Here is a 72089-nt window from a genome sequence, read left to right as displayed (position 1 = left end):
AAGTGTGTGTGTGTGATAGAGGTAATACATACGTGCGGGGCTTATTGTAAGTGAAAGTAGCCTCGGAATAGGCATGGCTCTCCAGACATTCTGAAATGGGTTGCTGGATCTGCAACCCTAGTAGCACGCTTGTCACAAATCAATTGTAGAAACTTATATACGACTTATTTCATTCATAAACAAGTTGCTGTAACTAATTGTGATGAAAGTGTGCTGCTCGGGAATAGAGCTAACTCCCGGACTAAAGCTGTCTACAATGTCTACAAGCCAGTGTTCGGAAAATCATTCTCAAATCTCATTCATTGAGTCTCCTTGCGAGAATAAACTCGGGTGCGAATGTGGCAAACAAAATTCACGCTTGAGATTCTCATGCATATTCACGTACTCACACTCACAACGTCGAAAAATCATTCCAACTTTAAACTCATTTTGCAAGGGAGTTTTTGAGTTTTTCCGATCACTGGCAATGACCACATATGCGACATTGTAGAGAGAGTTCTTCCATAATAACACTGCCGGCCAGTGGGGGTTAGAGGGAACACACACACACACACACTCATCAAAGCTTAATATTATAAGCCACTTGAACATTCGATTTTCGGTTTGTTAGTTGAGGCACAGACAAACAGCCATAACTCATTGAATATTTCTCACTGTAAAACATCGTTGCTAAAACATTACCGCCATCTGTTGAGCACACTGTGGTGGGCACTACATTGAACAGATGGCGGTAGTGTGTAAACGTCAAACGCAAGGGAATTGACTATGCGCGCCACTAGTGGCGGTACTACCAACTACGATACTTTTAAATTGTCCGTTAAATGCTTGTTCGATGAACAACTTTCGAGTGTTATGTCTGTTTATCTGTGGTTGAGGTGTTGAGCAAGATTTTTTTTTGTCTTTGCTTGCCATCCGGCATATAATGTTTCAAATAATAATAGAATTTAAATTAAGATAAAAAGGAAAGATTTCACACGATATATTGCAAAGGAATCGTAGTGCAGAGGTGTTCTCGCATCGGTGGTTTCGGGTGTTCGTAACCACAAAAAATATTGAAATTCAATCGACTATTTATTCGTGTTAATTATAATGTCGCGTGAATAACACAAGCTACACGGATAGAAATCCCCTTATACTTTTTGGCAAATTTCTATTGCTGATTATTCATAAAATGTATAAGTCAACTAATAAGCAGACGCCTTGCAAAAAGTTAATGAAGCTCATGTGTCAAATGAAATGTATAAGCGGTCACACATACCTTTTATGCATTCTTATAGGCCCTATATGGTTTGTCTTATGGAATGTATAAGGCTGATGTTTGGGAAAAATGTATAAGTGAAACACATGAATAAAATAATTGATTTTCGTTTCGTGTAGAAAAAGAACCCTCGATGTTAATGATGTGATGTAATTCGAAGAGCTCGATGACCCTGGAGGTATCGTTTTTGCTTTTACTGAGCAAAAAATCATGGGATTACACTCAAGCTCCATCACATCACGCATTGCGCCGTCGCTGGTCGTCAATAGATCGTAGACGTCCTGCGTCGCTACATACAGCATATGTTTACCAAAACGCAGACTCTACCCCATATATCCAAAATCCCAGTGATTTATGGTGGAAATGTAGATGTGTTCTCGGCTTCCTTCAAAGCGAGTATCACGTCATCACATTCCTTTCCACTTCTTAGTTGACCTGCATTCGGGCACGGCCGGCGCTGGTACTGCTTAGTATTGGGTCATCAATTTTTACACATTGAGGATGTATGTTAGTCCCAAACATCATCTGTTGGTTCTCTGTGTAATAACAGCTGATCTAGAAAGCAGTAACGGAGCAGCAACCGTGGGCGGTCAACATGCTCATGCTTATGCTCACATGGTCCCATAGAAAGCTGTTCAATATGTTTGGAGTGGGTCAACTGGTATCGGAGATATGTTTGGATCATGTTACGATGAATACGGGTTTAGAAGTAACCTGATACCTCAAGTAACACATCTTCATGCAATTATGTTGTGTAGACTTCTTTACAACCAAACCCAGTTATATAAACTGTTATAGAACTGACGTTTTACTTGAGACGTGCCGAACACATCATGCGGCATCCCATCTGTCCTTTTATAAAAAAAATATATAAAATATTTTCAAAAATTACGTTTATGAGAAAAAATCATTTTAAAATTTATATATTAGAATATTTGTATTGTAGAAATTAAATCATTGTCTTATGAAAGCTTTAATAATTTCCTACAAACCGCTCTTGGACAATACCATTCATAAGTTATATTTTTCTTTTGTTAGTTGAAAAACGCCCTGTTCAAATGGTAGCTTTGATATTTTTAAAAGGGAAATGAGTATGCAAAGTTGCTCAAGTAGACAAAATCTTTACACATCTTAACAATATTTCATAATTTTTTATATCGGAGAGGGTCCTGCCAATTTCGTAGTTGAATTGGCGTCTTATGTGATTGCATATTTTGTTCGTGATGCCAAAAAATCACGAAAACAATATAATTCGAAAGAACAGCTCATGTTTAAAAGAAGTAAAAACGCTTAAAAATGTTACAATATTATTTTTTCAAAAATTTCAAACCAAAATTAGATTTGTTTAACCGGTTTTACCAAAGCCGGATTTACCGGATTTAAATTCGTTAATTTTTATGATTGATGTGCATAAGTTCAATTAGAGCAATTATAAGATTACGCTAATTCTGAACGACTTTAATAATTGACAAGGATCCAATTAAATCAATAAAATTCTAAAATGAATGTTCAAATTTCCTGTTTTAATATTGTTCAAATGTTATTCAGTTTTCAAAAAAAGCTTTTAAAACACTATTTAATTAAAAACAGCTTGCATCTTGAAGATTTTCTACAGCGGTGCCGGTGGTGACGTAGTCAGCGTGATTGCCTCTCGCTCCTAAGGGTCTGGGCTCAATCCCAGTCTGCCCCATCGGAATTTTCTGAGGCATAAAAACTCTCATCACGGTAAGTAAAGCCGTTGGTCCCCGGTCCATGAGTTAATGGGTCCATAGGTAAAGGGTGTTACGATCAAAATTTGGTCAAACAAGAATGGATGTAAATTGATTAATTTTTCTGTTAAAAAAAATCAAATGATTTTTCTTTTTAATTTCAATTAGTAACGGCAGGTGGTGTAGTGGTAAGCGTGATTACCTCTCACCCCAGCAGGCCTGGGTTAGATCCCAGTCGGCGCCGCCGGGATGTCCTGAGGCATAACATCTCTGATCACGCCTTCCTTCGGATGGAAAGTAAAGCCGTTGGTCCCCGGTTCATGATGGGTCGATAGGTAGGGTCCAATTAGTATAAAATAGAGAAAAAAATATTCAGCTAAGCTTCTGGTTGACCAAATCCGGGCCTTTCGTTAAACTCCTGCTATCTGATTCTGTACAGCCACCTCGTCCAATTTGTTCGCCGCCGAATGTCAGTTTGCTTTAAACTGCTTCTCGCTTCCAATAGATGTTTGGGTCTTCGTCAGGTTCCGCTTGACGATGGCCCAATATTTTTCGACTTCTGGCCTTTTTCCGTAATGGCAGGATACCAAATCCAGCCAAAACAGCACGGAACAATCGTGTTGCTTCAGGCAAAGCAGCAGACGTTTTCCCAGACACATTCGTTCACGTAAATTTCCTGGTTGAAGGTTCCGGTTTCAATGAAAATGCCGTTTTTCAAGCCACAGATAGTCTGCCATACTAGATATTTCGTAGCAAACTTCAACAGTTTCATTGGCTTGGAGATGTCGGCCACCTTTCCCTTTCCAGTTGCCGTATAAAACGTCTGCGCAGGAATTTGTTTGAAGTTTTGCCTTGATGTACACCACATAATAGAACTTCGTCAGCATCGTCGCTTACAGCTCCAGGGATCGTTGTTTGGCCGTCTTGTGTCGTTTATCGTTGTGATTGGGAGTTACTACCTTGTTATAAGTCGACAGTCCGGCTCGTTTTTTAGCTCAATGTACGGTTGTAGACGACACTCCCAGCTTGTTTGTGACATCTCGGGCGGAGGGTGTGGGGTTCCGCTCGAAACCACTGGCCACTTTTTTTGTCGTCGCTGTGGTTTCCGGCTTACGATTTACCTCCGTTCCAGGGTTCTTGGCTATCGACTAACCTTCTCCGGGTACTTTTATTACGTTGGTGACAGTTGATTTGGCCACTTTTAACGATTTAGCTAACACATCATGAAATCAAAATTGAGACATCATTTTGCACGCACACACCTACATAATGAGGGATGTTCAGGTTTTTTATATGCTCGAATAAAAAATTTAATTTTGATCGTAGCACCCTTTAGAGTCCAGGTGTGGGAGCTGCATTGGTACTCAGTACGGAAAATAAGATAGACGGAAAACAAATAAAAAAAAATCTTGAAGTACTGAGTATGTTACACATTGGATAAAGTTGATTTTTATTAAAAATGAGTTTTATACAATATATAACAACCTTTCATCGTAAAAAGTGGAATCAGCGGCTTGTTGATGACTTATGAGATATGCTATACGGCCTCAATAATTTGTTAGCTTATAAAATTTTACTTTATAGCTTATAGAAGAAAAATTTCATATTTTCCATACCCGGTAATGACAACCTTAACCATAACCTTCCAGAAGTCGGTGGAAACATAAAATTTCTTCAATATCGAAAAAAAATCCAAGTCACAAGGATTGGAGTGAGAAAAGAACGAGCAGCATTTAAAAGAAGGCACATAAATGTGATGACATATTTTATGCGTGACGCCAAAAACCACAAATTCAAACAGCTGCTCATGTTTGAAAGATGAAACAAATATATATATTTCAAACAACATTGAATTTTATTTGACTGTTAAAATTGAATCATTCAAATTTCAGTGGATTTATGAAAATTCTTCTATTCCTGAAAAAGTTCGAATAGCCTGAAAAAATATCTGGTGTTGCAAATTTTAAATACATAACTAAGGAAGCTCGACAAAATTTATATAAGTCTGGTTAAGCTGTAAACCATTCGGCCAAATTTGTTAAATATTTTAACAGTTGTCCGGTCATTTGGCCGAATGGTCAAAAGAATTTCATGATTTTTTTTAAGTTACTTTTAGGATGTTGCTGATAAGTGATTCATTTATTGATTATTTTGAGCGAATGTTTATTTTCAATACAGATATAACTCGATATAACGAAACTGTCACTGGTTTCCGTCGCTGATTTCTATCTAACAATCATTAAATCATGCAAAGAAATAACACCACCGGAGATCCCACCGGAGACTTTAAAAACCAACAACAAATTTAAAAAATATATAGATTTTTTAAAAGACAGCTTACCATCCTACACTTTTCATCATGTTTTAAAAAAAAATTCTTCAGATTTGTTGATAAAAAAATTACTATTATAGAAGAGGGGGTGTTTTCAGCTAATCAACGTTTTACGTTTTTTTTTTAATATTAATTTACTAAGCTTTTTTATTTCAGTGTATTTTTTCCTTAAATATAATTTAACTACTCTTTTTAGATGTCATGATCAGATCAATAGTTTTTGAAAAAATATAATATTTTTTTTTAAATACGCCCTTTTCAAAAGTTACTTGTATTCAAATCGGAAACACTCATTTCCAACCGGTTCGAGTTTTGGGCTGGAAATGCTCTATTTTGACTCTGGAGCCACTACTCACGTGTAGTTTTCGTATATTTTGTTTTTTTTTTAAATCCAAGAAATGTTTTAAATGTTTGTAAAAGGTAAAACGTCCTAGAATCCCCACGAAGCAGACAGTATGAGACATTTCCCTATAAACTGTAGAACAATGCCACTAGCCACCACCAGAGCACGCTGTGTGCCGTCATGAATGGACGACCATAGGGGTGGCGTAAACGGGGCCATTGCGTGGAGAATTCGTGGCACGTACGACGGTTCAACGATCACGGTTCGGGGTCATCGTTCACCAAGAGGCACAGTCATAAGCCTGGTGATCTTTATAGACAACGGTCACATAGCGAAAGTCAAAGCTAAAAATTAATAGTTTGAAGGTGAAAACTAAAGCTAAAGTGCTAAAGTGAGCTAAGTTGGAAGTTTGAAGAAGTTGTAGAGGAAGTTGCCACGTATCATTGGACAACCAGGTAATTACCATCACCAAGAAAACCCCGAACCAGATTCAACCGTTGTCTAGTGAGATCAGGTCGATAACCGCCATTTCGAATTCTCCTTCGCGCCCACAGGACCTCGCGGTTTTACCGTAACATTTGCGTACTCAACGTATTTTTCCGGAGTCGACCACGCCAATCGCCGGTAGTGTGTCCGAATCGCAGTTCGAGAATCTGATCCCTCAGCTACAGAGTGCGCCACCAATCCAGGCAAGTCAACTTACCCTTGTGGTTCGTTGAAACCTCGAGTCCATCACCATACTCGAGGGGCGTACGGGACAGGTTGAGGCATCCACCCCTGGCCCAAGAAGGTGATGCTGTACCTTAGGAAGGAGAGTAACGACGACGACGGCAGTGGCAGGTGAAGGGGCCCCAAAGACAAAAGAAGAGTAGTGCTAGCACAAGGTAGGAGTAAACATCTAAGGAAGTGAACTTTGAGTGTTTTCTTGGTTCGCGGAATTATCACGAGCGTATGCCGACCCTGAGGCTTGGAGACGGGGGTATCATCAGAGCTGGAAGTAACACCGCACTGGCACGTTACAAAGTAAAGCAGGAGGTTTTCCATCAAGTCGGTACTGCGAACAAGAGCAGCATGACAGCTAAGGCGAACGGTATTATCAACCTGGATTGCGTCGAAGGTCCTGTGGACGTGCAGGATGTACTGGAGGTTCCTGATTTGGCAACCAATTTGTTATCAGTCAGCAATATTTAAATCAAGGGTTTCACGATGGTGTTCAGAACGAATGGCTGAAAAGTGCTCATCGAAAACGGAAAAGTGTTTGCGTCGGGCACAGCAGATGGCGGATTGTATCGACTAAACCGGCAGGAACAGAAGGTATTTATATCATGCATTCTTGAGACGGGGCATAGGAGACTTGGCCACCTGAACATGCAGAGCTTGAAACAGTTGAAACAGATGGCAAACGGAATTTCCATGAAGGATTCAGAAGCGCTGGACTGTATTGTATGTGTGCAGGGCAAATGTGCTTGTGAAGCGTTCTCGAATAGTGAATCAAGAGCCAAAGGGCAACCGGAGATGATGCATACGAATTTGTGTGGGCCATTCGAGGAATCATCGCTCGGAAGTAGCCGCTTCTTCATCACTTTTATCGACGATGCTACACGGAAGGTATTGCTCTACACTCTAGAAACAAAAGATCAAGCAATGGAAGAGTATGAAAATTGATGATTTTGCGAAGCGACAACGGGCGTCAATTTGTCAACGGCCGATTCCGAACGAGTTATCTTACCTTTTCAGATTCCGAACGAGTTTGAAGCAAAATGGAGAACGATATCAGAAGTCCTGTCCGTACACGCCTGAACAAAACGGTATTGCGGAACGGATGAGGACGATTCTGGAGAAAGAGAGAACCATGCTAAACGATGCAAATTGGCGAAGAAGTTCTGGGTCGAAGCGGTTAACACTGCGGCTTATCTCATCAACCGCTGCCCAACACGGTTTTAAGAAGGTAAGACGCCAGAAGAGACATGGACAGGGAAGAAGCCTTACTTTAGCCATTTGAAGATTTTTGGATCTGTGGCCATTAGACTGATGCAAAATTTGACATTTTCGCACCACGGTGTTCAAACGGTTTCAAATTGGGTCCTGATTAGCCTCCGAAGGTTTAAACTCATTTGATAAGAAACTGACTTGGCACAAACCATTTGAAGTTCATATGGAAATTACTATGGGAAAGCAACAAATTCTATTGCTATTCTTGTGGGAATTTTTATCAGCTACAATTTTGCAGAAAATCGTGTTTTAGCCAAACGTCAAATTAAAAAGTTATTAATTGTTTAAGAGATTCATAATCTTACAGCAAGATTAAGCAACTGTATTGTGGGCAACACTGTATTCTGCAGTGTGACATAGTAGCCATGATTTTTGTCCTCTATTCTACGCACCATAAATACCAATGTTGCCTGCTGAACAGTTGATTGAGCATAATCATAATACATCAGTGACTTGAATCATTAATAACTTTTGTTCCTTACATTTGATCGAAAACTAGTCTTGAACAAAGTTGTAGCTGAGAGAATTTTCAATAAGCTATCATTTTCTCAAGTAGAGTAAACTGGTGAATTTTGAGATCGATATGAACCGAAATTATGGTTTCTTCATAGTAATTCCCATATAAACTTCAAATGGTTTGTGCCAAGTCAGTTTCTCACTAAATGAGTTCAATTTTTGGTTGGGTCGATCAGGGCCCAATTTGGAACCGTTTGAGCACTGCGGAGCGAAAATTTCAAATTTTGCATCAGTCTAGTGGCCATGTACCGAAGCAAACGAGATTGAAGCTGGTTCCAAAATCGACCAAATGTGATTTTTGTGGGATATGCAGAGGATACCAAAGCAAAGTGTACAACCCGGCGAGCGGAGATATTTTGATCAATTGTGATGTGAAAATAATTAACGAAAGTCAGACAATGCGGATGCGGAATGTGTTGAATTTTCTGAAGCGGCTATGGAAGTGAGTAGCAGTGTCAGCGCATCAGCAGCAAAACAATCAATCGTAGACGAGACACCTACAGAAACGAAAAATGAAGAAGCAATCACCCGCATAAATCACAACCATACGGTTACCACATTGAAAATGGTTTATCTTCCTGCGAAAACCATTATGAGAATGGTTCAGTCAACTTTAATCGAACCATACCTAGGTGAAGTTTTGACCATATTGATTAAGGTTTTCGAAGACCTAACCATAGGAATAATGGGTGGTTAAGAACGTTCACCATACGAAATCTCACTTTTTCCTATACATTTTTTGCAAAGAAACTATAGCCTAACCACATCAGAAAATGTTCAAGCCTGAAATGTGAAACCTATTTCCATTAACGTTCGAATAAGGTTGTACGTTTTAGAACCAACCATTGTTGTTAACTTCAATATATACTATGAACGGGTAGAAATGACCATACTTATTGACGTTATAATACTGTCGTAGTTTATGTGGAATTCAGCAGATATAGTTTGTTCTTTGATTTTAATGTGATTTACAAGATTGCTTTTTGTGAATACCTCTCCCTTCACTTGGGAATTGTTTTTATTGTTCTTAATATAAACACAGCACTAAAAAAACGAACCTTCATTCTATTTGAACGTGCTTCGATTTCCTGTTTGGGTTAATGTGAGCCACCGCTGTTTTTTATCCATGATGGCTGGGATTGTCAAAGGCCCTAGATATTTTTGTAGGAAATACATGCTTTTTTAGAAATAATTTATACTTTAAGCTGGTATTACTTACGTTTTTCATTTTTCTCAACGATAAAACAGGTTTTCCATTTGGAGTAAAGTTTTAAAAATAAAACAATAAAGCAAAAAAAACACCGTGAACTCATGGCCGCCGTTCCAAAGAAAAGCATTTTCCTCTGTTGGTGCCAGTTGTAAAAACATAAACAACCATAAGCGAAACACGTAAGCATTGTACTAGTTGTATACAACTTTTATTCGTAATGTTTTGCAAAAGTTCAATATAGATCAACCGTAACAAAATGTAGCTGGAACATACCAGAAACTATAACAGTAGAAAGTAATGTTTCTTTTCTGTTTATTACATTCCATAAACCATAACAAAACTATTTTGTATAAAGTTAACACAGCTAGTAAGGTTTCAGTGAAGTTTGAACTGTTCTAGAAATGGTTCTTTTTTATGCGGGCAGTGACTTTACATGAGCTTGAGTTCAATCGTAGGTCCAGGCAAGTATACATATACTGGCAAACGTGTTTCCCAAAGCCCACAGTCGAATGTGAACACTGCATGCGGTACTGAGAAAGGTACGAGCAGATGAGTAATTCAGTCGCTTACAATGAGGCACTGAATACACCTGACCGAGAGTTGTGGATGGCAGCAATGCGTGAAGAGATTGCTGCGCTGAAGAATAACGAGATGTGGATGCTGGAAGATCTCCCAAACGGAGGCAAAGCCATCAAGAGCAAATCGATCTTCAAGACCAAACGGGGACCTGATGGAAATATTGAGCGGTACAAAGCCCGCTTTGTGATAAAAGGATGCTCGCCGCCCCTGTAGTTCGATGTTCCTGTAGTTCGATATTCGACTATTAGGTATGAGACTAGATGAGACCCACCCTAGTGGCTCAACCAAGACTCCCGGATAACTAGTTCAGTAGCATGAGACCCCTGAACTGTGTCACAGGGCCGGCATGCTACTGGATAATTCGGAGGGGCTACGCCGAACAAAGTGTGCAGAAACTGTGGGATTTCTCTAGTGATGGTGAAATTAATAGAAAGCTAAAGTGTGGGTGGAAAAAGTCTAGAAATGTATTAATGGTATTATGGTGTGGATTATGAGTTTTATTGGGCTATTTTGGGGTGTGTTCTATGGGTTTTTGCTTCTTTCGTACGTACCGGTGGTGTTTGCTGGACGATGGCGAGCGCTCGCGGGTGGTGATTGTGTTGAAGCCGATGTTGTTTGACCGCGATGGCGGTCCGTGGCTTGATCACTCCGTCGACAATGGCGGATCGGTGGCTTCAATTGGGCTGGAAGATGGCGCCTGGTGACTGGAGCTGTGGTCACGACAATGGCGGATCGGAGGCTTGTGTTTGAACGTTGTGATGGCTATTCGCAACCAGGGAATGTTGGCAATGGCGTCTCCCTTCGTTGGCAAATATCAGCTGACCGTGACAAGGCCTCCTTGGTCGAGCCGAGAAGGGTCTTCCTCCTTAACGGTTAATACTTCCTAGTCCGAGGATGCTCTCCTTTCTGGCAATTACAAGCCGGAGAGTGGACGGTCCTTGAGTTTTAGACCAAGACAGTCGAGACTGACTAGGTGGAAACGTGTCGATCGTGAGGATATTCGTGGAATAAATAAAAAAAAAGATTCTGGACGGAACAGAAGGAGGTTTTTCACTGAACTTTGAGGCACTTTGTTCGGTTCACTATAGTCTTGACTCCACTCACGTCTTGTACGCATGAACTCCGGTATACTTCTGGGCAATGGTTGACCATTCCAGCTATCAAAAGCCCTCCTTTTCCCATCCAGTTTTCAATTCGTTCCTTATTTCCTCCATTTTCCTTCCTTGTAGTTTATCACCACCCATCCATATCATCTCCTTCGCCTATTGAGTTTTTCTACCACAGTTGATTATAACCCCCTTTCGATCCTGTCACATCCAATTAAGCTTATAAACAAATATCATTTTCAAACTACCTATTGAGACAAATTTATACATTTTTCAATAACAGCAATTTTACCAACAATCCTACTAATCCTACTAATCCAACACTGACACTAAAAAACACTACAGTTTCCTAAAACAACATGCACAAATTAAAACCTAGGACATTGTAACTAAACGGTTACAGGTATTTGATGGAGTTAACTACAAAATTCAATCTAGAGGTCGACCAAATGGAAGGCAAGCTCAACGACGAAGTTTTTCATATGCATCAACTACCGTATGCGTGATATTTTTTGCACCATCGTACAAATAAGGTTCCCGTTTCACCTGTGCATACAATGCCTTGGTTTTCTTTACATGCACGTAACCTATAGCTCATACCGTAGTAGGCTGTGTATAAAAGAAAATGATTTACTTAGTTTGACAGTTGCACCAGGACGAAGTGGCAGCGTATTCGTGATTTGTCCCAGGCGCAAATGTCGCAAAAAGACATTTCAATCGCCGTGGGAGTGTCCCGGTGGACCGTCAAAAGGGTTTTAGACCGAGAAAAGAAGGACAACTATCCGCGAAGGTGGCCACAGGTCGTCCGAGGACAGCTCGGGCTCCGAGGGTTATCGCTGCTATCAAAAGGAAGATTCGGGTGAATCCAGTGCGTTCAATTAGGAAAATGGCAAAGGAACACGGGATCAGTGACTTTACGGCACGGAAGATCGTAAAGGAAGATTGCGGGGCGAAGTCGAGGGCACGGAAAAAAACTCACATGATAACCAACCGCATCCGGGAGCTACGAGTCGAACGATGCAAGAAAACCTTGAACTTCCTTAAGCGAAAAAATCCGGTAATCCTGTTCACCGGTATATTAGTTCTCTTCCGGTAAAAGACGTGGCCGACAAGCACAAGAACGTGATTCTGACCAAGCATCCTGCTAGCGTTATGGTGTTTGGATTGGTGGCTTCCGATGGCAAAAAAATGGACCCGAAGGCAACAAGGTCAACACGGAGGTCTACATCGGGATTTTAAGTAAGTATGTTCTTCCGTGGATCAAAGAACAGTACGGTCCGAACCCAAATGGTGTATTTCAACAAGATGGAGCTTCGTGCCACACCTCGAACCGCACTCAGAAGTGGTTGCAGGAATATCTTCCGTTCTGGGCGAAGGATATGTGGCCGCCATCCAGCCCCAATCTTCATCCGCTGGATTACTCAATATGGCGCGTCATGAAGGTCAAGGCCTGTTCTAAATGCCACCCGAGTACAGCAAGCCTCAGACAAACATTGACCCGTACCTGGAGATAAATTGATCCAGACTACATTATTAGAACATACCGTGCATTCCGGAAGAGTGTGGAGGCCGCAATTGCAGCAAGTTGAAACTCGATCGATGATAAACATAGTTAATAAGACTCTGAGAAACATCCCCCCTTTGAATAAATAAAAAAAACTCGAAAACGAAATATTTGAGAATTTTTTTAATTTTGACATTGCTCAATGGTGCAAACATTATCACGCATACGGTAGAGTGCTTCATCAAGGATCCGGCTAAGGTATGCAGGCTTCAAAGAGCACTCTACGGATTGAAGCAGTCCAGCAGAGTTTGGAACCAGCAACCAAAATTTGAACGGAAATTTCACTGTAAAACATTTTTCTGCATTCCTTAGTCTTTAAGTTTTATTCTGATTACATTTTTGCGACTGAGTAAACCTGTTATGCCCGGTTTTGCATTGAATGAAATATATGCACTACAAAATGCGGCTGGAGTGTTCACTCGGCTGTCGACAAAAGCAGGCCACTCTCGATGTGTGCTACGCGATCGTCTGTTATCTCGGCAGCAACCATTGTGTGGTCCTCCTCATTGTTCTTCATCAGCAGTTCTTTCGGTCGATGCGTCGTCGACTTTGGAAAGCAACCGTTTCGTGATGAGTGTGTGAGTGCTGACCACGTTTTGCGTCCATTGCTGCAATGGACGCGCTCTGACCCTCGTTGGCGTTGCCATACAATGAAACTACTGGAAGCGGCTCCTGTTCTGATGGAGGAGGCTTTTTGGATAGCGGAAGATAAAGTGTTTATTGTGTTGTACCTTTTGACTATAGTTTTAAAATGTATTGTATAGTGACCAAGAATCCTCGGCTCTGTAAAGTTAATTCGGTTGAGCCTTATCAAATAAATTAATAAACAAAAAAAAATGCGGCTGATTTCGATTTGCCGATAGTCAACTTTCCATTTCTCGAAATTGAAGAGACCATCGAGATAGGGAGAGATTGACACTCAGAATTGTAATTTATTAGCCTACTAGTACATTTTTAGAAGTACTCCGGGTTCAAAAAATTTATTTGTTTATTTCGTATCCAAAGCAAAACTCGATCGCTTACTTCAAACGTAGAAAATGGTCCAGGGGCAGTTGAGTTATTAACGTTTAAAGTCTTTCATAATTTTTTTACATGTTCTATTTTCGGTTTTTACTAAGTCTACTCCCATATAGAAATCACAGGCGTAGTCCTACGTCAAAATTGCAACCAGCAAGTGCCCTAGAACCAAAAGCGGTGCGATGCTAGTTTTCATTGCTGTGACGACGACTGTAAGGGGCTTAGAAGCAGAAGGGTGAAAGCCAATTCTCTTTATCAATTTCCTCTTATGTGATCACCATGGCTTCACTAACCTATTTCGTACTATTTCTGCTATTCTCTTCTATCATCCACAACAACACGTTATCCGACCTTCTTAGTTGCTCCTCCGTGAATGATCAGAACTAATCCACTTGCACAGAGAACTACATAGGTGGTGCATGACATTAGCTTTCCATTTTCAATGTACAAGCACATTAATTCAATCTATAGATCAATTCACAGCGCCGGCCCCGTCCTCACGGTCTTTTGGGGAGGGAAGGATGATTAGTTCGATGTCCTGTTGTTACTAGAGACCGAGAATAGCTCAACATCTCCACGGCAGTCTCGGGAAGGATAGTTGTGTTAGTGAGGTAGGATCAGGATTCATGTGGTAAGTGATGGAATCGGTTAAAGCAGAATTTGTTTTTATTTAAATCTAGTGGGGATAGAATAAGGCAAAGTGGAAAATTGCAAGAATGGGGCGGGCCTGGGATTGAACCCCGACCTTTTACTCATTAAGCAGAAACGGTAACCACTGAGCTACCGAGCCTCGTCGTAATGCTACATCAACATGTTTCGTCTAGGAATGATTATCTGATGACTGTGTTGGGGAAGCAGCATATGCATGTACGTAATTGATGGATTTGTTAGTTAATTCAACGCTGGACATTTACCTCTTTTACAATAGTTTCTTGTTGAAAATCTACAGTTGAATGTGTTGCTATCGATGCGTACAAATATTGCTGATCGATTGGTGATAAAATTATTGAAATTGGACCAGGGGCAGCTAAGTTATTAACGTTCAAAATCTTTCACAATTTTGTTACATTGTTCCATTTTTGGTTTTCACAAAGTTTGCCCCCATATAGCAATCACAGAAGTAGTCCTACGTCAAAAAACTGGTGAACTAGAATGTTAGTCACAAGAAATCGATATACATTTCAAAGATATGCCTAAGAAAAATAATGTCAAATAATAAAACTGAGCAGACTGGAACCGAATCATGGACGTTGAGACTACGGGTCCTGTGTCGGAACCACTCGTATGTCAACGCTTGGGAAAATGAAATGGATAATGGCGTAGAAGAGTTACCTCATGTTAGACGAAAATCTTTCATGAGTTGTGCCTTACGAAATTATTAAGAAATTATTAAGTCTATTTGCCTAAGTACAAGCAACTGAACACCACAAACGAAGATAGATCGCTCTAGTGTACATCACTAGAGAATTTCCACAAGCTTGCAAATTTCCAATTTCGGAAACTCTTGCAAAATCAAAACATTTCCACACTTTCACGTGGATCGATCGCCAAATCATCGTTGACGCAGAAATGACTTGGTAGTGGTACTTGTCACCGCACTGACATTGTCGTAAATCCTGATTCCAGGTTTTACAGCTCCACCACGGCTCTTGCCAAAAAGTTTCCTCCTGAATGGGGTCTTCTCCCGCTCGGTCCCAAAATTGTTATCATATTTTCCACTTGTCAAAGCGCGGTAATCGACGCTACAATCGACCATCAGTTTTGAGTTGTAAAATATGTTTTATTCGGTATTGTTATTACCGCAGTTTGCGACCCGGTAACTCTTCTAGACGACCAATTTGGGACTTCCCATACGCACCTGATATTACCCTTTTCCTATCCACCGGGGGAATCGTTTTCACGCCAAATTGGCGGAGGGAAGTAGGAAACGGCACGGTGTCAATAGAGCGGCATGGTATCAATAATTTATCGCTTCTCGATTGTGGCCCTGCCGCCCTTTGCCATGGAAGAAAAAGGAAAAACACATACGACATAACGACTCACGCACATAACGCATAAATAAAACCACCGCCAAGCATCTTTAACACATCATTACGGCACCACACACACACCCACACACCCCCTCGACAACAATTCGGCGCGAAAAGTGTGCATGTCTCTTCTCTACTCCATGCAAAAAAACCCCAGCATCCGGCAAGCGAAGCGCACATGGTTCGCCCCCGATATTATGCTACCATGATCCTTTAGACAGCAGCTTCTTCCCCATTGCCATCATCGCTCGCCGCAGTGCACAGTAACCCGAAAGGAAAACCAACATCAAATTTTACGATATCGTTATATAATTTCATCATTTTGCTACAACCATTCACTTCCTCGCATCGCAGTAGTCCTTTGGTTCACATATGCTGTTGCCTTCACATCAAACGCCTGCTTGGATCTCGTTCAACTGTCGAGCCGAGCGGAGCTGTTGGCTCTCGAGAGTGTCATCGCTCCTTATTCGACCGGGACCTGCGGCGGCTTCTCGGTGGCAGGCAGGGATGATTGGCCTTTAGCTTCTGCTGCTCGTCGTCTATATGCAACCGGTAGGATCGTAAAGTACACAACATTCTTGTCTTCTTTATCTGAAGGCTGTTTTGTTTAACGGAGGGCAGGTAAGTAGTACAAGGCAGAAGATGACATCTGAACCAATACGTCCATCGTCGTTGCAGTTGGGTGTAGAGGTACGTACGCAGTAGTGCCAATTGCTCCGATTCGTACCATCAGATAAGGATGAGCCTACGCACTCGCTCGATTGAGCAAGCGCTTTCTTCAAAATAAACAACGAAAGACAAACGAACTGACACAATACTGATCAATCTGTAGGTTGTTTTGTTTGCATCACGTGTCACGTGGAAGAAACGGGTGGTGTTTGCGTTTCAATTAGATCTCGTTTCTTCTATTTCTTGCGAGATGAAAAGCATAAGCCTAAAGGAGTACAACCCAAGATTCGCCATAGCAAAAAATTGCATCTGTTTGTAATTCAATCTTGAAATTATCGGCGACAGGACCATTTCAGCAGGAAGGAAACCAAATCTGAAATTTCATTCGAAATCGTCACAGAAAATGGCATTAACATTAAAACAATTGAAATCCCTAACCTCACACGCGTTCCGTGTCAACCCAAGTGTCAACCGAGCTCAACGATCGAAGCAAGCACAGCAAATCAATAACGATCCATTTTCCACTCAATCTGGCAGTCCATTTGCGCCTACTGCGTTTTAAGTAACCCCCGAACATCCATTCCCACTCGCAAGGTGACGCAGTAAATTGAGCAAACGTCACGCGTTTGTGTAAACAAACAATATGTCACCGATTGACGCGACCGGTACGACAGAAGCTTCTTGAAGGGTTAAACAGTCAGAGTTTTATATGTGGCAGCTAATTAAGTGGTGAACCCACTTGAAGCCGGCGAAGACATCTTCCAAGATGTTTGAGTTGGTTGCAAGAAACGGGGGAAAGCAACAGAATAGACATGCGCGACGGGATTGAGTTTCGGGTTTACTTCACCCTTCAGGAAAATGGAAACAGTATTTATTACACAATAACCATGCGGCTTAACCCTAAATTGCCTTCGGGATGGGATTCTTTTTTATATATGTTGACGATTGTTACTTTGTTTGGAATAAGGAAAGGGGGAAACAGCTTCTTAACCACTGACACTGACTGCCGTGGAGGGAGCAGCGTTGAAGAATGTTTATTGTTGTTTTCCACTGTTTGATTATGTTGTTATTCGTGTGTGTTACAACCTTTCAGAAACCACTTAAGAGGTGGTTTTAAGTTTTATGAGACGGTAGTTTTTTTTTTGTACGGATAGTTTTGCTCCTTTATTTACTGGGGTCACGTGCCGGCAATAAATTGCTTTCTTCCCAGGAAATAAAAAAACCGTTAAATCGATAGTTGAAATCAATAGTTAACAAAATCATGATCAGTGTACGGCTGAGATCATGGATTATCTTTTGTAACAAAAACGATAAACCTAGGGACATCTCACTCTAAACTAAAGCTCTAGTATCAATTAAGTAAATCCAAGTATCTGATAAGTATTCTTAAGTATTTTTAAGTATCTTACGTTTTGGATATTTTTAATCATAGTGACCGGTTCCTTATGTAGTTGTTAAGCATATTAATACTAGTTTCAAGCTGTTTTAAATTAAATGAAGTACACACTTAGAAATAACTAGTTTTACACGTGACGGAATCCATCTTTGACATAAAAGATGAGACGTAAACAAACATGTCATGTAATATTAAGTGCTCCGAGACTGAAAAGTTCGTTGCTCGACGAAAAGTACGTTTGATTGAGCTATATTTCACATCTGTTATGACTCAACTTTATGTCAAAATTGACGTTCGTATATGTCACTCTCAGAGCACCTAAATTTACATGATCTTTTCTAAGTGTGTAGTGTAATCATGTTTATGAGTAAGTATTTTAATTCTACTTCTGAATTAGTTCTTAAAAAAAACTTTTTTTCTTTCAGCGAACCAGTTGGAGCAGGGTCAGCGAATTATTTATGATTTCGAACTGGCTGTTCAGTACGATATCAAAATTTTGAATTTTATTGCTTAGCTGGAGGTTAATGGTGCCATTGTCATCCAGACTTGCAACCAGATTCTAAACTGGCATTTCTAACTAACCAGTCTGAACTGCCAACATAAAACGCGTATGTTAGACGTCATTTCAGGCAAAGAATTACTGCAAGCTGCATGAACATGAAATGCTTGAATTTAAGCTGGTCAATGATGCTAGGACTACGCTGGTTTTCTTGCCAAAGAGCAATAGCAATATATGAATTTATTTCAAACCATTCCCCAAACAGTCCAGTTTTAACACATAACAATCATCTCTGATGAATGATAAAATCAATTAGAGAGCGGTTCCGAGATTAACACAAAGCGGATATGTTGATTTGATCATGCCCAGCCTTAATAATAAGCCTTATGCAGTAGAGCATTCGGCGGCAATCTAGCAAATGTGGCTTGGTGCGGAAAGCTTTCACAACTTCTTATTCAGCTTCAATCAGGGTAATTCCGTAAGTTATCGTCCAACGGTCAAGATCCTAATGGACTAATGAATCAAGGGGTAAATCACTCAGCACAGTGTGCCGAAAGTAGATTCGGCACAGCTTGATCACATCCATCGGCACAATCTCGTAGACATTGGATTGTTCAATAAATAAAATGGGAACACTGCTGGACAACTTTCATTGAAGTTGTTCCCAACATTACGTGATGTTTGACTGTATATTTCAGGAACATCCTATAATGACAAACGAAGTGACAGACGGAGCGGGTCGACAACTTTGGTGACGAACCTGCTATTGTAATTTTTCAGTATACCACATGGCAACACTACTGCTGGATTGTATCACATGCAGTGATGGGCAAAACACCGGTACAGCACCGGTACGGTTTTCTAAAGCATAACCAATGTGTTGATCTGTTGTACCGAGTGTATGGTGCTGCTATCGGTTCGGTTTGGTAGTTGCAAGTAACACCGCACCGTGTTCACCAGTTCGCTGCACACGGTGCGGTTCTGATTTTCCAGTACCGGTGTTCTGTGTTCACAAGGATGATGTTTTGAATTCAAGAACCGATCCGGTACTGTTGTGTGTGTATGTGCGTGGTGCGCATTATTCAGAATTGCCAGTGATGGCAGATAACTAAACAGAAATTGTATTTGATGAATAATATTATGCAGTGTCAAGTCGAAATAGCGGTTTTTGAATACAGAAAAACTGTGAATTCAAATGATGTATTACGTAATGTGGGTTTTTTCCAGAATCGGTGTGACGTGGAGATCGAAAATCGTCAACCAACGCCACCTTGAAATCCAAGATAGCGGCTTCCGGTTATAGAAAAAAATTTAAACACCTTTTAAACACCTGTCAAATACCTTTCAAAATGGGTATTTCCGGAATCAGGATGACGTCTTGAGACCGAAAATCAATGTCTGACGCCATTTTGAAATCCAAGATGGCGGCTTCTGGTTAGATTAAAACTGGGAAATAATGTCAAATATCCTTCAATATGGGTATTTTTGAAATCAGGATGACGTATATATACCGGATATCAAAGTCTGACACCATTTTTAAATCCAAGATGGCGGCTTCCCTTTATAGAAAAACTGGGAAATAATGCCAAATATCCTTCAATATGGGTATTTTTGGAATCAGGATGACGTATACATACCCGAAAGCAATGTCTGACGCCATTTTGAAATCCAAGATGGCGGCTTCCAGTTGAAGAAAAACTGGGAAATAATGCCAAATGTCCTTCAATATGGGTATTTTTGGAATCGGGATGACGTATAAAGACCGGAAATCAATGTCAGAGCCCTCTTGAAATGCAAGATGGTGGCTTCTGGTTGTAGGAAAACTGGGAAATACTAGCAAATACCCTTAAATATGGGTATTTTCGGAATGGGGAAGACTTATACAGACCGGATATCAATGGCAGACGCCATCTTGAAATCCAATATGGCAGCTTCTGGTTGTAAAAAAATTGAGAAATACTGTCAAATACCCTTCAATATAGTTATTTTTGGAATTGGAATGACGTCTAGGGACCGGAAATCAATTTCAGACGCCATCTTGAAATCCAATATGTCGGCTTCCGGTTGCACAAAAACTAGGAAATTCTGTGAAATGCCCTTCAATATGGGTTTTTTCAGAATCGGTGTGACGTATAGAGACCGGAAATGGATTTCCGAAGCAATCCTGAAATTCAAGATGGCTGCTCCTGGTTGCAGAAAAACTGGGAAATACTGTCAAATATCCTTCAGGACGGGTATTTTTAGGGAACGACGTAGAGACCGGAAATATAGAAAGTTGTATTTTGGGAATTGGAACGACGTAGAGACCGGAAGTATAGGGAAATACTGTCCAACATCCTTTGACATGGGTATTTTCGGAATTAGAGTGTTATATTGACTTAAAGTTCTCTACTTGTGGATGTATTGTTGATTTTCGTCTTTATTAGTGATCAAATATTAGTGGTAAAATATCTTTTATCGTCGATCTTATCTCATTACTCTAGTTGAAAAGATTAGCATTCGATTTCACAAACAACACGTTAGCCCGGTTGACGTCGGTTAGTCTCAATCGCCTGTCAGTTAAAATTACACTTAGGTTACTGAACGCCCTTTCGACCGACACCTGCGTGCAAGACAGTACTCCGAACAGGTTATGTTTAGAATAGGCATGTTTGATAGCAAATATGTAATCATCAATATGGGTATTTTAGGAATCAGGATGATGTCTAGAGGCCGGAAGTTTATATCGGACACCATTTTGAAATCCTAGATGGCAGCTTGCAATTTACTAAAAATTGGAAAATTTTGTTAAATACCCATCATTTTTGGTATTTTTTGAATCGGGATGATATCCAGAAGCCTAAAATTGATGGTGGCTTCCGTATTCATAAAAAGTGGGAAATATTCTACAATATGGGTATTTTCGGGGGTGACGGGTAGATGCCGAAAATCGATGTCCGACGCAATTTTGGCAATTTTAGATTTTTTACCGAGAAATTTCTGTTTGTTAGCGAAGACCTCAGCAAAATTCCAATTTTTTAGCTCAATCTCGGCAAGTTCTCACTGGGATCCAGCAAAATAAAATGCTAAACTACTCGATGGTGCTAATATCGTCAAAAAATCTAAGTGTGTAGGAGACGACGTATAGAGGCTGAAAATCGATGTCCAACATATTATTGGATTCCAAGATGGCAGGCATTGGCTTTTAAAAACTTGTGTAGGACGAATATCGATGTACAACGCCATTTTTGAATGCAAGATGGTGACCACCTGTTTTAGAAAAAGTGTAAAATATTATACACATCGGGCATTCCATAATGGCTTCGGACATCAATTTTCGGCATCTACACGTCGTCCCTATTTCAAAAATACCCATATTTTAGGGTTTTTGCCACTTTTTTTTAACCCAATGTCCACCATATTAGATTCCAAAACGGCAACGGACATTCATTTTCGGCATATACACGTCTTCTTGGTTCCGAAAATACCTAAATTGTAGGGTATTTGACCCATATTGAAGGGAATTTGCTAGTATTTCCCAGTTTTACTACAGCCGGAAGCCGCCATCTTGGATTTTAAGATAGCGTCAGACATTGATTTCTGGTCTTTATATGTCATCCCGATTCCAAAAATACCCATATTGAAGGGTATTTGCTAGTATTTCCCAGTTTTTCTACAACCAGAAGCCACCATCTTGGATTTCAAAATGGCGTCAGACATTGATTTCCAGTCTCTATACGTCATCCCGAATCCAAAAATACCTATATTGAAGGATATTTGACATTATTTCCCAGTTTTTATACAACCGGAAGCCGCCATATTGGATTTAAAAATGGCGCCAGACATTGATTTTCGGTCTTTATACGTCATCTCGATAGCAAAAATACCCATAGTGAAGGATATTTGGCATTATTTCCCAGTTTTTCTAAAACCGGAAGCCGCCATATTGGATTTCAAAATGGCGTCTGACATTGATTTCCACTCTCTAGACATCACCCCGATTCCAATAATACCCATATTGAAAGATATTTGACATTATTTCCCAGTTTTTCTATAACCGGAAGCCACCATCTTGGATTTCAAGACGGTGTCTGACAATGATATCCGGTCTATAAACCTCATCCTGATTCCAAAAATACCCACATTGAAGGGTATTTGCTACTATTTCTCAGTTTTCCTATAACCGGAAATTGCCATATTGGATTTCAAGATGGTGACTGACATTTATATCCGGTCTAAATTGGTCATCCCCATTCCGAAAGTACCCATATTGAAGCGTATTTGCTAGTATTTTTCAGTTTTCCTACAACCGGAAGCCGCCATCTTGGATTTCAAGATGGTGTCTGGCAATGATTTCCGGTCTTTATACGTCATCCCGATACCAAAAATACCCATATTGAAGGGTATTTGACGTTATTTCCCAGTTTTTCTATACCCAGAAGCCACCATATTGGATTCAAGATGGTGTCTGACATTGATATCCGGTCTATATACGTCATCCCGATTCCAGAAATACCCATATCGAAGGGTATTTGACAGGATTACTTAGTTTATCTACAACAGGATGTCGCCTTCTGGATTTCAAGAAGGTATCGGTTATCGATTTTCAGACTATAGGCGTCACGCGGACTCCAAAAATACCCATATCGAAGGGTATTTGTCAGACTTCAAAATGATTTCTAGTTCCTTCGCTACCAATATTGTCTATCAAAATATTTGGCAATTGAATTAATAACTGTCGCTTGGTACAAATATTCAACTCACCTTTTTGGGAGCACTGCTATTTAATTCTTGCCAATGTTGAGCTTGAGCTTGAGCTTGAACTTGATTGACCGCCCACGGTTGCTACTCTGTTATTGCCAGATCAGCTGTAATTACACAGAGAACCAATAGACGATGCTTAGGACTAGCAATCATCTCAATGTGTAAAAACTGGTTAGGCAACTTAAATTAGGCAATACCAGCGCCGGCCGCGCCCGAACACAGGTCAAGAAAGGAATGGGAAGGATTGTGTTGACATTACACTCACTTTGATGGAAGCCGAGAACACCTCTGCACTTCCACGAGGAATCACTGGGATGTTGGATAAGAGGGTTGGGTTTGCAGCAGGGTTCGTTTTGGTAAACGATAAGCTGAATTGATGTCCTAACGATCATATAACGCGAAGCAGCTTGGGACTAAACCCACGGTCTTCTGCTCAGTAAGCAAAAACGTTTGCCACTAGGCAGACGAGCACCTTTTTAATCACCGAGTTGCTGTTATTACCATGTAGTCATATTAACAAATAAAACGATTGACGAATCTTGAATGTGGAAGGGCCTGAGATTAGACTCATGATGTTCTGCTCAGTAAGCAAAAACGGTTGCTCTATGGCCACCGAGCCCCTCATATCACATAATACCGTTGCTCAAATTTTTGTATCTATTCAAACCCGGAACCAACGACAACAACGAGTTTCACAAAATACACGATACACAAGCGATTTTACCATAAATCTCTTTGATATGTAAGGACCTGGGACCGCATTTTTCTGCTCAGTAAGCAGGCCACTGTAACCGACGATCTTTCAAATCCGAAAACTAAAAACTACGAAAAAGTACTTAGGCCTTCATTAAATTCCACTTTCACGCGACGTTCAATGACAGGGTCCTATCCAGGATTACATCTGAAAATCCAAATCTGGCCAACGCCCACCCTAAACCTAAACCTGATCTAATCCACCTGAAATGACTAACGAATGGAAGACTTTGACTACCCAGCCATGCAATAGTCTCATTCCGTACCTTATGGCAACTTGATGATTCTATTGCGCTCATCTTCTGGCACCACCCAGGGGAGACTTGGTCCTGTACCCAATGCTTAACTTATCTCCATTCCACTCAGCTACTCGCAATTTCTTGTGATATAGTGGGCGGAATATTATTATATGAGACAATTCAATGCAGACGTCTTTCCAAATTTGGCAGATCGACAGGTAATCGGTGAGTTACCACGATAGTTGCTTATTCAACAACTCGACAACGTCCCATCGTCAACGCCTGCTATGAGAATTTCCCATTGCAGACGCCAACGAAATGACGTCATCGAGCTATCGATCAACTACCCTGGTTATCGCCTGGTACCTTATAGCACGATGTTAGGAGGCGAACCGGAAGAATCGATGAGCTACATCCCCCATTTAATTCTTGCCAATGTTCCGAACCAAGAACGGTATACCCGGTTTTGGTAACATATAATTGAACCCTGCACACGGTTTATATCCCGTGTACCAAAACCAAAATTCTAGCACACCGGTTTTCGGTTTTCAAGCTGCGGTTCTGAACATCAACTCGAAAACCGGCACACGGTTTTGATTTAGAACACACTGGTACACTAAAACTCAACCGAACCAGGGTACACGCTTACATAAACACAGGAGTATTTTTTGAACACGAACCAACACACGGTGCGCACCGGTTGGTTCAGTTGCCCATCACTGATCACATGGCAACACTATTGCTGGATTGTACCCAGGCATGGAAAATCATTTGCATTCATTTCATACATTCATTTACTTTCATTTGCCTCTAACTTTTTTCATCAACGGCATTCCGCAAAATGATTTATAGAACTTTTGTAGGTTTTGTTATTAGCTACAACTTTTATTCATAACTCAAATCTGTATCTCTTATGCATCACGAACTAGAGTGGGAGAACTTGTTACTGTTTTTCAGTGAATGTAAAATACATTCACTGAAAAACAGCAGTGGCTTCTGTTCGCTCTGGTTCGTCATGCATAAGAGAAACGGATTTGAGTAGTTTACAAAAGTTGTAGCTAATAACAAAACCTACAAAAGCTCTATACATCATTTTGCGGAATGCTGTTGAAGAAAAAAGTAAGAGGCAAATGAATGTAAATGAATGCACGACATGAATGCAAATGATTTTCCATGCCTGATTGTACCACATGGCAACAATAAATGTACTAGAATGTTTTGATTTTATCTCTTTCATTCTGACAAAATGATGACAAAATGATACACTCTCTGCACACTGTCAAAGGTTATTGCACACAAAATCAACTTTGTTCAAATCAAAACAAAAATACTAGCCCATCTGGTGAATGATGGCACAAGATTTTAAGAAAATTCTATTACAGCGAACCACATTATTTTAATTGATTTGTTCGCCAGTTAGTCGTCTGTCACTTCGTTTGTGCTATAATCTTAAGTAAGGTAATACGATCCCAATAGTACCCGTAATTCAAATAATGCTGCAACTTACACAAAACAAACTACTTCTGTACTCTGTACTTATCATCCTGTATATTCGGTCTCCAACAATGTTCTCCACCGGTTCCAACACCTTCCCGCCGCTGATAGACCGTTGCGTTTCACATCTCGAAAGGCTGATGCTTTTAGGATATTACAAAACCCTAATGCACACGACTTTTTCATCCCACACACTTAGAAAAATTCATGTAAATTTAGGTGTTCTGAGACTGACATATACGAGTGTCAATTTTGACATAAAATTTAGTCACAACAGACGCAAAATTCAGATCAATCAAATGTACTTTTCGTCGAGTAACGAACTTTTCAATCGAGGAACACTTAGTTATTGGATTCCGTCACGTGTAAAATTAGTTATTTCTAAGTGTGTATGATTATGAACAGAAGACGAATTTCGCACACCTACCACTTACCACGTTATCCTTAATGGGCCGGTGAACGAATTTTTTCAGTTCCGATGAAGTAGTAACCACATTTAAGGGGCTATTTTTTCTTCCCATACGTCCGCCGGCGGATGCTCCTTCTTAGTATTTTTCGATGTTATTTTCTTTTGTTGACATTGCATTCCTCCTTAGTTGCCGCTTGCGATTGCAAACCAAAACATTCAAGCTGTCAAAAGTACCGGGTTGCCAATTATACCATTATATACATATTTTACAAGCAATCGCAGCTTGCTCTATGACTGGCACAATCAGCACACTTGCGGCACACCCAGAAAAAAATGTTACCCAAGATTGGTGTGCGGAGTGACCTACCCCTTGCGAAAAATCCATATTTATGGAGAGATGGTTTTGGGATTGAACAATTTGTTTAGATGATTTGCTTCCACACTCAGTTTCTTCCACAGTAACTTTCCAAATAGTTCCATGAACTCCCTTTGAATGACAGATGAGTCGGTTTGGCATTTCCTTGAATTAAAATGGTCTCCCTCTCGATTCCTAAAAAAAAGCAATAAATTAAAAAAATATATTTTCTACAAATGCACACACAAAATCCCAGATGAAACCGTGTAAATAATCGAATGAAATCTGTCTAGCAACGGTGGTAACAAACTACTGTGTTACCTGACTTATAACGAATACACGTTGTATATGAGTACCCCGAATACAACGTATGACTCGTCTAATTTTGCATAGCATTTGCAATGTAAAATTTGACCTACTATACATTGTATTCGGGGTACTCGTATACAACGTATATTCGTTATAAGAAGGTAACACAATAGCGCTAAATATTTCTGAAATATTTTTAAAGTATTTTCAGGTATCTTATATATCAGTAAGAGCTTTCTGAGTATATTGCAAGAAATACAAAGTTTGGAATGTGATGCCCCTAGCGATAAACCACTGATAAAAAAACAATCACTGTGTAATATATCTTACATATATATCTATAATGTTCGAAAATCCCTCTGTTGTTGACTTTTTAAAAGGTGTTTGTCAAAATTGATTCCTTGTCAGTCAGAAATAAGTCTGGTACAATAGCAGGTTTATTTGAGTATTTTCCATCTGTCAAATTTAAGTGAAAATTAACCAAATGAAACACAGCCTTAGCACATGGAATGGTGAAAAGCGATGTGAAACGAATCAAAAGAATCAAAACAGAACAGCAAATTGTAACCTGCTGAATGGTTACATTTTGTTTTTGTATATATTTTGTAAATATTCTTTATTTTAGTTTGTACTGAGTAGTTTAGTTTTATTTATTGAATTGAAATCGAAATCTAAAGTACAGAATTGAATAACTTTACATCCATCTTACTTTATGAACATCCCTATTCCCCTATTCCCACCCCACATAAACCTTCCACTTCCATCATGCGTTACCACCAGCATTCACAGTTGACCACGACAAGAAACGTCATTGAGCGTGTGGTAGAGACGATCGGCGTGTCACCGGGAAATCAATCTCTATTAGGTGAACGAATTTCACGAGTATAAGTTGAAGTTTTCTAAAATATAGTTTTTATCCGCCAGTGAACGGACAGTTTTTGAGTCTGGTGCGCCGTTAGAAGAAGCGAATCCAGCCATCGGTGAAGTGCCGGGAAGACTGTGACCAACGCCTTCGGTGAAGTGTCCGGTGTATCGCATTGTCCCGGAAGCCCTCCAGAGGCTGATCGATGCCATCGGTGAAGTGAGGTGTGCCTCTAGAAAACCCAGCGAGCCAAGGACTACACGTGGGACGAATCCACCGATGTCTGCCAACCATCCAATACATCACCCACGAATGGGTACGGTGCCAGGTGACGATTAAACCCCTCCCTAACCCTAGATCCCTTTCCTTCCAAATTAAAATTCCAAAAACATGAACTTAAAAAAAAACACAATGAATTCACTAAATTAAATTAAGCCTTCTCAGTTTTTAGTCCATTATTAAAAACACGCATTCCCTATTTCCTCTATCGCTCTAGTTCTTCACCTTGATTAGTTTTTGGGAAGTATTTCCGCCCAATTCCTCTCTGGAGCAGGTTAAACGACCCTGAATCCCAGGATAAAGCCTGGAGAGGGACAAAAAGAAGTCCCCAAATAAAAGAACTCTAACAAAATAAGGTTACCAGAAGCACGCTTTTCAGTTGCTCATAGGGTTACTAGAAGTTCAAATTAAAAATGAACCCCGTTAATATGCACGACGTGTCGTTCAAATTATCGGGGGTCCACGGTATATTTCGAGATTCTGGCCAGCTGGGTAGTTGTTGTCTTCGGAAAAGATGTTCAGACAGCCAAAACCTTTTGATTGGCGAATAGATTAGTTCAAAATTATGATACTATGCTTGGTGTGCATGACAAATTTCAAAGTGTGCTATACATACCTCGAGATTCTGGTAATCAATGAAATATACTCGCTTCGGCATAGTTGTTCACATATATAAAACTAATAGAATGGTGAGAAGATTAGTTCAGAATTATGGCATTATGCGGATCGAAATTTCAAAGTGTCATATATCCCAAGATCTTGATTATCTGGGAAGTTTCTGTCATCGGCAAAGTTGTTCTGGTATCTAAAACCTTTCAAAGTGTGAGAAGATTAGTTCAAAGTTATGCCACTATCTGACAGTAGTGTCTATGTGACATTTTAAAGTTTTATTTTCTTTTATTTTTTTTTGTTATAGAGTTTGCTAGTCGAAGGCTAGTTCATCTCTTAACACATTTTAAAGTGTGTTATATCTCGAGATCCTACATATAGGGCTACAAATGAATGGTGAGTTGACAACCTAGCTCTGGTCCTCACAAGATCCTACCTCACACCTCCCCGTGGTGTAGCCTGGACAACGTTGTCCTTCCGACAATAGCAAAGTGAGGATGTGCGACGCGAACTCTGGCGCGGTAACCATAGTACGGCGATAGAGGAAATGCTTCGTCAACCTGCGGGAGTTCCAACCGGCACATTAGGATCGACGCCAGTAAGATCCTTATTACGGCATACTGGACACGGAATGGAATAATGGACACGACACGGCACAATGGATTGGATACTACGCTACAGGGCTGACAGTCGTGCTATTCTGCTCCCTGAGTAAAGAAGGGTGGCACCTTCTCGAAATGGCGAGTGGGCTAATAGCAACAATCAATACGAAACTAACGATTTTAAATTGGCTCACTACTTGACTAGCCTATTGGTCCCAAGCAAACGATTAACGTACCCCATTCTAGTCAAAATTCTAGTACTACACAATGTTTGTTTTGATCCGCTATGAAAGTTTGACAGATAAAATGAGAGGTTAGTGGATTTTCCTATGTTTCGAGGGGTGAATCGATTAGCTTGGGACCGTAGAGAGTACCAGAGCCGAGCCAAAAAGTTGAGCACGTTTCTTCGGGACCTTCTAGTCTTAGAGTTACCTCTATGCTAATAGTGCGGCTGCCCCCGTCTCGGTAAAACCTTGGCAGGCCTCCGGATACGTTCAAAACTCGTCACCAATTGGTGGTTGGTGAGTAGTAGACTCAGATGTAACATTCCTGACTTACGCCGATCTGGCTCTGAACACAGCCCCCATGGAGGACCGTGTCAACCCTAGCATGGCCTCCCTGCTTGCATAGATAACCATGGCATCACGATAGGAGACTACATAAAACGAGTGGAGATAGCGACCCGGAGGAGGTACCCATCAGAATGGGGAAAATCGGAGAAAAAAAACAAAAATGAAGAAAAAGAAAAAACCAAAAAAAAATATGAAGGACGACGGCAAGACGCCAGACAGTGAAAACGGAGGAACGAACGTGTTCGCAAGGAGCGGGATATTGCAGAGATCACCAGTGTCGAACCTGGGGGCCACTGCGAGTTCCAGCAGCAGCAGTAAGTCCCAAGGAGAGCAGCCAGGCGTTGGGCTAAGCCAGATATTCACACCGATATCCAGCAGTAGCAAATCTCAAGAACTGCAGCTTGGGAGAACCAAAATGACGGAGGTCAGGAGGAAGATCGATGACTCTATGTGTTCTTCAAGGATAAAAACAAAGAGATCAAGCAACTTGTTACTCAAATCAAATCCGGCATAACAGTGGCAGATTGCGAATTCCAAGAGTGGAGAAAAAGAGCCGAAAATGCCGAAAAGGCTCTCCTGGAGGCCAAGGAGAGCATAAGACTGGCTGAAACACATGAGACGCCTAAAGGGACCCACAAATCCACGTCCTGAAAAGAGAGATAGGGACACGCCAGGAGATGAAGAGGAGCCCAAAAAACGCAAGGACGAGGAAGGCATCAAGGAGATGGGAGAAAATGGTGGGTGGCGTAAAGCCGAGAACCAGAAGGAGAGGAAGAAAAAACAGAAGGAAGATGAAGTTGTGAAGAATGAAGAAAAAGCGAGGAAGAAGGAAGAGAAGAAGAAGGAAGACAGGAAGAACAAGGAGAAGCCTAGGCCTCGTAGGGAGAGAAGCAAGGGTGACGCTCTGGTTGTTGAGGCGAAGGACTACGCAGCACTCCTCCGGAAAGTGAGAGAGGATCCGGAGTTGAAACAACTAGGCGAGAACGTGGTGAAAATCAGGCGAACCCAGAAAAGCGAGATGCTATTTGAGCTGAAAGGGATCCTATGGTTAGGAGCGCAACTTTTAAGGAGCTCGTCGAAAAATCTCTTGGCTGGACAGTGAACGTAAGAGCCTTATCCCAGAAGTCAGTGGTCGAGACGTACCGATGGCAATTCGGTTGAGGAAGGCGTATGATGGCACGCAGACGGCGTCGATACGAATTTCTTCGGACGCAGCTAACGAGCTGCTGAAGACAGGCCGAATCAAGGTTGGGTTGTCAGTGTGCCCGTTGAAAGCTATTCCTCGGGTATCTAAGAAAATGGAGAGATGCTACAAATGCATGGGCTTCGGTCATCAGGCGAGAAACTGCAAAGGCGCTGACAGATCTGATCTGTGCAAGAAATGCGGAGAGAAGGGGCACGTTGCAAAATACTGTACAAAGCAACCGAGGTGCACGCACTGCAAAAAAGAGGACGGAAACGGCCATGTGACGGGAAGTTTCAGGTGCCCAGAGTTCAAGAAGGCGATGGTGGGCCAGCAATAATGGAGGTAACCCAAATAAATCTCAATCATTGCAAAACAGCACAGCAACTGTTGTGGCAGTCAACAACGGAAACAAAGTGCGACGTTGCAATCATTGCAGAGCCATATCGAGTCCCTCTCAATAATGGTAACTGGGTGGCAGATAGAGCAGGAATGGCAGCCATACAAGTCATGGGCAGGTATCCCATTCAACAAGTGGTGGCAAGCTCATACGAAGATTTCGTGATCGCCAAAATCAATGAAATCTATGTATGTAGTTGCTACGCACCCCCGAGATGGACAATTGAGCAGTTCCACCAGATGCTAGATGGGCTCACCGGAGAGCTCATTGGACGGAAACCAGTCGTCATCGCAGGAGATTTCAATGCTTGGGCATGCGGAGGACGAAAGTACGCGAGCGGAAGTGGAAGACGAAGGCATTCAATAAGGATCTCTTCATCGAAGCTCTAAGGGTAGACAGCAGCGTCCCGGGCCTAAGCGCAGCGTCCCAGAAGGCGCGCTCAGAGAGCAAGAACAGAAGCAGACAGAGAGGAGCGCAGGGTGGTGTTCCGAGAGGCCAGTGCTGCACTGAAACGAATGATAAAGCTGAGCAAGTCAAATAGTTTCAAGGAGCTGTGCCGCGATGCCGATGCCAACCCCTGGGGCAATGCATACCGAGTCGCGATGGCGAAGATCAGAGGTCGATGCCGGTTGAAATGTGTCCCAACAAGCTGAAAGTCATCGTGGAGGGACTTTTCCCACAGCATGACCCAACGACCTGGCAACCTACACCATATGGCGAGGAAGATGAAGACAACGTTGAACAAGTTTCCAACAAGGAACTCATAGCAGCAGCGAAAGGGTTGAAGGCGAATACAGCTCCCGGCCCCGATGGAATTTCCAACGTGGCGTTGAAGGCAGCAATCCAGACGTTCCCGGACATCTTCAGGATGATGCTGCAGAAATGTCTGGACGAGGGTCAGTTTCCTAATAGGTGGAAGGTACAAAAGCTTGTGCTGTTGCCGAAGCCCAGAAAACCGCCGGGGATCCTGCATCGTATAGGTCTATATGATTGCTAGATACTGTCGGAAAGCTCTTGGAGAGGATCATCCTGAACAGGCTGACGAAATGCACGGAGAGTGAATACGGATTGTCGGAGAGGCAGTTCGAATTCCGCAAAGGAGATCGACGGTGGATGCAATTCGGACAGTGGTTGACAGAACCCAGAAAGCTTCCGAACAGAAGCGGAGAGGAAATCGATACTGCGCCGTGACTACGATTGATGTGAAGAATGCATTCAATAGCGCCATCTGGGAGGCCATCGCCAAGGCGCTACATAGAATGAGGGTTCCAGACTACCTCTGCAGTTACTTCCAGGACCGGGTTCTGGTCTACGCGACAGACACGGGGCAGAAATCGCGTAGAATCACGGCGGGAGTTCCACAAGGCTCCATTCTAGGTCCCACGCTGTGGAACGGAATGTACAATGGCGTGCTGACGCTCAAGCTGCCCAAAGGAGTTGAGATCGTTGGCTTTGCGGACGATGGCGTCTTGACGGTAACCGGTGAGACCCTGGAAGAAGTGGAAATGCTGGCGACCGGGGCGATAGATACGATTGGTAACTGGATGCAAGGAGCGAAGCTGCAGATAGCCCACCACAAAACACAAGTGATGTTGGTCAGTAACTGCAAAGCAGTGCAGCGGGCAGAAATCACCGTTGAAGAGTACATCATTGTTTCGAAGCGCGTTCTGAAGTATCTGGGAGTGATGATCGACGACCGGCTTTAACAGCCGCATCGAATATGCTTGCGAGAAGACGTCGAAGGTCATCAACGCGATAGCCAGAATCATGCCGAACAATTCTGGTCCAAGCAGCAGCAAGAGGCGTCTTCTGGCTAGTGTGTCCTTATCGATACTAAGGTACGGAGGTCCAGTCTGGATTGAAGCGCTGAAAACGAAGCAGAACCAAAGAAAACTGAGTAGTATGTTCCGGCTCATGGCCATGCGAGTCGTGAGTGCGTACAGAACCATTTCGATGGAGGCAGTATGCGTTATCGCCGGTATGATCCCAATCGGCATCACCTTGGCGGAGGACTACGAGTGCTATATGACGAGAGAAACCAGAGGAGTACGAAAAATGGTGAGAACGGAGTCGATGGCTAAGTGGCAGCAGGAGTGGGATGCAGCAGAGAACGGTAGATGGACACACAGGCTAATGCCGGTTCTTTTGACCTGGGTGAACAGGAAGCCTGACGCAGTTCCTGTCTGGTCATGGCTGCTTGAGGAAGTACCTACATCGGTTCGGACACACAACGTCACCCTTCTGTCTGGAGTGTGGGAATGTGGAAGAATCACCAGAGCACGTGGTCTTCGAATGTCCTAGATTTGATGCTGTGCGAGAGGAGATGCTTGCCCTTAGCACGGAGAATGTCGTCGAAGAAATGTGTTGAGAGGAGGGCACCTTTAACGCCGTAAGCAGAGCACCCAAGTAGCATTTCTGGTTTTATGAGGGTTCTGTAGACAATGATTTAGACTTGTAGAATGCTTTAAAACCTCGATAAAATTAGTAATGTTGCAGATCATGTCAGCGCTGCAGCGAAAATGGCGAGAGGACCAGCTAGAAAGTAGTAATGTGCTCACACAAGTGCGAAGTGAAAGACTAAGCCGGGAGAACTCTCCGTCAGAGTAATCCATCGCCAGGGGTTAGCTGAGTACGAAGCGACGCTGGGAGCTAAATGGCTCACAAATTGTAGAGACGATCAGCGAACTGGAAGCGCCAATTAGCTGAGGTAAAGTGAGATGCATAATGCACGGCCCCTCCGAAGTAATACGACAAGTGGTTCCGGAGGAAAAGGGGAAGGCGTCCAAGGAGATCCACCACCGTGTCACTGCGACTGTGCGCCCAGTCATCAAGCGGTGGCACGATTGCCTTTTGAAGGTTTCCTCCTTGCCAAAAAAAAATCTCAAGATCCTGACCAACTGGGAAGCTTCTGTCTGTAGAAAAGTTGTTCAGATATCCAAAACCTTTTGATTGATGATTAAATTTTATGTGTGAATACAATCCATCTCCCACTTTTTGAATGATTAGTTTTGATTAGATTGATTAGAAGATTGGTTCATAATTATGCCACTTTGTGGCACTGGTGTGCATGTGAACTTTTCGTGACCAGCTGGAAAGTTACTGTGCACAAGTTCATAGATTTTTAACGCATATAATCTGAACCTTCACGTTTCTTGTACAAGAGCAGCAGTACACCACAGAAGCGATAGGGTTCTGTACCGCTGTGAAAATGTTATGCCGTTACGTTATGTCCACCATAGAAGCATAAGCAGAGACCAAAATCGAAGACAACAAATCAAGAAGACTGGCAACTCTTCCATTTTCTCATACAAACGCTATGAGACAGGTACAATCGCGTCATCTGCCGCTCAAAGGTAAATGCTTCGAACGAATTTGATAGCAAAGATTACAACCTCAGAAGAAGGGTTGTGTATTTGCGTTGCTTCCACCTTCACTCAAGTGCAGCGCTACTGTATCTGTCGCTTGGATTCTGGCAAAGTTGCCAGTCTTCTTGATTTGTTGTCTTCGCCAAAATACAATATGGCTAAACTAGGATGACGGTGTGGGGGAAATTTTTAAAAAGAACGATCATTGCCCAAAATCGGCCTCTTTTAATATCAGGCATCCGTGTGCTAAAATGCATTTTAATTAACTAGAGCAGTGATAAAAGTTGAACGTGACCAAAAGTTTGCATTTTTCATTAGCTTATTTTTGAAAAAAAAAATCAAATTTGCTTTTCATTAGGAAAATCGGCTGGAGTAGATAATGTTAATGCTAGAGTTATTCAAGCTGGGCACATCTTGCTGAACCTTATTAATGAATCATTGCAAACTGGACATGTGCCACAAATTTGGAAGGAATCCTTAGTGGTACCTATTCAAAAAGTTGCTGGAATGAATAAAGCCGAAAAGTTTCGTCCCATCAACATGTTGCACACATTAGAGAAAAATTTAGGGCTTGTTGTGAAAGGCCAGCTGTTGGAGTATTTAAATAGTATGCTTTGTTGATTGATCACTGAGAATGCTTGTGAATATTTGAGGTTCACAAATAGGTGAATGCCTAAGCTTTATCACCTTTATATCGCTGTGAAGCAACTGAAAATAGTTGAGGGAATTTGTACCTGTAATTGTAACCAGTTCGTTTTTGTTTGCTAATCTAGTTAAGATGTCATACTTAATTATCTTAAAGATAAATCGTCCAGCTCAAACCGTTGTAGGGGTAAGAGGTGGGACCATCATCATCTTAGCTTGTAGGCCTGTAAAAACAAAGTCAACCATGGCTTGGATTCCCGGTCCAGTCTAGGATATTTTCGAGTTGGAAAACTGTTCGACTTCCTTGGGCATATTGTGCATCATTGTGCTTGCCAGAGAAGAAAGACAAATTGTAACTTAGTTAACAAATGTTTGCAGCTATCTTTGACATGCCTCCAACTCTTAACCCTCTCTCATTTAGCTGTATTAGTAAACCCCTAACTGTGAGTACCTATATAATACACACAGAAAAAAAAATACATAGGACATCCTCTGGAGCCACCACCGTGCGTCAAGTTTCTACTTAACAGGCAAAATTAATAACCATAAATCTTACTTTTGAACCACTTCCACGTCGCTGCTTCCTTGTCGTCGTCGCTCCAGCGCCCTACACCACCGACTATGCAAAGCAGAATCCGCGCTACAACACCCCTTTTCTGCCCCAGCCCAGTCGACAGTCAGTGTGCTTCCGGGGGATCCCAGATGCGACGTCGACCGACAACGACGACGACGGATGATATATAAGCCTCTCCTGTTCCATGCCGTTATAACAGTAAGTAAGTAAGTACCAAACTCCTTTCGCTTTTTGAGAAACATCCTGATCTTGTACCGTGCTAGTGCGTTGCCGTCGTCGGTGTTTGGTGATGAAGCCACGAAATAAGACAGCAGCGAGGACTCGTGTCGTCTTTCCGTGTGCGTTTTAAATTTGATAGGGTTGAGTTTTGGAAGATATTAAAAAAAATCTCTGGGGTGAGGTTTTTCATTCCCCCGGTTTTTTTAACGCTTCCAGCAGCCTTCAAAGTCACCCTCGCAGTTTTTTTGTATATGAGGATTTTTTTCCATCGTGGGGTGTAAGTTTTTTAATGGGAAAGAACGGGGGGTCATCAAAAGGAAAAACGCGAAGGCTAGCTTCTCACAACAAAATTTGAAAAACTATTTTTGAATTCAGGCAACGGATTTGAAAACGGTTTTCACTCAAGTGCATACTATTCCTTATATTTTAGCATGAGCATGAGCATTGCGGACCATACATTTCAATAGTTCCTACTCCGTGATTGGCCAGATTTAGCGAAATTTGCACAAAGAACTATTTGAATGGGGCTTGGGACTAGCAATTCTCAGAGTGCAAAATCCGGAGAATCCATATTTTTGAGGTAAATAACGGCGTCGGCCACGTCCGCGAGCCGTATTTTGTTTAGAACGAGGGTGACGCGCTTGGCATAGATGGTCCACAGCGACTCACGAAGAGCTACTGAATCCGATCAGTAGCGGTGCGGCTTCTTCCTCCTTCATCAGGGAATGGACACTCGTGTGGGCTGCAGCTCGCTGCTTGCGGGTAGCCTTTCGTTGTGTACTGGGCAACAATGTACAACGCCACGCGCCGAAAGCCTTGCTGCTGCTGCTGCTTGAAAATTCGTGTAATTTTTATTAGTGACCTATTGAACATTGATAAAGTGTTCATTTTAGCAGATTTGTAGAAAAATTTTCAATCGATTGGTTTGTTTAAAACTAAAATCCATTCGCTATTGACAGAGTCATAAGTGGTCAAAACCTAACCACTTTTCGTAACGCAGCCGATTTTGGTTTTTTTGAAATTGCACCCCCAATATGTTGCCGAAAGACGTAATCCAACGGCGTAATACAAAAACAATTTTGATCTATATTGATCCGGAAAATTCATAGGTAATAGGTAATTTATTCGTAGGTATTGAGCACACCTTCGGGATAAGCACCTATTTTCAATCTGTTGAGTATACATCATCAAATACAACTTCGTAGACAAATAAATAAAACATTTGTACATTAGTTGAGTTCAACAGCTACCAGAAAAGCTGGTAACTTGAGTTAAATTCAATGGAAAAAATAATTAAACTAATTTATTAATTCAGATCGAATTAAGGTTTCAATTCCGAAAGCTCCATTGGTGCACCCCTCGGCAGCCGGTGTTGTCTTTCAAGCCTTTTATGAAAAGCGCAGAAATCGCTTTTTACATAGGCATCTATATCAACAAAACTCGGCTGGAGGAAGGTAGCTTTGCTTACACACGGGACGAACGATCCAGCTGATGACGATGAAACACCACCCAAACCTCATCGCATCCTAATCCATCGCACATCGACACAGCGACTGCAATCAATATGTAGATTTATGTACGCAGACAGACGCGCGGGGACTTAACTCTTTTCCGTGCTTTATTTCGCCGTCGCGCCACTTGATCTAATCAGAATTTTAGAACGGCCCGATCGAATGATTCGACCATAGGAAGGGAAGCGCGATTCTTAGGCACGTTTCCGATTCCGATGGTTTTCGAGTGCATGTTATTTTTTTTTATCGGAGGGGTACTTTTGAATTAACCATTCGGGATTTATTTATTTTTTTCGGGAGGAAATGGAATTTCGAATTGGTTGTCACACACCATCGCATCGAACGGTAGTTGAAGAAAAAAAGAATCTCAAAATTTGAGACGCTTCGGCAGGGAATCTCAAAAAACGGTAATTATTTTTTATTCTACAAACGGTAAAGAATTGCATCCTTGAAAGAATCTGAAGCAAACGGATGGAGATAAAGTAGGAAAAAGGGATACAGAAGGATTAGTTTTTGTTAACCGAATCCTCCTTCAGCCGTTCCTTTCTTTATCCTAAGACATGTTTTCATTTCAGCTGATCGGCTCTTCGGAACATTGTATCATATTTATTTAACCGATTTTCGGAACGCTGCTATTCATTCACATTTTTTTTGGAAAATTATGGTTCCGCACACATCTCCAGAAATTGAAGGTGATCCGTTTGATTTGCGGTTGATTGATTACTGTCTGCTGTGCATTTGGTGTTTTTTTTTTCGTCGGTCGTAATACCATAACGGGATGCATCTTGCTGAAATATGTATCCCTTTTCTATGTTTCATTGCGGGTTGGCGGTTCATCTTTCTACGAAGAGTGAGGTAGATAAACTGTAGTTATTATTTTATGAGTTCTATAAGCTCTTTTTTGGAATTGAAGGTGATTGAAAAAATTGCTTCTGCAACCTAAAGCAGTGTATTCAGATTAGCAACCTTGGATAATATAAGGCAAATCGGTTCAAATTTTCGTACCATAGTTTACAAAAAATTGATATTCCAGTGTTACTAAACATGATTTAAATGATTTGATTGAAATGATTTTTTAAATTTACTATTAATTGATTTATTAACTTATTTATTTACATGAGAGCAATTATCTGCCAAAGGAGCAAACGACTCAGCTCGACTCGCTTCGATTTGGATGAAACTATCAACATGCCTTTGGTATAGGAGATCATGTTTTGACGTAGGACTGCATCTTTCTTTACGAAATTGAAAACAAGGCATGTAACGAAAATAGCGGAAGTTTTCAAACGCAAATTTCTCTAAACCATTAATGGGAAATTTATCATGTAATATGTCATTTGACGGAGAATTTATCCAGCAATTTTTGGTGTATAGTACAATTAGTGAAAATAGATTCGAGTTTCGAACGCCTTTGGATACGGTTGTGTTTTAAGTTTGTGCGTGCATTCGCTTTCATAGTTTTTGGCTGCATTTGCCGGATTCGCGCTGGCGCTCTGCCTCCCGGCCGGTTATACGTGTGTGATTAGTAGTTTTCTCGCTTTCCGAGAAGTTTTAGAATCGAGAAAGAAAACGTGATTCATCATGTTTGCAAGCATCAGAAAAAATGTCGCAATCTGCGTTGTTTGATTTTTTCTCCCGGACCAGAAATTAGTGGCATCGCGAATGATAATTTGTAATTTCAGTTCATATACGCGCTGCATGGTGAATGACACAGTAGGCTGCGCTTGAAAGCTGACCTGTTTTACTTTTGCTGTGTTTTTTCGACAGCGAATTAACATTTTTTTGTTTTAAATTTGTTAATTTGTGTGCTGAAATTTAGTTTCAAGTGTTCATAAAGTTATCATTTAGTGATGTATCGTGTTTTGCCTGTGACTCGGTTGACCTTGAATCTAACCTCCAGAATCTACGACGCAGCTTCAATTCTATTGTTCGGTGTAGGTTCTCATTGCCTCCCGGGAGCCCGATTCTTCGAGTTCGGATGGCACACTTTCGGCGTGTAGTTCTATTGAGAGATTCGTCACCGTGGGCGATTTTGAACCCGGTCCGGTTGATGAATTAGCCCAGGAACGTGTTGATAATGTGTCCGTCGCGAGTTTTGGTCATGATTCAGCAAGTTTTCCACTTGCAAAATGCTCGGCTGCTGGTCTCTCGCCGGTTCCGGAGATTGCGAGCAATATGAAAGATGCCTCGCTGGATACGCCCAAGACTGGACGGGTGGTAGCTGGTGGCCGCGAGCCACCTCCCAGATAACCATGGCAATGCAAGAAAATTTGTGTTTGTTGAAGGAAGTATTATGATAAAGGTGCATCACGAAATAAGCTGCAAAGCTTAGAGACAATCGGAACGCATGGATTGGAGCATCAAGTGAACATGGTGAGACCAGCCCAAATACATTTTACAATTTAAAAAAAACATAAACTAAATTCGTGCCTGGTTTGAAAAGAATATTTTCGAACCTGGAAGCGTGTATGTAAGACCAATATCCATTTGATAACGGTGATGCATACATGCGGGGCTTATTGTAAGTGAAAGTAACCTCGGAATGGGCGTGACTCTCCAGACATTCTGAAATGGGTTGCTGGATCTGCAATAGAGCTTGATAGGATATAAAATTGGATTGTCTCTGTAATTTAGAAATATTTCTTTAGTATAGATGGCGTGGATAGGTTAGTTTCATTTCCACTGGTTCCGGTATCATCTCTCGGTTTGTGCTATTGACATTCTAATTAAATTCCGTTGTTTACATTTTGCCTTTGTTCGGATTGCCATTGAAAATATACACAATGTAGCAAGTGAAAGTAAGGAGCAAGTGTTTTTTTCTTTTATCCGAGTTACGTCTTTGGAAAGGAGGAAGAAAGGGGAGAAACCCGAACCCGAAACTACCTTCATATCCTGACAAGTTCGACAGTGAGTCACCGGTGAGACAACATTTTGGTGCCGTGACCAGGATACTCCTGGAAGAATAGTTCCCGTCCCGTTACACGTGTTGCGCATAACCTTGATTTGCGAACACACATCGGAGGTTTTGGACCGTATTGCTGTTTTTATTCAAAATCCAAGGCCTCATTCCAAGAGGTACCAGGTGAGTACCTCTCTAATACGCTTACTTCTAGTTTTGTGGTGCTTCTTGGTCCTTTTCGACCATTTCAGCTTCGCCAACGTCGCCGGTAAAATTGCCGCATAGAGATGCCGGACGAAAAGAAGCAGAAAGCAAAGGAGCAGAAGCGGAAAAATGTAGTCGACGCCATGGACAGGATGATCCTGTTCCTTCAGAATTATGATCCCGAACAACATCAAGCTGAAGTTCCTCATAGACTGGAACGCCTGGAGAAGATTTGGGACACATTCGAAATAGTCCAATCCGATTGCGAAGAGTTGGACGACAGTGAAGAACTTGAAGCGAAGAGTTTGCGGTGCAGAGCCCAGATGGAGGAGAAGTATTTCCAAGCAAAGGCAGGTTTGATGTCGAGGCTACCACCAGCTGCTTCTGTCGTGCCACGAGCTTCTGTGGCAGTTCGTGAATTACCAACTTTAACCAACGTGAAGCTTCCCACGATCACTCTACCTGAGTTTGATGGAGACTTCAACAACTGGTTAACCTTCCATGACACCTTCCTGTCCATGATCCACTCGTCCACGGAGATCTCGTTCGTACAGAAGTTCCACTACCTCAGAGCGTCACTGAAGGGAGAAGCTGCCAATCTAATCCAGTCCATTGCAATCACTGCGAACAACTACACCGTCGCCTGGGACACGTTGGTGCAACGTTATTCTAACAAAGCCCTTCTGCGAAAGAAACACATCCGTGCTCTACTGAAGTACCCGAAGATCGTTAACCAGTCCGTCGAAGGATGAATTCCAACGACATACCAAGATTTTGGAGCAACTTGGGGAGCCCGTCGAGCATTTCAGTTCCATCCTAATGGAGCTGTTGGAGGACAAACTAGACGATATCTCTCTCACTGCGTGGGAAGAATCTATTGCTACTGACAATGAACCCACCTTCACAAAGATGATTGAGTTCCTCCAAAGGCGAGCGCGCATATTGGAGACGATCTCGATCAACCGTCCACACCACAACCAGATGAAGTCAGTGAGTCAGTCTTCTGCCTTAAAGCGTCCCAGTCAACCTTGCGTGAGTACTAACGCAGCTACTGAAGCTTTACCGAAAGCATTTCCGCTGTGCCCTGCCTGCGAGAAGCAGAAACATTCGTTGTACGACTGCCCCGCTTTCAACAGCTTGGATCCGAAGAATCGTTTAAAGGTCATAACACAGAAGAAGTTGTGCAGCAACTGCTTTCGAAGCGATCATTTTGCTCGCACGTGTCGATCGAAGTACAGCTGCAAGCAATGTTCGAAACGCCACCACTCTATGATTCACCCCGGACCATATGAACTCAATTCGACGATTACCGAAGATAATACCGCATCACGATCATCCATAGCTGTAACTGCCAATCCAGGTCCTTCGAACGTTCTCACTGTCGTTTCTTCTGGTCCCAACGACGGGCCCTCGTCTACGAAGGCTGTATTCCAATCAGCTAGCGTTCTTCTGACCACAGTAGTAGTGATCGTAGTAGACGCTTACGGTCAAGAACACGTCGCCCGTGCCTTGTTGGATACTGGATCCCAGCCGAATGCGATTAGCGAACGACTTTGCCAGCAACTTCACCTGAGCCGTAGGTCTGTCAACGTGCCAATCGCTGGCGTAGATGGGGCTGTTACGAGCGCCAAGCACGAAGTGACTGCCAAAGTTCGATCACGCGTGTCCAACTTCCGTGAAGTACTTGATTTCCAGGTGTTGCGGAAAGTGACCAGTGACACTCCATCCGTACCATTCAATGTGGCTGAATTGAAGCTTCCCGACGATCTAATTCTAGCCGATCCCGACTTTGGCACTCCTAGAAGGGTAGATTGGTGCTGCTCACTTCTACTCTTTCTTGCGGAATGGCCGGTTCCATCTCCCAAGTCTTCTGTTCGTCGAAACCGTATTTGGATGAATTGCGATGAGTCCCGCGAGCATTCCCAGCAGCCGACAGCAACTTGTCATGCGGCGACAGTTGTACCAGTCGATGAACTGCTGCAGCGATTTTGGCAGATTGAAGATGTAAGCGGCTCAAGCTACTCGGTCGACGAGCAAAAATGTGAAGATTTCTACCAGGAGACTGTTTCCCGTGATCCCTCCGGACGATATGTTGTTCGAATGCCCAAGCATCCCGAATGCGATCAGATGATCAGTGAATCAAAGACCAATGCGCTGCGACGTTTGAAGTGGTTGGACAATAGACTGGAGAAGGATGAAGAACTGAAGACTCAGTATCACGCTTTCATGGACGAGTACATCAGTCTCGGCCATATGGTTCCCGCTCTTGATGACAACGAGAATAGTTCAACCAGTTGCTATCTTCCGCACCATCCCGTGGTAAAGCAATCGAGCACGACGACCAAGGTTCGAGTTGTGTTCGATAGCTCAGCAAAAACTAGCACCGGGCATTCTCTCAACGATGCGCTGCTAGTTCGGCCAGTGGTTCAGCACGACATTCTGGACATTCATCTACGTTTCCGGATGGTCATGATCGCAGTAGTGGCGGATGCGGAGAAGATGTACCGGCAGGTACTGATGCATCGTGCAGATCGTTCGTTGCAGACGATTCTATGGCCACCCAGCAGTAGTGGATCCGTTCAAGCTTATGAGCTGTGTACCGTTACTTATGGACTCGCACCATCTTCGTTTCTGGCCACGAGGACCCTGTTGCAGTTGGTGGAAGATCATGGCAGTGAATTCCCGAAAGCAAGCAAGGCTCTTCGAAAGAATGTGTACGTGGACGACTTCATTTGTGGCGAGAACACAATCAAGGATGCAATCCAACTACGCACGGAGTTGACGGAGCTGTTGCAAAAGGGCGGTTTTCGTTTCCGAAAGTGGTGTTCGAACTCCCTACCGGTCTTGGCTGGTCTTCCTCAATCTTCTGTAAAATTCGGCCCCGATGAGACCATCAAAACCCTTGGCATCAGTTGGGAACCTGAGGCGGACGTTTTCAAGTTTTATACGACAATCGTAATCGATAATCAAACACCTACGAAGCGCACCATTTTTCAGCTATCGCTCAACTGTATGACCCTCTCGGAATCATATCACCCGTCGTAGTACAAGCAAAAATCCTCATGCAGCATCTCTGGCTGCTGGCTCTAGAGTGGGATACCGAAGTTCCTTCCGACATCCGACAGCAGTGGGTTCGACTCGCCGATCAGCTACCGCTGCTTTCCAACTTTCGGATTGACCGATTCGCTCTAGTTCCCAAGTTTCGACGCGCGGAGCTGCACTGTTTCGCAGATGCTTCGAAAGCTGCATATGGTGCGTGCATCTACGTACGCTCCAAAACACCAGATGGCAGTGTGATGATCAGTTTGTTAGCATCCAAGTCCAAGGTCGCACCATTGAAGCCGCTCAGTATTCCTAGACTAGAGCTGTGTGCAACACTCATCGCTTCCCGACTCTATGGAAGAACTTCAACGGCGTTGGATATGAACTTCTCCGCTGTAGTGTTTTGGTCCGATTCTACAGTGGTGTTACAATGGATGAAATCTCCCCCCACGGTCCTGGAAAACCTTCGTTGCAAACCGCATCTCTGAAATCCAATCAACCACTCACGGCTCGCAATGGCTCCACGCAGCTGGAAAGGATAACCCTGCAGATCTCGTTTCCCGTTTGCGTCGGCGTTTTTCGAGAGCAAGCGTGTCGGGTCCTGTTCGGCGGCCATATTTTTTTCGCTTCATGCTGTGCTGAGTGTAGTGTGTTTTCCCGAAATTTGTGATAAACTGGATGCAAAATGAATGACGATCAGTTTTCGCGTTTCATGCAACAGCAGAATGATGTGTTGCGCGAAATCGTGAACTCGTTGCAGAATGTGCAAGTGCAGCAACCACAACGAGTACAAGGGCAGCCTCAGTTGCAAATGGCTGCCAGTTCGACAGCATCGTCTGTCCCGCTCCCTCCACCGCTCGAACTAAGTGGAGACATGGAGGAGAATTTTGATTTTTTTTTTCTACTAACTGGAAAAACTACGCGAGTGCTATTGGAATGGATGAGTGGCCACAGGAGCAGAACAAGCAGAAAACCAGCATTTTGTTGTCAGTGATCGGTAGTGCTGCGCTTAAAAAATTCTTCAATTTTGGGTTGTCGGAAGAACAACGGCGTACCCCAGAAGCAGCTCTGGAGGCGATAAAAGTGAAAGTAGTGCGCGAAAGAAACAAAATCGTAGACTGGTTCGAATTTTTCTCGCTCGTGCAACAACCTGTGGAAATGATTGATGACTATGCGGCGCGATTGAAAAGCTTGGCCAAGTTGTGCAAATTCGGTGTGCTGGAGGATGACTTGATTACCTATAAGATTGTTACCTCTAACAAGTGGCCCAAACTGCGTGCTAAAATGTTGACGATGCAAAACCTAACGGAAGTGAAAGTTATTGACTTGTGCCGAGCGGAAGAAATCGCTGAAAAACATGCTGGTGCGATGGGTGCCAGTAGTGTTGACGTGAATCTCGTACGGAAGCAGAAGAATATGAAGTGCAAGTACTGTGGAGATCGGCACGAATTCTCGAAAGGAGTATGCCCAGCATTGGGCAAGAAGTGTAACGTGTGTGGTGGTAAAAACCATTTCGGAAAAGTTTGCAAATCGGATCGCAAGCAAAAAGGCAGAAGCGAAGGTAGAAGCCGAAGAAGAGTGAAGAAAGTGCAAGAAGACTATAGCGACATTGAAGAAAGCGGCAGTGCGACCAGTGATAATGAAGAATTGGAAAGCAGTAGTGATGAGGCTGTTATCGGCAAGGTGTATGATTTTTCGGAGTCGGGAGGAAACGTGATGGCTGATTTGGAGCTATTTGTTGGTGGAAAATGGCAGATGGTGCAATGTGAGCTGGACACGGGCGCTAACACTAGTCTGGTTGGTTACGACTGGATTAAGCAAGCAACCGGTTGTGATCGTTTGAAGCTGCTTCCTTCGAAATATCGTTTGCAGAGTTTCGGAGGCGGCACCATACCCGTCCTTGGTGAGATAAGGTTGCCATGTAAGAGAACAGACCGTAAGTACACACTCGTATTACAAGTCGTGGAGGTTAGCCATAAACCGCTCCTATCTGCAAAAGTTTGCAAAACTCTTGGCTTCATCAAGTTTTGCAACTCGGTTTCGATTGCTTCATCACCATCGGAAGAACAGCTGCTAAATATTTACCGTATCAAGGCTCAGCAAATTATCAATCAACATAGCGGTATATTTGAGGGCTACGGTAGATTTCCTGGTGTGGTCTCGCTGGAACTGGATCCTAAAGTATCTCCATCAATTCAGCAGCCACGTCGTGTACCAATTGCGATGCGAGACAAGCTGAAGAAGGAGTTGAAGAAGTTGGAGAAGGACGGACTAATTGTGAAAGAGCAGCAGCATACGGAATGGGTTAGCAATATAGTTCTCGTGAAGCGAGGTGGTAAGGATTCAGACTCAATCAGGATCTGTTTGGATCCAATACCCCTAAACAAGGCGCTGAAACGGCCAAATCTGCAGTTTACAACGATCGATGAGATATTACCAGAGCTGGGAAAAGCCAAAGTGTTCTCTACAGTTGATGCCAAAAAGGGCTTTTGGCATGTGGTTCTGGATCAACCAAGCAGTCGACTAACAACGTTTTGGACTCCCTTCGGAAGATATCGCTGGATTCGTTTGCCCTTCGGCATTGCTCCTGCACCGGAAATCTTCCAGATGAAGCTTCAAGAGGTGATTCAGGACCTGGAAGGAGTTGAATGCATTGCGGATGATGTGTTGATCTACGGAGTTGGAGATACCCTGCAAGATGCTCTTTTGAACCACAATAGATGTCTTGCAAAACTGCTAACTCGCCTTGAAGAAAATAATGTGAAGTTGAATAAAACTAAGCTGAAGTTGTGCTTGACTTCGGTAAAGTTTTATGGGCATGTACTGACGACCCGAGGATTGCAGCCCGACGAAAGCAAGATCGAAACCATCAAGAACTATCCTAAGCCGGAAGATCGGAAACAACTACAACGGTTCATAGGGATGGTTAACTACCTGAGTCGCTTTATTCCAAACTTAAGCTCCAATATTGCGGTTTTGAGACGGTTGATTGCAGTCAAGGAACCTTGGATCTGGGAAGAGAAAGAAGAAGAGGAGTTCAACCGTGTCAAGTCTTTGGTTGCTGACACTCGATCTTTGCAGTACTATGACGTCAACCAACCCTTGATAATCGAATGTGATGCAAGCTACTTTGGTTTAGGCACTGCTGTGTTCCAGTCTAATGGAGTGATCGGCTACGCATCTCGTACTCTCACGGCTACAGAGAAGAATTATGCACAAATAGAAAAGGAGTTGCTAGCCATTCTATTTTCATGTGTACGATTTGATCAGCTAATCGTGGGTAATCCGAGGACGATTGTGAGAACTGATCATAAGCCGTTGGTGAACGTGTTCAGGAAGCCTCTGTTGTCTGCGCCGAAACGACTGCAGCATATGCTGTTGAGTCTGCAACGGTATAACTTGGAGATACAGTTTGTCAAAGGCAAGGAAAATGTTGTAGCCGACGCCATTTCCCGGGCTCCATTGGATGCAGGACAACCTGAGGATCGATTCAACAAGCGGAACATCTATCACGTGTTCAGACAGTTGGAGGAAATAAACTCAAGCAACTTCCTCAATATCACCGATGAGCGTTTGACGGAAGTTATGCTAGAGACGGAAAAAGATCCTTCAATGCAACAGATCATCAGCTATATCCGTGAAGGCTGGCCTGTGTCAATAGATAAAGTGCCGGATGGAGTGAAAATTTTCTACAAACATCGAAATGAGCTCAGCTTCCTGGATGGGCTTGTATTCAGAAATGACCGTATTGTCATTCCATACCTGCTACGACGTAAAATGACCGACAAAGTACATGTTAGCCACAACGGAGTTGAAGGAACGTTGAAGCTGGCTCGGGCTAATGTGTTCTGGCCTGGCATGAGCACCCAGATTAAAGAAGCTGTCACTAATTGTGGAAATTGCGCTAAATACTGTTCATCCCAGCCAGCTCCACCTATGCAAAGTCATGCAATTCCTGTATACCCATTCCAACTCGTGTCCATGGATGTATTCTTCGCGGAATATCAAGGAGAAAATAAAAAAATCCTCGTTACTGTCGACCACTACTCTGATTTTTTTGAGGTTGACATGCTGAAGGATCTGACTCCAAGAAGCACCATTTCAATCTGCAGGAAGAATTTCTCTCGTCACGGCAAACCCCAGTTGGTTATTACGGACAACGGAACCAATTTTACGAACAAGGAATGGAGAAAGTTCGCGGAAGAATGGGAGTTTCAGCATTCGACATCGGCTCCTCACCACCAGCAGGCCAACGGGAAGTCGGAGGCAGCTGTTAAAATTGCAAAGCGACTGTTGAAGAAGTCAAAAGAATCTGGTGTTGATTTTTGGTATGCTCTTTTGCACTGGCGGAATATACCAAATAAAATTGGATCCAGCCCAGCTGCTCGTCTATTTTCACGGAATACGCGATGTGGACTTCCAACGTCTGTGGAAAATTTGATGCCGAAACCAGTTCAAGGTGTACCCAAGAGTATCGAGGAAAACCGACGAAAGACGAAGTATCACTATGACAAAACGACAAGAAACCTACCAATGCTTAAAACAGGATCACCAGTGTACGTGCAGTTGCATCCAGAATCAACGAAACAGTGGACTCCTGGTACGGTTGCTAATAAGATGAATGAGCGTTCGTACATGGTGAACGTAGATGGAGCGCTTTATCGACGTAATTTGGTTAACTTGAAGCCGCGCAAAGAACCTGTTGCGCCTGTTATTACCCCTTCGCCTGCTCTAAATAAATCAGGCAATTCTGAGGATGTCCCAGAGATAAGTGTTACAGAGAACCCTTCGTTGTTGGTACCTGACAAAAGTGTTACGATTCAATCTCCATCAAAATCGGATGAATCCTCAGTCGGAATGGATACCGTGAAGACTCCGATACGGATTACAACACCTAGACGAGAATGTCAAGCATCAGGATCGATGAAAAAAAATCAAAGACCGAATAGAGAAATACGTTTGCCTACTAAATTCAAAGACTATGACCTTCATTAACTTTTTATTATAAAACAGGGAAGATGTTGTAATATTATTACGTACTTTGTGAGTGATACTTGGTTCGTAGTTTGTGAATGTTCCCAACCTTCCTTTCCCTCTCTTGGTCATAGCTCAGTGTGGTTTGAGACTTTGTATCGTACGGACTCAATTAATAAAGCTCGAGTGAATAAGCTAAACCGGTGTTTTTGTTCGTACTAAAACAATGTCAGCTGAAGAATTGGTCGCAAGCAACTTATGGAAGTATGGTCCTAGCTGGTTGCAAGAGGACGGATCAAGGTACCCAGGAGAACCAGTTACCCTCCGAGGAAATGGAAGCAAATTCGAACGTGATCCTGGCAACTCAAGTTCATCCACCAAATCCACTATTCGAAAGGTACTCGTCGTATCAGCGGCTGGTCAACGTGATTGGATACTGTCTACGCTTTTTGCAAAACACTCGCTGCAAAGGAAATCAACGAGGGAATAAAATTACGGATGAAGTTCTCTCTGCTGATGAATTGGAATCAACAAAACTCGTCCTCGTTAAACTCGTGCAAGCCGAAGCGTTTTCTGGTGAACTGAAGCTACTCAGGAAAGGTCATGCAGTGTCAGCAAAGTCGCCGCTGCGTCTACTCAGTCCTTTCGTCAATTCCGAAGGGCTGATTCGTGTTGGTGGTCGGTTGAGCTTGTCCGACGAACCCTAAATACAACGTGAAGCATCAGATGGTCATTCCTGGTTTTCATCCTTTCAGCAAGCTCCTGTTGTACTACTATTATCGTAAGCTCATACACGGCGGTATAACTATGACGCTTGCTACAGTTCGGGACGAATTCTGGCCACTAAACGGACGGAAAGCTGTTAAAAGTGTAATCAGAAAGTGCTTTCGATGCAACAGAGCCAAACCGCTACCAATCCAGCAACCGATTGGTCAACTACCGATGTCTCGTGTTACCGCCTGTCGTGATTTTCAGGAGCCCGTACAAAGTTGTTTGCCTGGGGAAGCTCCATAGTTTCTGCTTGAGCGCCGTGCGAAATGCAGAGAAAGCCAGGGGAACTCTCAACCCTTGATGTTCTTCCGATTTGCTGCTGACCGAAATCAATCACTGCTGCCGAAGAGTAGTAGTAGTAAAATTTACGTTTATTTTCTGGGTTTTATGTTTCAACATTTGATTTAACATTTCAATTGGTTAGCCTTTGGCTCTTCATCTTTGTTCTAGTTAATTGGTTATTCTAATATGATGATTGCGTTTAGCGCTAATTTACAGGATACCCTTTGTGGGTTGTTTTGGTTTGAATTTTGAAAAATTGATAACCTACCTACTTGAGCACCTAACTACTTAAACTAGGTTGCCAAATCACGAATGATCTGGTGGTTTGATCGCAGACAGGCGACTCTGAACCTTTCCAGCGTGGAAGTCTTTCCTTCCTCGAGTGTTTGAAGACCGGCCAGGTGGTGAATCTCAGAATTACGAGTTAGCGGTGGACTGTTAAGTATCATTCTGAGGATCTTGTTTTGGATCCTCTGAAGCTTCTAGATTGGCATACCATACTCAATAGCCGGCAGAATGATTTGCTTGTGAATGAAGCTTGTTTTTGAGGGACAGGGTGGACTTCCTGTTTATCAGAGGGTAGAGCGACCTGATCAAGATGTTACACTTGGTGGATGTCTTGTCCACATGGGATCGGAATAGCAATTTGCTATCAAGGGTGAGACCAAGGTAGACTACTTCACTCGACCATTCAATGGGAGTGCTATCAAGATGGATCTTGACGTTAGCAGGCGGAACAAGCCGAGGTGAATACGAATGTGGAAACAGAATGGTTTGTGTTTTAGCTGCATTGATACAAATCTTCCAGCTCTTAAAATAGTCGGACAAAACATCCAGGCCTGATTGTAGTTTACTCGCCAGAGCACGGATCACTCGACCCTTATAGATGATGGAGGTGTCATCTGCGAACATTGACAGGATACCACCACCCGGCAGAGGAGGAATGTCTGACGTGAAAATGTTGAATAGGATAGGCCCAAGCAGGCTACCTTGAGGGACCCCTGCATCAACGTTGAACGTATCAGAGGAGACATTGTTCAAGTAGACCTGGAATGATCTGCCCGACAAGTAGTTTTTGATGATCTTCACGAGGTAGTTCGGAAAGTTGTATCGATGCAGCTTGTACACTAGACCATCATGCCAGACATTGTCGAACGCCTTCGCGACGTCCAACAATGCCATGGCAGATGTATTGGAAACGGACTTGTTCCGCTTGATGATGTTAGTAACCCGTGCGAGTTGGTGGATGGTAGAGTGGCCTTTCCTAAACCCGAATTGCTCTGTGAGAAAGATGTTATTATCATTTGAAAACACCAGCAGACGGCTGAGTATCAATTTTTCGAATAGCTTCGAGATGGAGGACAAGAGGCTGATGGGGCGATAGCTTTTGGCACTGGTAGGGTCTTTGCCAGGTTTGTGAATTGGAATAACTTTGGCTAACTTCCAGCATGCAGGGAAGTAGCCAAGCATTAAACACTTGTTGAAGACCACTGCAAGGTGCTTGAAGAAGCCAACACTCAAGTTTTTCAGCTCGAGGTTGACCACTCCATCGACACCAGCGGCCTTCATGTTCTTTGTTGATTTAATCGCTGTTATCACCTCATCAGCCGATATTATACTTTCGTCAGGGACAACTACGGGGGTGGCAGCGACACTAGCCATTGCCTGTGATACTGCAGGCTCGTGGGGACTCACCATGGCGTGGCCAAGGTTATGTGAATTTACAAAGTGTTGTCCAAGAGCATTGGCCTTTTCAAATGGGGTTATTAGTAAAGATGGGTCCGAATTTTGGTTAGGAGAGCAAAGGGGAGGAATGGGCCTTGGCTTATTTTTCAAAATCTTTGCCATTTTCCAGAATGGCTTAGCACAATCTGGGAGAGAGCGAATCTTGTTTGCAAAATCGATATTTCTGAGATCCACCATCCTGGCTTGGATGATTTTGTTCAAACGGTTGCAATTGGTCTTCAGGTTAGGCAGCCCAGAACGCTGGTACTGCCTACGAATCGTGTTGCGGAGTCTAATGAGGTCTTTAGTAGGCCTGTCAAGGTTCAGAGTATTACTCACCTGTCTGGATACTGGCACATGTAGCTCCCTGGCCCGGGAAATTGCTTGATCGATGGAGCGCAGACACCGGTCAACATCTTCGGACGATTCCGGTTGGACATCGTAGTCTACAGCGGTGTCGACGCAATGTTGGAACTGACCCCAGTCAACACGATGATAGTTGCGCCGGAAAGCTTCAAATCGATTTACGGAGGATCCCACCTCAGTCACCACCGGTAGTGGTCCGAGCTGAGTTCCTGATAGGTGATAGGTTGAGCGATGTTGTTGCCCATGTTGCTGATGAATATATCGATGGTAGCGTGAACACCGGACCGACTCAACCGGGTGGGAGTTTCCGGACTCAAGATGTTGTACTGCGCTTCCTGCAGGTCGTTGTTCAGGATGGTGCCGTTTTGATTGCGCCGATTGTTGCCCCAAGCTTGATGTTTGGCGTTCAGGTCGCCAGCGATGATAAAGTTTTCCCGTCGTCGTGTTAGCTTGATAATATCTCGTCGCAGATCTGCTGCCGATCCGTCCCTGATGTTGACTTGTTTGGGGCAGTAAGCCGCGACGATGGTGATGGGGCCGATAGGAGTAGAAACTTCCACCCCTACGGCTTCGATGATCTTCAGCTGAAAGCTGGGCATCAGTCGACAGCAGATGTTTCTCCTTATTGCAATAGCCACTCCTCCTCCTCCAGAGTTGGTTCGATCTAGCCTCACGAGCCGGAAATCGGGAAGGTAGATGTTTGTTTCAGGCTTCAGGTGGGTTTCAGTTATGATGGCAATGTCGATGTTTCGTTCATTGAGAAACTCAACAAACTCGATGTTTTTGCTCTTCAAGGAGCAAGCGTTCCAATTTACGATGGCTTCACGGTCCATACTTAGTGACAAGGGACAGGGCAGCATGAAGCTGTTCAGATCGAGTCTTGCAGGTGCGCAAGATGATGATGACCTCGGCCACGAGCGTCACAAGTTCCTCCGAGGTGAACGGAGAATCGTCGACAGGCTCACCTGAGACAACACCAGCGTATGATAAACCAGGGGCGGTGGAGGGACCTGGCATTGGCTGGGCAGCAGCAGCAGCGAGACGATGCTGGACTGTTCGATTGTTAGGAATACTCACATGCTTGACTTGTTGGTTGTTGAGCGGAAGTGGTTCTAAGTTCGGAACATGTCGACGGGGCTGGAGAGCTGGGTACTGGACTTCCGTGCGTGCAGGAGGCGAACGATGATTACGGAGGCGACCGGGCTGATTATTGATCGTAGCTTTCCGACGGATATTGATGAACTCCACTCGCTTGGGACATCCGCGATTGGAGGCTTGGTGGTTACCACCGCAGTTGACACACGTTGGCTCGATGTCATCATCTTGCTCACAGGACGCAGTCGAGTGAGTTCCAGCACACTTGCCGCAGATAGTCTTCATATGGCAGTTTTTGGTGCCATGGCCGTAGGAGAGGCAGTTCATACACTGCGTAACATCACGATGTTGGGATTTGTAATGCTCCCAACTGATGATGACCTGAAACAGGTCCCGGATTTTGGATCTCAGAGCCGCTAGACTGGTGGATCCCTTCGTGAAGTGCACCAGGAACAACTGGTCACGGAAGCTGGTGTTGTGGTTGGAACGCCGGTTTATTGGGAACACCGCCTCAGGTTTGAGCCCAAGCCGCTCCAGCTCGGATTTAACCACAGCCACCTCGAACGACGGTAATCCACGCAATACCAGCTTCAGTGGCTTGCTCGATGGTAGAGCGTGCGTGAAGAAGTCAACGTTGTTTTCCTTTAGGAAACATCCTGTTTGATTGTACTCCTCCAGGCTGGAGCACATGATTTTGGTGCCGATGCTGCAAAGCTTGAAGCGAGGCAGCAGCTTGTGTTTTGCCAGTTCGGCACGCAGCTTGGCAACATCCTTCTCCGGCGTGAAAAGCGGGGGAATCCGCTCTCTTGCAGCGATGGGAACGACGTCACCATCGCCATTTTCTTCGGGGAGCACCGCAAACTGGTTGGCTTGCAGTACCCGTTTTCCGGCGTCATCCTGCGACGCGCTGTGATGGATTACCACCTTCTTTGAAGGGCCCGCTGCTGAATCATTGGTACGTTTACGCACCATTTGTTTCGTGTTGGCAAGTTGCAGTAAACTTGCCAGAACGCGCGAAGGTGGCGACGCTTCCACGGCGCAACGCGACAGCACAAACCGAATCGAAGCGAGAACTCGAGCGAAAAAGAAAACGAACTGAACAGCTCAACAGTCGAGCAAAGAGTGTGCTGCCGAAGAGAGAGCTGCTGCTGTAGTTATCGCTTGTCCGGTAGACACGCCGTCCGTTCGTAGAATGAGCCTCAGCACTAGACTGCTGCCTTATTTATAGCTGCTGTTGCCGGTTGCCAAACGCAACCAATTACCACGCTGTACATTGAGGAGAAATCTGGGGAAACTTAGCAACCGTTCGCTATACATCCGATAGTGAAACTACCAAAATTAAAGAATGCCAAGCATATTGAATATGAAAATGCATCTTAGAGGAGAAATAGACTTTCTTTTAATTTATTCAAAAGATGTGTTTTACTATTATGTTATGTATTATAATTATTCTCATCGTTATCTCTACACCGCCAACGAAGCTTTCGATTGTACCGGCGTTGACTACTGTGGCCCTGTATATCTTAAGCCAACCCATCGGAAGGGTCCGTCCAGAAAAGCATACATCGCTATATTTGTTTGTTGCAACACTAAAGCTGTTCATATAGAACTGGTTAGCGATCTAACGACTGATGCATTCCTGATGGCACTTACTCGATTCGTTTGGAGAAGGAACAAACCATATCACATGTATTCTGACAATGGTACGAATTTTATCGGTGCGAAGAACGCTTTACACCAGATTTATACTATGCTCCAACCCGGATCGGACTTGAATCGCGAACCTGACGGAAGACAATATACAATGGCATCTAATACCTCCTCGAGCTCCGAATTTTGGCGGCCTTTGGGAGGCCGCGGTGAAGGTGGCCAAGACTCATCTCGTTCGACAGTTGGGCGATTCACTTCTCACGTTCGAAGAAATGACAACTGTACTGGTCTCCATCGAAGGATCCATGAACTCCCGTCCGTTGACCCCTCTATCAGACGATCCCAACGATTTGTCTGCGTTGACCCCTGCACACTTCCTGGTAAAAAAACATGATTCGGCCGCTTCCAGAACCTGACGTCAGAAATGCTCCACTGAACCGCTTAAACCAGTACCAGAAACTTCAATCCTATTCGCAGCGGTTTTGGCACAGATGGCGTAACGAATATCTCAAGGAACTTCAAGTGCAGTTTAAGTCGAACCCAAAGCAGTACCAACTCGACGTTGGAGACGTCGTTATAATGAAGGATGAATCGCTTCCACCAGCCCGATGGCCGCTCTACGTACACCCAACGGAAAACTGAAGCGTGCCGTTTCTAAGGTATGCCCACTTCCATGTATGCTTGAAGATTGAAATATGAATATATTTGTATTGAAGTGTAATGAATTAACTAATATTTTGTGAATTTAGAGTTTTTGAAATTTGTTTTCAAAAGGTGGCCGGTTTATGATAGGATATAAAATTGGATTGTCTCTGTAATTTAGAAATATTTCTTTAGTATAGATGGCGTGGATAGGTTAGTTTCATTTCCACTGGTTCCGGTATCATCTCTCGGTTTGTGCTATTGACATTCTAAGTAGATTCCGTTGTTTACATTTTGGCTTTGTTCGGATTGCCATTGAAAATATACACAACGTAGCAAGTGAAAGTAAGGAGCAAGTGTTTTTTTCTTTCATCCGAGTTACGTCTTTGGAAAGGAGGAAGAAGAGAGAAACCCGAACCCGAAACTACCTTCATATCCTGACAAGTTCGACAGTGAGTCACCCGTGAGACAACAGAGCTATCACCTTCTATCTCCCGGACTAAAGCTGTCTACGATGACCATAAATGCGACATTGTAGAGAGAGTTCTTGCATTATAACACTGCCGGCCAATGGGGGTTAGATCGAATTCACATTACAATACATATAGTACAATTAGTGAAAATAATTGAACAGTTAAGAAATTTAACGAACAAAATAGGAATATTTCGTAAACTTTCGCAAAACACTTTAACGGCTCCATGTAAGTTGTCATTTAATTTCGTTACAAATTTAGCTAATTAAACAATCTGTACATGTTCATCACTGACAACATTGTCACGATGACTGTAAACTCAAATGAGTGACCGATGCAGAATTTTGAATATCACCATGTGTTGTCGAGATTTTGCAGCACTGCCAACACAAATTGATTCTCCAATGAAAAGATTTGACTATGTCCCTGTAAGACCTGCTTCTTGACCCAGTTGAAAACGGATTTCAACTTACACCCGTATTCATCCGAAATACCCACCAGCCAATACTTTCATTTGTCTCACTCGACTCAACACGCGCCGGCTTCTGCTCCAGTCATTTAATATAAGTTGAAATGAAATCGCAGAAAATTAAAAGGAAATTTTTTCCCTTTCTCTTATGATGGTTTTTCCTCCACCTTCGTCTGTACTTTTATCTGGTTGTAAACTCCGGTTGCAACTTCTTCCTATTATTATTATTGCTTCTGTTCTTCGGTGGCGATCTTGTTTTTTTCTCTCTCTCCTTTCCCGGCCTCCATTTCCTTTTCGCTTGCGCTTGAGCGCTTATTTTTAATTTTTTTTTCTTCTGTACTTTTCCGAGATTTGTTTTCCTTTCACTCACTTGACAGCACGCGATACCGGCAGCATGGCGGCGGTAGTGGCAGGCAGCGACTGGACACTCGCCTCCTTGGACCCCAATGCAGCCCGCTCACTGCGATCCAAACCCATCAGGCAGAGGAGGGCACTTTGAATTTCAAAGCGAAAGCGAAAAAAGAGCTTTTCTCAATTTGCTGGAAGCGAATAAATTGAGAACGCGCAGAAAACTCAGAGCTCTCGAGCGAAAGAATTAAAAAACAAGCGATCAAAGTGCAAAACATTTGATAATGAGCTCTTGGTTGCCCCCGCCTGCGGGATGGGATGAGGGCAGGGGTGGGGGCTTCTTGATGAGTGAGTGGGTGGGTGGGACTACTTTTTTTTTCGAAAGGCAAAGAACGGGGATCTGATCCGGTTCGGCGAACTTTTGCCGTGGGGGCTGAGAGCTGCTTTTGGCCGCTATGGAAACCGGTCACTACGGGATGATGTGGCCGGGATGGAGAAGGGATCTTGGGGCAGAGGAGGACACAGAGGATGCTTCTTTGGCTAGCCTTAGGGAAGGGCGGAGTGGATTCGTGTTTTTTAAGCTCGAGAGCGGCTTGAAAAAGGAAACGGACTTTCAATTAGTGAAAGATGCTTAGCTTATGTAACACTTTACCATTTTCAGGCTAGCTTCCTAGCGAAGGATTGTTCAAACTGAAAACCTTCAATCGAATCCACCGAAAACTGCAATTCATCACAGGGCTTAACTCTTTCGTTTTTCTTTAGGTCGGAACGCTTGCTTCAACTCTTTCAACCACGTTGCTGCGAAATCACCATAACAAAGAAAACTCACAGCTTGCTGCTGCTGCTGCTGCGATTTGAAAGCATAATTTAAAACGGAACGTCGTCGGTCGTCAGGGAGGGAAAAAAATGTGAGGGGTGATTTTTTTCTGCTGTTGCCTTGATCGACACGCGAAAGGGGTGACGTTTTTTTATGTATTCAAATTTTTTTTTGTTCGTTCTCTGTATGCCGAACGCATTTAGACGATTTAACCCGTTATTTTTTCATGTGTTCATCCCTTTCGTCGCTCGATAGCGGAGCATGTGCGCCTAATGTTGTTTAGTCAGTGTCCCGTTTCATGAGGGTAGCAGTTTTTTTAAACGTCATCAGCTGGATTTGATAGATGAAAAAATGAGTTTTTTTTTTGCCTACTCTTGGCATCAAGTTTAAAGTTTTTTTTTCTGCTGTTCTAACGTGGAAGGGAAATGGAATTATTAGATTAGAAAATACGTTTTAATTGTGTACTGTGCGCAATGAGATCGCGCCAGGATTGTTTGTCGCTTGTTGGCTTCGATTTTTTTTAGTCGGGGTGGTTGTGTTTTTTCTTAATGCCTTTGGGTACAAATAAAAAGACGAAGTGAGTGTCCTTAATTAAGGGACAGAGTTTTTTTGTTTCTTAAACTTTTTGTTTGGCATGGATAAAAGTGTTTGTTAACGCGAGAAGCTTGAGGTTCGAGTCTGGTTTCCGGAGCAAACTCGGTGAAGGGGTGACAATCATTTTATTTTTTTGCTCAGCTTAGCTTCTCTATTGTTTCTGGACGGAATTTGAGGTTACCGGTGAAGGAGGATTTTAACGAGAGCAGATGTTGATGACTCGGTAAGGATTCCCTAAAGTGAGCTCATTAGCAAATGGGTTTCGAACAAATGGGGTTCTTCAGCTAGAATAGGAATCTCATTAACCTATCCTCAAAGGAAATACGTACTACATATAATGGAACTCTGGAACAGATTTTTAAAAATGATTCCAGTTGGGTTAATTTTACTGGAAAATTGGGTTGCATTGTATATTTCTTAGAGTACAGGAGTAAAACTTTTTTTCACAACACCGCGATTTTTTGACGTAGGACTACGTCTGTGATTTCTATATGGGGTACACTTTGTGAAAACCAAAAATGGAACATGTAACGAAATTATGAAAGATTTTCAACGTTAATAACTCAGCTTCCCCTGGACCAATTTCAATAATTTTATTACCAATCGATCAGAAATATTTCTACGCATCTGCTAAATTTAAGACCTAATCATTTTTCAAAATGTCACTACCGTAAAACGGGGTATTTTTGATAATGCAGGTAACATTGATAGTGTAATATAGAGATTAAATTTACTCGCTGTGCTTTTTCCAAATAAGAAACATTGGTTCCATATTGTAGCTTAGGGTATCTCCGTTGATATCGTATATAGTTTTTATATAGAATGTGTTACAAAACAATTTTCGTGTTTTTCGCCTTTTTGAAAAAGCACTCAAACCATCACTTATGAAATGTATTTCCGATACAGCCATCACAAATTCAAAGTTGTATTCTTATTGCTTATGAAGTTTTCTGATTGTATACTCATTCAAAGATTCATATTTAAAGAACTAAATTGATTGAGTTTCATTCATTTATTTTTTTTTATTTTCTTCATTCATCGAGCATTATCAAAGTAACCCCAAATCAAAATACTGAAGTTCGGTCACAAAACTAAAGAAATAGTCCAAATGCTTTAATTTTTGTTCAACATATTACTAACGAATTCTTTATTGGGTTATCACTACTTGTTTTAAAAATATAACATTTTAAAAACATTCATTACTGTAAAAAATATTTAGAATAAACTTTAAAAAACTACAAGGAACAGCCCTATGGGGTTGTACGCAATGGTGACGTAGGACTACGTGGTCTTATATAATAAATCTTATTTGTTAACTAGAGCAGGAGCTTGTGTTTTGTGTAGGAATAGGAATTTGAGCGGGGTTTTCTCTGTTTATACTCTTTAGTATGAAGCGACATAGATGGCTCACAGCGACCCACGAAGAGCTACTGATTCCGATTTATAGCGGTGCGGCTTCTTCCTCCTTTTATGGATGCTCATTTGGGCTGCAGCTTGCTGCTTGCAGGCCGCCTTTCGTTGTGTACTGGAGAACACCACCACTCACCACGCGGTGATTGAATAAACACCGTTTGGTGAGACCGGATGAAATTCAATTTTGAACTCTGTGTTAGGGAAATCGCTTTTCACAGGCAATCGATGATAATTTTAATTATCATAGCATTTTGATAAATGATAAAGTCTTTAAATTAACAGATGCGTAGAAATATTTCTGGTCCATTGGTGATAAAATTATTGAAATTGGTCAAGGGGCAGCTGAATTATTAAAGTTCAAAATCTTTCATAAATTTGTTACATATTCCATTTTCGGTTTTCGCAAAGTGTACCCTCATATAGAAATTACAGACGTAGTCCTACGTCAAAACTATCAATGTTACTCCGTTTTCCGGTACTGAAAATTGCACGAATGTGTAGCTGTTGCTATGATAATTAAAATTATCACCGATTGCCTACGAAAAGCGATTTCCCTAACACAGATTTCAAAGTTGAATTCCATCCGGTCTCACCAAACGGTGTTTATTCAATCACGGCATGGTGAGTGGTGGTGTTCTCCAGTACACAACGGAAGGCTCCCCGCCAAGCAGCTAGCTATCAAGACTGCCCCCAACTGCCCAACTAAAATTCATATCAAAAGGTTCTTTTCAAGGTAAACAGCGGGAATCCCGCTCAAATGCCTATTCCTACACAAAACACAAGCTCCTGCTGCAGTTAACAAATAGCATTTGTTATATAAAACCACATAGTCCTAAGTCACCATTTCGTACAACCCCATAGAGCTGTCGCTTGTAGTTTTTTTAAGTAAATTAATTTATTTTTATAGGCTCAATCGAATAAACTTTGCAGAGCCAAGTCATCATTTGCGCTATACATAATTAATGAAAATTCCACGATTACGATCATACATACAGTCAGTGTTCGAAGCTATGCTGATTGGAGTGAATGATCAGCATACCACATCTACGGAATTTTCATCACGGTAAGATAAGATTGTGGCTTTCCGAAGGTTCTCCAGATTTTCCAGAAGTTCTATGAACCTCCCTGAAGTCCTGAGGTTAATGAAACTGTCTTACTGGTGCATTTAGAAGAGGGGGAGGGGTTCGGGTTTATAACCCTCCCCCCAGCCCCCAAACCTTTAGGTTAATATAAAATTGTAATTTCATACAAAATGTGGGTCAACTTTTACACTTTTTCATATGCACAGATTGGGAATCAATTTTAGCGATTTTTACGATTGACCACTTTTCGTTCAATCCTAAATTTTGTGTAGAAGCATCAAAATGCAGGGAAAAGTGATTTATTTTAAATCGTGTGGAATTAAAATGTTTAGAATTTAACTCAATATAACACGCACCCCACGGGATGATTTTATCCGAAGGAAAATTAGTTATGAATTACTGTACAACTAAATTCCTTAAAGTATTAAATGAATTTAAGAATTTTATTTTAATATTTTGATTTACCCTGCAAGACCTATTGAATTTCCCCAAAAAGTGTCGGTCGACTTCTCTGGGAGTCAACTTGTTCCAGATGTTAAATCCAACTACTCCCGGAAGTGTCATCCGACTTCTCCAGCATTAGTTTTCCAAATTTCCTCGATTTTATCTGACTTTCTTCAGGAATTTCTAAGCTTCAAGCTACGATCAGACTGACCAGTTTCTCTGTACAAACCTGTTATAGTTTATCTGACTACTAATGTAATTGGTTAACAGTCAAAATATTTGTGACTGTCGAACTGTGCGAGGGGGGCGACACATCTAAATCTCAAGTTTAGATGCTCAACAAATCTCACACTAGCGAATCAATCTTCGAAAAATCTTCTTTCATTTGTCGCATCTACTTGCATCGCGCATCATCTTTTTGCAGGAAATCTTCAGAATCGTCATCAAACTTCTTTCTATCTACTCAGCGTGCGCGCAGCTAGCCACAGCAAAACGCAATCTTTTCTGCATCGTAGATAGAGTCGTCCCCCTCGGAACTGTGGACAGTCAAAGTGCATAGATTATCTGTGACAGTGTGATCATGGTCTGTTGACCAACTCTTGCTAACTGTACAGACAAATTTATCTGTTTTGGCAACTGTTCTGTTGGTTGGTTTGGATCAGATGGCATTTGGTTGTGTGATCACAAGTGACGCAAGGGGTTGGTCACTCAGCACAGTGTGCCAAAAACACAGTAGGGCACACCATGGTACACTCATTGGCACTGTTCGGCACCCATGGTACATCATTTTTATGATCTCTAAAGTAACTGGCATGACTGCACTATTTCTGCACTTCCGCAGTGCGGATGTGTCAAAATTTGATTGTTGACACAAATAATTGTTGGTATCCGCAACAGATAATTTCGCCATCCGGTACCCTCAGATACAGACTGGAGAGACCGGTGGAAATATATCTTCATCTAGACCAAGCTCATCATCGTGCGGCGACGTGGACAGTCCCATCTGGCGTAGCACTTCTACGGATTAGTTTCGTACGGTTCGCAGGGGTCGATTTTGGCAAAATTGAACTGTGACGAATTGATTTCCTGCGTCAATCGTTCCGTTTCCAGCAGCTTCAGTATAGTGATCCGAGTTTTTGAATTCTTGTCCAACAGCGAAAACAATACGTACTCCAATTCTTCGCTGATTTAGTGCGGAATGATCAGTTCGGATTTCCTCAACATCCACGAATGGGTTCTTGTAAAACATCAACACGTACAGTATCACACCAAGAGTCTACATTTCCAGTTCCGGGCCGGAGTAGCGGTATTCCTGCGAACACTTCCGGACTGCAATACTCGGTCGTGCCGTATAAGTTGCCCTTCCTGTACGAACGTCGCCGATCCGAAGTCAATCAGCTTGATATGGAAATTGTGATGCAGAATGTTCAACGAGTGCAGGAAAGCAACCACACTAGCAATCTGTCAAAAGATCTAACAACCCAGCTTCTCCGTCAGCACGGGTCTTCGATCGATAAACTCGAACAGATCCATTCCGGAGCCTGGGATTTCCATCACAACCTGGAAGAACTTGTCGTTCTCGAACCAACAACAGGTACACTTTCATCGGAATTTCCTACTTCTCCTCGGTCTTAATCATAAACTGCGGCACGAGCTTCTCCTTCAGTATGAACTTCGATATCAGCAGCAACCTATCCGAATTCCGGTAGCTCAGCATCACATACCCGTACGTGCCCTTCCCAATGTTCCTCGCAAGCGTTGTAATATTTGCTGTACCTGTGGATCAAATCTTCATCGCACTGTGACACACGAGAGATGAAACTGGGCTGACTCGAGTAATCTTGATGGCCTGCCCAAGCGAAATGTCCACCGTACTAGTCACGCTGTTGAACATCAACGACAGATTCTGATGCTTATGCTCATCCTCCAGGTTGTTGTACGATGAATCCGGATCTCCACTTACCCAGATGCAGTAGACCTTCCTCCCGCAGGGAAGCGTCTGATTCGAAATGGTGTACAGTATGTTGATCACGTTGCCATCGTAGTGAATCGCTTCCCCAACGTACTTCCCATCCGATCGACCTGCGGAAGTGTTCCAACGGCCGAATGTCGTTTCTGTTGATCTGGGATTGAAGATTGAACGTGATCATTGTCTTCGACAGCTCGTACGGTTTGACTTACCAAAACAAAACATTTGTTCTGTCAAACTACCGGGCTGCCAAACATACAATTATTCACAAACAAAATCAGTCCAATGAATGGCACGCTCGGTCCAGCGCGGCATACTTGAGGCACACTGAGAAAAATGTCGGGGCAAAATAAGTGTGTAGAATGAACAGGCATCAAAGTTATCTGATAAATGGTGATAATATCATCTATCAGATAGAGGCCTATTACAGCGATAGGTTCCTATTTGATAGATTCTTTCTCAGTCTTTCATGATAGAACCCCTATCCCATCTCTGATGCTATCATGATAGACAAAATGATAGATAGCAATATCATTTCCCATTGCTATTATGATAAATGGTCCATCTGATAGTTCAACTATCACATTATAGAGATGGGAATTCTATCTGTATCAATGATAGTTTGAAATTATAAATTTTATACTGAAAAACGGACAATTCATCTCCCAAATCGTCAAAATAAAAAACATTCCAATCTGACTCAATATTTATATTTTGGACCGGGGACGAAGTGTAGATGCCGGAATTGATTTCTGTCCTTACAGTATGGATATTTTAAGAACGAAGATGACGTGTAAATACCGGAAATAATGTACGCCGTCCAATGAATACCCTTCAATATGGTTATTTTTGGAATCGAGGTGACGTCTAGAGACCGGAAATCGATGTCGGACGCCATTTTGCAATCCAATATGGCGGCTTCCTTGTATAAACAATGTGGAGACGTTGTCAAATATACTTCAATATGGGTATTTTAGGAATCATGGTGACGTGTTGAGATCGGAAATCGATGTCCGATGCTATTTTGAAATCCAAGATGATGGCTTCTGGGTATAAACAATCTGGGAGACATTATTAAATACCCTTCAATATGGGTATTTTTGGAATCGTGGAGGCGTCTAGAGATCCGAAATTGTTATCCGACGCCATTTTGTGCGGGTATGCGGGTATTTTGGAATCGGGTTGACGTCTAGAGACCAAAACTCGATTGCCAACGTCATTTTGCAATCTAAGATGGCGGCTTCTGGTTGTAAACAATCTAGAGAACATTGTCAAATACCCTTATGTTTCGCAGACTTTAATAAAACCAGAAGCCGCCATCTTGGATTTCAAAATGTCGTATGGCATCGATTTCCGATCTCTAGACGCCACAACGATTCCCAAAATACCCATATTGAAGGGTATTGGACAATGTTTTCTAGATTTTGGACTTCAAAATGGCGTCGGACATCGTTTTCCGGTCGCTAGATGTCACCACCATTCCGAAAATATCCATATGTTTTGTATAGTTTGTTGAATAAGTTTGGTGACTCCGCACACCAATTTTGGGTCATCTTTTTTTGTCAGTTTGCCGCAGGTGTGCGGATTGTGCCAGTCACAGACAAAGATGCGATTGTTTGTAAAGTACCCATTTCATCTTTATTGTTTATTGTTGCCATATGGCTGTAGCCCCCAAATGATGTTAATAATACTAATCATAATAATAATAATAGTAAAATTACATGTCAAATAATCACAGAAAGAAAAACAAAGCAACATGGTCAGAATGTAAAAAAACATAAATGGAAATACACTAATTTTCTCTGTCAGTCGAAAACAGATGAGAATCTCCGACGAAGCGCATCACGTGTGAGGTGAAAGTCGAATACATGTGCGACTCTGTTGAACACACGCTGTAGTCCGTAAATCGCACCATATGCCCCGTAGTTCGTGCGACGCAGTGGCAGTCTCAGCATGAGGTTGTTACGGAGTGGTCGGGGTTGCACGTTTAGGTCAATTTGCCTCAGGATAGCCTCACAATCAATTCGTCCCTGTAGAGTGTCGGCGATAATCAAAGCTCTGCTGGTGTCCCTTCTAATCCGCAGAGGTTCAAGGTTTATCAGTTGGCAGTGACTCTCGTAGCTGGGCAGCCGAAGCGGATCCCTCCAGGGCAGTCTACGAAGCGCAAAACGAAGAAAGCGACGTTGAACAGATTCGATTCTCTCGGCACCATTGTTGTAATTCGGATTCCAAACCGCAGAACAATACTCAAGCGTCGATCGTACGAGGGAGCAGTAAAGAGATTTTAAGCAGTAGACATTGGTGAAATTCTTAGCTATCCTGAAGATGAATCCTAAAGTCCTAGACGACCTATTGATGACATAAGAAATGTGTTGCCTGAATGTTAGCTGTGAATCCAACACCACACCCAGGTCTTTCACCTGATTCACGCGTTCGAGTGTCGTTCCAAGCAGGTCATAGCTGAATACAATCGGTTGCTTTTTTCGCGAGAACGTTATGGCAGAGCACTTTGCTGGGTTCACTACCATTCGAATTAAAGTACACCAACTGGCGAAGACATTAAGCTGATGTTGAAGATTGTGGCAGTCAGCGATCGAGCAAATTCGTAAAAATATTTTGAGGTCATCTGCATATGCTAATCGAGGTCCTTCGATAACCAGGTTCACGTCGTTGAAGTAGAGTAGAAAAATCAACGGTCCCAGATGGCTTCCCTGCGGTATACCTGATGTGGCAAAGAAGCTAGCTGATTTGCAATCTCCTATAGCAACCATAAGTTGGCGACCAGTAAGATACGAACGGAACCAACTCAAGATATTACCGCTCACCCCAAGCCTGTCAAGTTTAGCAATCGCAATGTCATGATTCAACTTATCGAATGCCGCGGATAGATCGGTATATATAACGTCCGTCTGTACCCGTTCAGTCATACTATCGGTAATGTAGGATGTGAGGCATAGCAGATTGGTGGTTGTAGAGCGACCGCCAGTAAACCCGTGTTGATCAGCACTCAGATACTGCTTGCTGTGAGAGAGCAACGGTTCCATAATAACAAGCTCGAATAGTTTCGAAACAGCACTCAGCGATGTAATTCCACGATAGTTATCCACGGCTCGTTTGCTTCCCTTTTTGTGGACAGGAAACATGTGTGCACATTTCCAGAAGGATGGAAATATACCACTGGAGAGAGACATACGGAATAGACGGTGAAGTGGAGTTAACAAGCAAGCAATATGTTTCTTCAAAAACACGGACGGAACTCCATCGGGTCCAGGGTTGAAGGACGATTTGAGCTGCGTTGCAGCGTTAGAAATCATCTCAACGTTGTCATCAATTGCACCCAGCGTTTGACCAATTAGTGGGATGTTCCTGGCTGGAGGGAAACATGGTCGTCACTTAGTCTCTCAGTGAACACACTGGCAATATTGACAGAAAAAAGGCGGCAAATATCCTGCGGAGTAGAAGCGACTTCACTGTTCAATTCCATTGACGATGGGAGGCCAGATTCTCTGCGTTGCTCGTTCACGTAGTTCCAGAAGGATTTCGGGTGAAGTTTAAGGTTACGCTGAATACCTCGTTGAAATCGCAGAAAGCATCGACGACTGGCTCGCTGATACTCGTGATTAAGCCTCACGTAGTGATGTTTCAGAGGAAGCGTGCGATACTTCGTAAATCTTCTCAATGCTGCTCTCTTGGTCGACTTCAACCTACACAGCTCAATCGTCTGTCAGGGAGGGTGAGAGTCTTTGCGTTGAATTCTTTTCGGGACGTGTCTGTCAATGACATATGTCAAGACATGAGAAAAAGTTTGCGCAGCGGCCTCAACGTCGTCATGATCGAGAATGTTCTCCCAGTCCATGTTTGACAACACATCTACAATGCTTCGATGGTCGACCTTTCGAAAGTCATTAGAAACTGCAGCAGGAAGACTATCGAAATCACGAACGAGATTGTCCTCAACAGTGACAATCAGAGGAGGGTGGTGCGGAACAAGCTTAACTAGTGGACAAGGTGCTGTGGAAATGAACGGAGCATTGTCCTGAGTGCTCACGAAGCAGAGGTCCAAACTATGGTTGTTCTCGTTGACTACGCGGTTAATTTGAGAAAGCGTTGCTACGCTATTGTTATCGAGAAGGCCGATAGCTCCTGCATGAAATACAGAACGTTCTGGATCTGGATAGAGGAAGTCGCTATGGGATGGTCTCCACGAAATGCCTGCTAGGTTAAAGTCCCCAAAAATGAATAGCTCATCAATTGGAGTCGCTCTTTCCATTACTGTGAAGACTGATTGACAGTGAGTCTCGATGAGTTCAAGATCACGAACTCGATCTGGAGGCATGTACAATGCGCACAAAAATAATGTGCGATCGCCCAGTTTAATGGCTGTCCAAACTAGACCTGTGCGCCGCCGCGCCACGCCGCCGCCGCCGACGATTTTCATACGCCGCCGCCGCCGATGAAATTGAGCCGGCGCGCCGCCGCAGTAAAATAGTTCACACCGCCGAATAAATTTATGTCACGCCGATGAAAATACCGCAACATCTTTTCGGTAAAATGCATCTTGAACGCACGCTCATTCGTGGCTACTTAAAATCAGATCTACTCTAAATTGAGTAACACAGCCAGAACTGTTATTTCTTCTGATTCCCATAAATAAATAAAATTTGGAAATGAGTCAAAAATACACAAATGGGCAAACATTTCGTTTCCTTTATTTTTCTCTTTGGGATTAATAAACCAAAAACTATATCAAGCATTTTATTTTAGAGCAAACATAATGCAAAACAATTACCTCTCAATACAAATGATTTGTTTTTCATCGATCTTGTTTTCCGTGCTGAGCACCAATGCCACCGACGCCAGTGAGGCAGCGACCCATCGACCCATCAACTCATGAACGGGGAAACAACGGCCAGGGTGGCCAGCAAACCGGGGAAACCGGGAATACCGGGAAATATCCGGGAATTTGAAAAGTAACCGGGAAAACCGGGAAAAACCCGGGAAGAGATCCGGGAAAAATAAATTAACCATATCATGGAACAAATTTTTACACCAGAATTTCAGAATAAACCATTAAAATAAAGTGATCCTTTACCAAATGAATGTCTTGCTCTATTTGCTGCATGGTTTTTTTTCTGTTTCCCGTCTTATTGTTTTTAGAATTTAATCACTCAGCAATATTGCAAATTGATTTTCGTCGTTTCATTTTCAGATGTAAAGTGTATGGTCCTTGAAAGAAAATATTGAAGATGCTGGACTTTGGAAACAAATATTTGTAAAAACCAAAACTGAAATATTATTTTCCAAGGTTTGAATTTTTCGTTGCTCAAAATGCTCATGGTATGAATTCCAGAATTAACTTGGAACTCTGCTCTAAATTATCATGGAATTTTCGGCAATTAACTAGAAAACACTCCACGTAATAATTACCGTTAATTTCTTTTTGGGATTTCCTTGAAACCCCTTCTAAGAATTGAATTTAAATCCTTCTTAGAATTCCCTTGAACCTATTCGGAGATTTTGATTCCTTTAGAAATCTTTTCAAAAATTTATTTTAACTCTATTCAAAACAGAAGAAATCTTTCAAATTTTTATTTAGAAACCGTTTGGAGTATTTTAAAGAATTTGTTTCTAATTTTCAGCAAATTATTGCCAGAACACTCTTAGAACTCTGTTTCTTGTTGAATTCTGATCACAATTCTCTTGGAATTCTTCTTAAAATGCATCTGTCATTTTCCTCACGATCCCCATACAAGTCTCCTCGGAATCACGAAGGATTTTTCCTTAAAGTTTTTTTTTTCACAACTCCTTTTGAAATCTTCTAAAATTACCTTCAATTTAATTTAGAACTTGCATTCTTCCTCCAAATTCATCTTACAATTTCTAAGGACTTCATGCCAGAATAATTCTGGAGATCTGCTCAGAACTTGTCCTTCGAAAACTGTGTGGGAATCCTTCTCAATATTTGTTTGAAATCAACGCTTTTAATTCTTTTAAATTTTAATAAAAAAAAAAACCAGGGCATGTCCGCAAGATTCTATAGATGGTTCTGTAATTTTTTATAACCACTTTTTTTCAAATCTGTGGTCTTGAAAATTTTCAAAATCTCACATTTTAATTATGTTTCTACAAAGATTGCTATTAATCACAAATTTTGAAGAAAAGTTTCTTCTTATATCACTTTTTTATCCTTTCAATAAATTCCTTTCAGCACGTTTTTTTTTAAATACGTTCAATTTCGTTATTTGTTGAAAATTAACAACTGGGAAATTTTTAAGGTTTGAACCGGGAAAACCGGGAAAAAACCGGGAATTTCAAAATGAAAATTCAGTGGCCACCCTGAACGGTTTTACTTCCTTTGCGAAGGAAGACGTGATCAGAGATGGTATGCCTCAGAACATCCCAGCGGCGCCGACTGGGATTAAACCCAGGCCTGCTGGGGTGAGAGGCAATCACGTTTACCACTACACCACCGGCACCGCTACCCAAACAACGTTGTAGGTGGAGATATTCTATGCTTTTGGAAAATTACAAAGCTGCAGTATCCTTGCATGAAATCCAACAAGGCTCCAGGGGTCGATCGCATATCAGCAGAGATGCTCAAAGCTGACTACATGCTGTCCGCTCAAATGTTGCACCAACTATTATGTAATCTCTGGGACACCGCGACTTTTCCAGCCGACTGGATGCAGGGTGTCTTATTGAAGGTCCCAAAGAAGGGGGCTTTGACTGTGTGCGACAATTGCCGAGGCATCATGTTATTGTGTATTGTTCTCAAAGTTCTGTGCACAGTTAACCTGAATCGGATACAGGAGAAGATCGACGCGACTCTCTGGCGGTAGCAAGCAGGATTCTGATGATCTTGTGTATACCATATTGTCACACTCCGTATCATCCTGGAGCAGGTCAATGAATTCCAAGAGTCCCTTTATTTGGTATTCATTGACTACGAAAATGATTTAGACCGACTCAATCACGAGAATCTGTGGGGCGCCCTGAGATGCAAGAAAGTCCCGGATAAAATCGTCAACCTCATCGAAGCGCAGTATGAGGCTTTCACGTGCAGAGTTCTGCATAACGGAGCCTTGTCCGACCCTATCCGGGTAGTCGCTGGTGTGAGACAAGGATGTATACTATCACCGCTACTGTTTCTCATCGTAATCGGCGAGATCATGGTGGGTGCAATTGACCGTGTACCGAACCGTGGGCTGCTTTGGCAGCCTATCACCATGGAGCATCTCAACGACTTCGATTTGGCTGATGATGTTGCTCTACTAGCACAACGGCGCTCTGATATGCAGAGTAAGCTCAATGACATAGCCGAACGCTCCTCTGCGGCAGGTCTCACCATCAACGTCAACAAGACCAAATCGTTGGATATCAACACGGGCAACCCTTCCAACTTTACGGTAGTGGGGCAAGCAGTGGAGAAGGTCGAAAGTTTCCAATATCTTAGCAGCCAAATAGCGTTGGACGGCGGGACCAAGAGCGACATAGGTGCACGAATCAAGAAGGCTAGGGCTGCCTTTGCGAGTTTACGAAACGTATGGAGATCCAACCAGATAAGTAAACGCACCAAAATCCGAATTTTCAACTCGAACGTGAAATCTGTGTTGTTATACGCCAGCGAGACGTGGTGTGTATCAGCGGAGAACACTCAGAAGCTGCAGGTATTCATCAACCGATGCCTGCGGTATATAATTCGTGCCTGGATGCCTCACAACTTGATCTCGAATGCCGAGCTCCATACTCGATGTCATCTGAAGCCGATAGCAACAGAAATTCGTGAGCGAAAGTGGAGGTGGGTCGGCCACATACTTCGACAAGGCGGGAACGAAATCTGAAAGCAAGCGCTGGATTGGAATCCGGCAGGACATCACAGCAGAGGCAGACCCAGGGGCGGCGGAGCCTCAACAAGGAAATAAAGCTAGTCGATAGGGCCCAGGTCAAGACAAAAGCGAGCAGCCGCCCAGGATGGAAGTCTTTCGCGTTGACCCTTTGCACCTCCGGTGGTGTACAGGACCCTTAAGTAAGTATCCTTGCCCCGTAACGTGGGTAGATCACCTTTTCGTGGTACGTTACGGGATAAAAGATCTACCACCGATTCCTAGTCCTGACTACTTCAAACTAGGGGAACAGGATTTTTCAGTAATCCAAGGAACACATCTTAGTCCTTGTTACTTTTCATGCCTTGTTGATAGTGACAAGACTCGGCTTTGTCTACCGAGGATGATCTTGAAACAAGGCAAAAAATGAGTTAGTTGTCTTCATCTATGTGATGCCTAATCTTCTCTTCGTTGTTCCCTAGTTTGAAGTGGTTAAGACTAGGGTTCTGATGCATCGTCATTATCGGTGTCATACCTTAATTTTGTTGCTAAGGAATTCAATTTTGACTGACAAAGGGGTGCACCTTTGGAGGGTGTTTCAACACTCCGAAGGGTATAAATAGCGGGACCTTTCAATTAGAGTCGGATCCTTGCGATGAATGCAAGAGTGGCAACTGTAAAAAAATCGAATACTTCATCATTTCTCAATAGTGATGGAGTAATACGACATGCACTAAACTAAGGACACGGGATATACTACAATAGATCAATTTACTGGTCGCAGTAGTGTTAGGTCCCGAACAGAGGAAAAAAAAAAGTATCCTTGGTTGGCAGCCTTGGTTCGCAAGGTTTTGTGTCCCAGACACCCAGAATGCACGTATATTCAAAGTTGTTTTCGTGATATACAAACATATATACAAACAAACAATTCGTATATAATGCAAAGAAATGGCTTATACGTACAAAAGTGGAGGCCATATACGTGCATATTTTAATTTAATTTTAAAAGAGTTGATTTAACATCATATACGATTTAATCTGTAATAATAAATTCATTTTGAAAAGTCTTACGATGTAATCCGATTTAATTTGTGATACAGTACGATGGAAAAATGAGTCATCGCATATTTGTCGGAAATTTGCATTCTATACGATTTAACTTAAACATAACGCGAGGTATGCCATTCTTATATGCGATTTTGACTAAAACTGTAACAATTTACGATACTGTCTGTACATTATTATACGACTTCTGGTTGTCTGGGGTGGCACCACCACCAGCACGCCAAGTGAACGAGTTTTTAACACAGCTGGGCTGACCGTATCTGCATGTCGGCCAGGCATCCACCCTAACAATGTGAATAAAACAATCTCCATTCATGACAATTACAGTATTTGCAAAAATAGAGTTTTGCAGTAAGCAGTGGCTGTTAGGAAATGCAACAGATTGCTATTATATACTATCCACCCCTACATAACGTACTTTTCTTATACTTAACAAAAGGCTTGTAACACCGTATGACTCCACCCCCTGCAATTTTAACAAGCACTTGACATACTTTTATAAACAAATTCTACATGCACGGCCAATGAAAACGCTCAACATTGAGTAAGAGTTATTCATATTTGAGTTTAGGTTACTCAAATTCGTGAAAACGTAGGTC

The 72089-nt window shown here is 42.7% G+C and overlaps 3 protein-coding genes across 3 annotated transcripts; all 3 read left to right on the top strand.

Annotated features, from left to right (window-relative positions):
• Nucleotides 1-30059: 30059 nt before the first annotated feature.
• LOC135707603 (uncharacterized) lies at nt 30060-39593 on the top strand. Its single transcript, XM_065229468.1, has 2 exons — nt 30060-30324; nt 39454-39593. The coding sequence occupies exons 1-2, from the start codon at nt 30060-30062 to the stop codon at nt 39591-39593; spliced, it is 405 nt and encodes a 134-aa protein (XP_065085540.1).
• Nucleotides 39594-41265: 1672 nt separating this feature from the next.
• On the top strand, nt 41266-43491 carry LOC135707601 (uncharacterized). The gene has a single exon (XM_065229467.1). The coding sequence runs from the start codon at nt 41266-41268 to the stop codon at nt 43489-43491; it is 2226 nt and encodes a 741-aa protein (XP_065085539.1).
• A 1155-nt stretch (nt 43492-44646) lies between these two features.
• On the top strand, nt 44647-62268 carry LOC135707600 (uncharacterized). Its single transcript, XM_065229466.1, has 3 exons — nt 44647-45409; nt 45488-47125; nt 61922-62268. Exons 1-3 carry the CDS (start codon nt 44647-44649, stop codon nt 62266-62268), a joined length of 2748 nt encoding a protein of 915 aa, XP_065085538.1.
• The last annotated feature ends 9821 nt before the right edge of the window (nt 62269-72089 follow it).

Source organism: Ochlerotatus camptorhynchus, unplaced genomic scaffold (assembly GCF_037179485.1).
Source record: "Ochlerotatus camptorhynchus isolate MF236.1 unplaced genomic scaffold, CSIRO-AGI_Acam_v1.1 ptg000314l, whole genome shotgun sequence".
NCBI classification, from domain to species: domain Eukaryota; kingdom Metazoa; phylum Arthropoda; class Insecta; order Diptera; family Culicidae; genus Ochlerotatus; species Ochlerotatus camptorhynchus.
Note: the sequence above shows the minus strand (reverse complement) of the source record. Positions and strands in the feature narration are given on the sequence as shown.

Excerpts from the sequence above, each read along its gene's own strand:
- LOC135707603 (XM_065229468.1), top strand. The coding sequence starts at position 30,060 with ATGAGACGCCTAAAGGGACCCACAAATCCACGTCCTGAAAAGAGAGAT. Across the intron at positions 30,325-39,453 it reads CAAGGAGAAGCCTAGGCCTC|CAAGTTTTCCACTTGCAAAA; the intron begins GTAGGGAGAGAA and ends GTCATGATTCAG.
- LOC135707601 (XM_065229467.1), top strand. The coding sequence starts at position 41,266 with ATGGAGCTGTTGGAGGACAAACTAGACGATATCTCTCTCACTGCGTGG.
- LOC135707600 (XM_065229466.1), top strand. The coding sequence starts at position 44,647 with ATGATTGATGACTATGCGGCGCGATTGAAAAGCTTGGCCAAGTTGTGC. Across the intron at positions 45,410-45,487 it reads TGGTGAGATAAGGTTGCCAT|TTTGCAAAACTCTTGGCTTC; the intron begins GTAAGAGAACAG and ends TATCTGCAAAAG. Across the intron at positions 47,126-61,921 it reads ACAGATCATCAGCTATATCC|TTCCGGGCCGGAGTAGCGGT; the intron begins GTGAAGGCTGGC and ends CTACATTTCCAG.